The 71,881-nt window shown below is 43.8% G+C and overlaps 3 protein-coding genes and 1 pseudogene across 3 annotated transcripts; 2 read left to right on the top strand and 2 right to left on the bottom strand.

Moving 5' to 3' along the window:
* Positions 1–18,135: 18,135 nt before the first annotated feature.
* Positions 18,136–25,863, bottom strand: LOC101613216 (L-amino-acid oxidase-like). The gene is made up of 7 exons (XM_004670466.2): positions 25,833–25,863; positions 23,141–23,355; positions 22,630–22,742; positions 20,965–21,166; positions 19,882–19,950; positions 19,541–19,677; positions 18,136–18,994 (listed from the first exon to the last, which is right to left on the bottom strand). The coding sequence occupies exons 1-7, from the start codon at positions 25,861–25,863 to the stop codon at positions 18,136–18,138; spliced, it is 1,626 nt and encodes a 541-aa protein (XP_004670523.1).
* A 15,531-nt stretch (positions 25,864–41,394) lies between these two features.
* LOC123460860 (olfactory receptor 2A12-like) lies at positions 41,395–42,340 on the top strand. The gene is given in 3 exon segments (XM_045150875.1): positions 41,395–41,905; positions 41,908–41,931; positions 41,934–42,340. Coding segments are annotated over 3 exon segments (942 nt in total).
* Positions 42,341–52,557: 10,217 nt separating this feature from the next.
* Positions 52,558–54,008, bottom strand: LOC101612926 (annotated as a pseudogene).
* A 4,909-nt stretch (positions 54,009–58,917) lies between these two features.
* LOC101598747 (serine/threonine-protein kinase Nek7) lies at positions 58,918–60,306 on the top strand. Its single transcript, XM_004670499.2, is given in 2 exon segments — positions 58,918–59,135; positions 59,138–60,306. Coding segments are annotated over 2 exon segments (909 nt in total). The 5' UTR covers positions 58,918–58,949; the 3' UTR covers positions 59,861–60,306.
* The last annotated feature ends 11,575 nt before the right edge of the window (positions 60,307–71,881 follow it).

Raw genomic sequence — 71,881 nt, 5'->3', positions numbered from 1 at the left:
TTGACCTTGAACTCATGACAATCATCCTACATCTGCCTCCCGAGTGCTGTGATTAAAGGTGATCACCACACTCAGCAACTTGTCTTATTGGTTCAGTGTGCACCAAGATGTCCCTTGTCTGGGCTGCAGATCCTGTTGGTGTTTCTCATATGTAACACACACACCTTTGGCCAATATGACCTTGTGATGCTATAAATCCCAAAGCGCTTTTTTTTTTAAACATGAATGCTGTCAAGTTTCTGATCTCACCTATCCTCACCTATCTTATTCCTCTACTCTGGAACCTGAGTATCTTTTCATATTTTTCTTCTCTTTGGTAAACTTTTGTGTATTTTTATTTATGACCTCAGAGTGAGTAGAATTTTTCCTTTTCTTGGCTTTTTGTAATATTTTATTTTCAAACAGAGAGAAAAACAATGAACATGCCAGATGCATGAGCCACTTTGTACATTTGGCTTTTTGTGGACGTGGGTACTGGGGAATCAAACCTGGGCTGTCAGGCTTTGCAAGCAAGTACCTTTAACTGCTGAGCATCTTCCCAGCTCTCTTGGCTTACTTTTTTCCCCATTTTTCAAAAAATTTATTTGCATGCTTGTGCATATGTGCGAGGTTAATACTTTTATTTATTTATTTATTTGCAAGGGGAGAGAGAGAGAGAGAGAGAATAGGCATGCCAAGCCCTTAGCTACTTCAAACAAACTCCAGATGCATGTGCCATTTGGTGCATCTGGCTTTGTATGGGTACTGGGGAATTGAACCCAGGTCATTAGGCTTTGCAGACAAGTGTCTTAACTGCTGAGCCATGTTTCTAATCCATTGGCTTACTTTTTTTTTCTAGATAGGGTCTTGCTCTAGCCCAGGCTGTCCTTGATTTCACTGTGTAGTCTCAGCGTGGCCCCAAACTCACGGCAATCCTCCTACCTCTGCTTCCCATATACTGGGACTAAAGGCATGCGCCACCACACCCAGCCCATTGACTTGCTTTTAATCATAAAATTGCCAAAGTTTGCCTAAGTTAGAACTCCTGGTTTGGGAGTTTTATATAATGTTAGGCTCCTGTGAATAGTTTTCTTTTTTCAAAAAATTTTTTTATTTAGTTGAAAGCAGAAAGAGAAAGATGATAGATGGATGGATGGATGGATGGATGGATGGATGGATGGATGGATGGATGGATAGATAGATAGATAGATAGATAGATAGATAGATAGATAGATAGATAGATAGATAGATAGAGACATTGAGAATGGGTGTACCAGCCCTCCAGCCACTGCAAATGAACTCTGGATACATGCACTATTTATGAATCTGGCTTTTTTTGTGAGTACTGGGCAGTCAAACCCAGGCCATCAGGCTTTGTAAGCAAGTGCTTTTAACCAGTGAGACCTCTCTCCAACCCCATGTCCAGCTTTTGAAGTGAGTATTGGCAAGTCAAACTTGGCAGCTTTTGGCCTGAGAGGCCCTTATGCCTAAGTCACAAGCACTGAGCCATCTCCTCAGTTCTAATCTTTCTTTTATGAGACAAGGTCTTGCTACATAGGCCTGGTTGGTCTGGTATTTGCTATATAAGCCAGGCTAGTCTTAAACTTATAGCAGTCCTCCTGCCTCAGCCTCCCTGAGTGCTGAGCTTACAGGCTTGTGCCACTATGCCTGGCTCTTCTAATCTTTTTTTTTTTAATATTTTACTTTATTTATTTATTTGAGAGTGACAGACAGAGAGAGAAAGAGGGAGAGTGAGAGAGAGAGAGAATGGGCGCGCCAGGGCTTCCAGCCACTGCAAATGAACTCCAGACGCGTGCGCCCCCTTGTGCATCTGGCTAACGTGGGTCCTGGGGAGCCAAGCCTCGAACCGGGGTCCTTAGCTTCACAGGCAAGCGCTTAACCACTAAGCCATCTCTCCAGCCCCTCTTCTAATCTTTTAAGAAGAGAAATGTTTTTCTTTCTTGAAGACCTTTTATATGACTCTTGTGATAGAAGCAGGAAAAAAGTTAAAATTGCTACAGAATATGAAGGAAAACAAAAACAAGGAGTTGGGAAGATGGCTCTTGTTTGCAGGCCTGGCCGTCCACGTTCGCTTCTCCAGAACCCAGTGGGAACAGGTTGTAAGGTGGCACATGCATCTGTGATGCCAATGTGCCTATAGCAATGAGAGATGGAGCCAGGAGAATCTGAAAGTTAGCAATGGAAATAATAATAATAATAAACAGCAATGACATAAACAAGGGAGACCTTGCCTCAAGCAATGTGAAAGGAGAGGAAAAGCCCCCTAGCTTATCTTCAAGCTGTCACACATGCTCTGTGGTATATTGTGTGCTCACACACCTACACACACACACACACACACACACACACACACACACACAAAGGAAACAAAACCAAAAACCCAAACACACACACTAAAAATAAAGAAAACGCACACACACACCAAACAACAACCAAAAACTTTCAGGACTAGATTCTCTAGAATTTGAAGAAGATTGTTTATGATTTAACTTTTTCCTTTTGAGGAAAATGTTTCTGCTTTCTCCCATAAAGAAATTCAATTTGCTTCAGTATACAATAGCTAGTCCCATGGGTAGTTGGTTAGTTTTGGCTAATGTTGACTATTTTAAAGTCACAGATCATTATTTAAGTGCCCAGGGGAATTTCGCCTCCACAGTCTAATGTGGTCTGGCACGAGCAGCGGGCACTGGGAATGGAGATGAGCTGGAGCTGGGTCTGCTGCTTCCTGCTGTTACTTTACAGGAGTAACACAGACTCCATCGTGCCAGATCTTCTAACTCAGGAGAAGACAGAAATTAGATCACTTTATTTAAGAAATCAGATATTTTTTTTTCCTGAGGTAGGGCTCACTCTAGCCCAGGCTGAGCTGGAATTCATTATGTAGTCTCAGACTGGCCTCGAACTCACAGAGATTCTCCTACCTCTGCCTCCCAAGTGGTGGGATTAAAGACATGGGCCACCATGCCTGGCAATTTCCTGATTTTTGAAATGTTATCAATGAAACTTAAAAAACAATTGTTTTTCACAATGCAGAGTAGGCTGCTGGAAGCAGCACAGGCCCACTGGGGTTTGAAACCCCATCTGACTGAATGAACACCTAGGGGGCTGCTGCCGATCGTGACAGGCGTTTTCATTACAAAGCTAATATATCAGAGTTTAAATACCTGTGTTTCTTAAAGGACAGGGCAGTTTCTTGTATGTAAAGATGTTTTTAGAACTTTTTAGTTTGAAAAATTTCAAACCCAAAAGTCAGGTACAGTGGCTCACAAACACTCAGGAGGCTGAGGTTGGAGGAATCCTGTGAGTTTGAAGCCAGCTTGGGCTACAGGGTTCAGCTTGGGTTAGCACGAGACTCTGCTTCAAAAAAAAGCTCTTTTGCCCATTCTTGTTTGAGCTAGAGTCTCTTACTGATCCTGGACCTTGCTATTTATAAGTCTTCTTATTATTGCTACTACTACTACTACTACTACTATTATTGTTGTTGTTGTTATTGTTTTTTAAGGTAGGGTCTCACTCTAGCTCATGCTGACCTGGAACTCACTCTGTAGTCCCAGACTGGCCTCGAACTCACAGTGATCCTTATACCTCCTTTCCTGAGTGTTGACATTAAAGGCATGCACCAACATGCCTGGCTAGCCTAAGCTCTTAAGAAAAAAACCTTTTATTGACAACTTCCATAAAAAAATAGACAATATACTACAATCATAATCCCCTACCACACCCTCCCTTTGCTCTTCCCAAATCCTTTCTTCGCTGAATCTCTGCTTCTGACTATTTTGAGATCACCATTTTTTCCATCTTATTATGCAGGTCTTGTGTAGGTAGCTTCAGCCATGGTGCGGTTGTGAATATCAAGGCCAAGTTGTTTCTGGAAGGCAATGTTGTAAGCACGCCTCCTCTTTAGCTCTGACAGTCATTCCACCGCCCCTTCTGCAATGGTCCCTGAGCCCAGGAGGGTGTGATAGGCAGAGATGTCTCATTTCTGAACACTCTGTGTCACTTATTAGTACTTTGGTGAGTTTTGAGTCACCCCAGTGGTCACCGTCATCTGAAAAGACAGGCTTCTCTAACCAAAAGTGGGAATAGTATTAATATATGGCAAAAACATGTAAGTATTTAGAGGACAGTTTGGTGGGCATAATTTGCCCATTTAGCCAGTCAACAGAGGTAGTTCCCCTTTAGGGCTTATGACCTCCCCAGCCATAGGTTTTTCATTAGGTTTTCAGTACCAGGAAGAATTCCTTCTCATGAAGTGGTCTTCAAGTCCAATCACAGAGAGTCATTGGTTTGCCCCGTCACAGACATGCCACTGTTATACCAGTTGGTACATTTGGCCTGGCTGTCCAGCCAGGGTCCATGACCTAAGATTTTCCCATGCACCAAATGGTTTGTGAGGTCTCTGCTTGACATACAGTGAGAAAGGGAAGATGTCTAGGCTGACTGGGAACAGGGAAACTGGGTTGTGAGCTGTGAAGAAAAGACAGCTTTTCCAACTTGGCTCAGAGCACCTCCATCAGAGCAGCATGCCTTGAACTCACCATAGTTTGGGTATTAATATGTTGCTTGGTCCAGTTTTCCAGAATTTTCCACATTGAAAAAGATAAAGTGGTTTGGATCATCTTGAGTTGATATCCTGTGTGGGCAGTGGTACTAAATAGTAGGAGATTATTTTGTTTCATTTGTTTATTTTTCTATGCATTTTAAAAAATTTGTTTGTGAGCAAAGAGAGAGAATAAATATGGGCATACCAGGGCCTCTTGCCACTGCAAAGAGCTCTATATGCCTGTACCACTTTGTTCATCTTGCTTTACATGGGTACTGGGAAATCTTTGTAAGCAAGCTCCTTTAACCACTGAACTATCTCTCCAGTCTGCCATGCATTTTTAATTTAAATGTTCATATGTGTATATATTTGCATTTGGATAATATATACTCCACATTACCCCCTTATCTCCCAAACCCCACTGTAGTCCTTCTCCTCCCGTACCCGTGGATCTGCCTTGGGAGAGAATGACCCCCCTTTGCCTTAGCTGTCCTCAGCTCCTCAGAGGGGGGAGCGGCCTCATAAGTCTCTCCCCTGTCTGATGAATGATGACTGGCTGCGTCATGAATCTCTACATTAACAGCTTCCCACTGTTGCAATTTAAAAAAATAAAATAAAAAGGTTTTCTGACCGGGGCTGCGAGCAGCAGAACCCAAGTGGTAGTGGCAACAGACAGCTTTTTAGTTGTTTTTTTTTTAATAAAGGGTCTCACTATGTAGTCCAGGCTGGCTTGGAATTCCCTATATATTCCAGGCTAGCCACAAGCTTGTGATCCTCCTGCCTTTACTTCCATAACTCTGGAACTACAGGCTTGAGCCACCATGCCTTGCACAAAAGAGGCTGTTGTGTGAGGTTTAGCATGGTTCAGGTTCGTTGGCTGGAGATGGAGTTTGGTGGAAGAAACATGTTACAGGTATTGCGGAATAATGCTATCTTTTCATAGCTACTGCTCCCTACTTTCTAGGAAAAAGTTGCTCCTCTAGCCTTCAGTGTATTGAATTGACATGTTACAAGTTGAAATGTGTCATTTGATAGAGGAATGGATATTTGAAAGTGAATCCTAGTGTCCCTTAAGGTATATGTCAAGATTTCCCATTTCCTCATATGATGTACCAAATAGTAGCAGTTAGATCCTTGGAAATAGTCAGATTCTCTGCAATTCCAACATGGAAACTGTTTTACTTTCTCTGTTCACACACATCTGAATGTTCTCTTACAAATATCCGTATACTTTTGCTCATCATGTAAGCAGGTATGTAATAGGAAGTTTAAATCTGGAATTTTTTTTAAGGTTTAGAGAGAATGTATTAGATTAGGAGAAGGAAAGAGAAGGAAGTACAAAGGGCTCCCGTCATGAGGAGGCAAGGAGAGGTAAAGCCACTATATCTTGTATTCTTTTTTAAAAAATAATTTTTATTTATTTATTTATTAGAGAGTGAGAGAGGAAGAGAGGATGGGAGAGAATGGGCACACCAGGGCCTCTAGCCACTGCAAACAAACTCCCGATGCATGTGCCACCTTGTGCATTTGGCTTAAGTGGGTCCTGGGGAATTGAGCCTGGGTCCTTAGGCTTCACAGGCAAGCGCCTTAATCACTAAGCCATCTCTCCAGCCCTTGAATTCTTAATAAACCTTCATGCACACATTCCAGCATTATGTATTCTCAGTGTTATATAGGTCAGAGCTAATACTCTTGCAAGCAATGAGTGACCAAATTCATAATACAGGATTCTATTATATGATTTTGTATATGATCTGAGTGCAATTAAATCTGTGAATGAAAATATATTTATTAGTAGAGAAAGAGTATAAGCATTCTTGCTGCTGCAAACAAACTGGATGAACATGCCACTTTGTGTATTTGGCTTTATGTGGGTACTGGGGAATTGAACCTGGACCATTAGGCTTTGTACACAGTGCCTTTCCAGCCCTGTTGCTTTTCTTTTTTAAAAATAATAAATATTTCTATTTCAGGGAGAGGGAGAGAGAGAGGTTGATATAGATACATATACATACACATAGAGAAAGATATATATATATATATATATATATATATATATATATATATATGGATGGAGAGAAAGAGAGAACGGGTGTGCAAAGCCTCTAGCCACTGCAAACAAACTCCAGATGCATGTGCTACCATGTGCGTCTGGCTTCCGTGGGTTCTGGGGAATCAAACCTGGGTCCTTAGGCTTCACAGGCAAGCACCTTAACTGCTAATCCATCTCTCCAGCCTCCCCCCCTCATTGCTTTTCTTTTCTTTCTTTTTTAAAAGAATATTTTATTTACTTATTTATTTGAGAGAGAGAGAATGGGCACACCAGAGCCTCCAGCCACTGCAAATGTACTCCAGACATACACACCACCTTGTGCATCTGGCTATCACTAACATAGGTTCTGGGGAATCAAACCTGGGTCCTTTGGCTTTGCAGGCAAATGCCTTAACCACTAAGCCATCCCTCCAGTCCTTTGTTTTTTTTTAAAAAAAATATTTTTTATTTCATTTATTTATCTGAGAGAGAGAAAGAGGCAGAGAATGAGCATGCCATGTCTTCTACCCACTGCAGCCAAACTCCAGATACATGTGCCAACTTGTTCTTCTGGCTTATGTGAGTACTGGGAAATCAAACCTAGGTCCTTAAGCTTTGCAGGCAAGTACCTTCACCACTAAGCCATCTCTCCAGTCCCCCCATTGCTTTTCTTTTTCTTTTTTTAATACATGATAAATTACCACTTTAGAAAAAAATCTTTTGTTTTTTAAATTTTTTTGTTTATTTTAATTTATTTATTTGAGAGCAACAGAGAGAGAGAGAGGCAGAGAGCAAGAGAGAGAATGGACGCACCAGGGCTTCCAGCCACTGTAAATGAACTCCAGACACGTGCGCTCCCTTGTGCATCTGGCTAACATGGGTCCTGGGGAATCGAGCCTCGAACCAGGGTCCTTAGGCTTCACAGGAAAGCGCTTAACCACTAAGCCAACTCTCCAGTCCCCCATTGCTTTTCTTGATTGAGAAATCACTAGTTCTTTCAAATCCCTGACTGATTTGTAAAATTCTTACAATACTATCCTTCAGCCAGTCTATTTCTTACTTGATGTTTCTGGGGGGAAATGAAAGCCTGGTGTTTTTGCCATCTTGTTGACACCTCTGTCAGAGAGCTTTTATCTTTTTTGGGGGGGGGGTATATTTGTGATGTATGTATGTGATTGTTTATGTTCATGTGTGTGAGTATGTGTGTATCACAGCATGCATATGGAGGCCAGAGAGTACCTAGGATGTCAGTCCTCACCTTCCGCCTCCTTTGAGGCAGCATCTTACGTTGTGCACGTCTGCTTTTTCCAGGTTAGCTGGCCCCTGTGATCCCAGCAAGTCTCCTTCTCTGCCTCTCTTCTTACATGAAGGGTGGCTGGGATCACAAATGGCTCCCAAAGCCTCTAGCTTTTCACATGAGTGCTGAAGTTCTGAACTTGGTCACTCACCCTTGCAGTTAGTTCACTGAGTGATCTCCCCTAGACGTTTTACCTTTAGAAATATTCACAGTTGTGTCTATGATCCAATTTGGATTGAATTTTATATAACTATCTGGCTTGAAATATAATGGCATCAGTTTCTAACTATGTGGCTATGGGAAAATTAGCTAATTTTTCTGTGTCTCAAGTTTTTCATCAGTCAGAGCAAGGGCAAAATAAATACCTCCCTCATGGAGACATTGTAAGGATTACTCAAATACATGGCCAGGACTTAGAAAAATGACTGGAAAGTATTAAGTGTTCAATAAAATTATTATAACTATAAATATTTTAAAATATCTTTTTGATCTGATGATCCATTTGTGCCCTAGAAACTCTGAGGGAATGGAACTAATTACATCTGAGCAAAAGCTTAACTTTATTACTTACCATGACTTAAAAGTCCCAGTAGCTAAGTGGGAACACTTGAAAAGTACACTGAGTTTGGACAGGAGGCTCTATTGTGCTAAATAAATACCAGTTGCCTTTCTCTCCCACTTCCTGGTACCACTATACCTATTTGAATACATAATGTTTTACTTGACTGTTTTTATTGATTTCATCATTAAGTTATTTATACAAAATTTCAGAATCTTCCTTGTTCATGTGTTTCCTGGGGGCAAGGCTCATTGCTTTGTGCAGAATTTCCTAGAACCTAGATGAGCCATCTGTGTTCACTTCCTCTTAGAATTCTTTTTTGTTCCTTTCTTTTAATTGTTGCTGCTTTGAGGTAACGTTGTTCTCTACTCCAGTCTGTCCTGACACTCACTCTAGTTCAGACTTACCTCAAACTCTCAGTGATCCTCCTACCTTTGCCTCCCAAGAGCTGGAATTAAAGGCGTGTGCCACCATGCTTGGCTTAGAATTTCTCTCTCTCTCTCTCTCAATCTTTCTTTCTTTCTTTTGTTTTTTGATTTTTTGTTTTTTTATTTTTGAAGTAGGGTCTTACTCTAGCTCAGGCTGATCTGGAATTCACTATGTAGTCTCAGGGTGGCCTCAAACTCATGGCAGTCCTCCTACCTCTGCCTCCTGAGTGCTGGGATTAAAGGTGTGTGCCACCACGCCCAACATCTTTCTCTTCTTTCTTCTTTCTTTCTTTATTTTTGAAGTAGGGTCTTGCTGTAGTCCAGGCTGACCTGGAATTCACTCTGTAGTCTCAGGATGGCCTCAAAATCACAACAGTCCTCCTACCTCTGCCTCCCGAGTGCCGGGACTAAAGGTGTGTGCCACCACACCCGGCCTTTCTTTCTTTTTTTTTTCTTTTCATAATATTTTATTTTTACTTATTTATTTGAGATAAAGAAAGAGGGAGAGAGAAAGAGAGAGAGAGAGAATGGACACGCCAGGACCTCCAGCCACTGCCAACAAACTCCAGACGCATGTACCACCCACCTTGTGCATCTGGCTAACGTGGGTCCTGGGGAATCAAACTGAGGTCCTTTGTCTTTGCAGGCAAGTGCCTTAACCACTAAGCCATCTCTCTGACCCTTTTAAAAATATTTTTATTTATTTATTTGCAAGAAGAGAGAAAGGGGGCTGGAGAGATGGCTTAGTGGTTAAGCGCTTGTCTGTGAAGCCTAAGGACCCTGGTTCGAGGCTCAGTTCCCCAGGTCCCACGTTAGTCAGATGCACAAGGGGGCGCACGCGTCTGGAGTTCGTTTGCAGAGGCTGGAAGCCCTGGCGCGCCCATTCTCTCTCTCTCTCTCTATCTGTCTTTCTCTCTGTCTGTCACTCTCAAATAAATAAATAAATAAAAATTTTAAAAAAAATAAAAAAGAAGAGAGAAAGGGAGAGTCTCTAGAGAATGGGTATACCAGGGTCTCTTGCCATTGCAAGTGAACTCCAGACTTGTACCACTTTGTGCATCTTGCTTATGTGGAAACTGGGGAAATGCATCCAGGCTGTCAGGCTTTGCAAGCAAGTATCTTTAACCATTGAACCATCTCTCTAGCCCTCTCCTTACAATTTCTATTTAAAAAAGCCCCATGCTCTGGGATTTAATTTAGGAAGTAAAGAGGCTAGAATAAGGTTTGAAGTGGAGCTGAGTGTATGAAGGTTTAATAGCCTTCCCTGAAAACTAGAGGGAACTAAAAAGTTAATAACTATCCCTAAAACCAGCAAGCCATAAAACTTCAGAAGCACAGCCTTGACAGGCCTGTCCACTCCCCAACGATAAACGAAACCTCCCTCAGCTCAGCAAACCTTGAGGGAACAGAAACCATCTGGTGGGATATCCTCCCTAGACAACTTGGCTAAAAAAGCTTATTCTGAGTAAAGATACAAATAACTATAGTTCTTTATCTACTTCTTTGGACCTATAGCTGGTCCAGTCTGTGTTTTTCTTAGGATCCCCCTTACAAGCTTGCACCCTAGCCTGGCTCAAGGCTTCAGCCTTCATCCCATGGGAAAGCCAAGGGCCCTCACTGTTTCTCTAAATAGTCTGTCTGTAGAGATAAAAGTCCAGTGTTCATATGATCCAGCTATAGCACTCCTAGGCATGTATCCTAATGACTTTTCTCACTATCTTAGAGATACTTGCTCAACCATGTTTACTGCTGCTCTATTTACAATAGCTAGGAAATGGAACCAGCCTAGATGTCCATCTACAGATGAATGGATAATAAAGATGTGGCACATTTACACAATGGAGTCCTATTCAACGGTAAAGAAAAATGAAATTTGCAGGGAAATGGATGGATATGGAAAGGATTATACTAAGTGAGGTAACCCAGGCAAAATGTTGCATGTTCCCTGTCATATGTGGATCCTAGCCACAAATGTGTAGACTTTTGTGTGAGCTGGAACCAAAAATGGGTAGGAGAGGCCAAAAGCTAGAGAAAGGCTATAAGAAAGGGAGGAGAGGGAAGGACTTTAGGACATGGTATTGTGTGTGTGTGTGTGTGTGTGTGTGTGTGTGTGTGTGTGTGTGTGTATAAACAGATTACAGGGAGTGGGAAGGCCTAAGCGAGGCCAGGGGAAGAAATTGAGTAAGAGAAGGGTGGGGAGAGGGCCAATCAAAATTCAAGATATTCTGAATAAAACATATGAAAGCCTACTTTTTTGGATAATGGCACATCCAGAAGTCATAGATTGCTACTAGAAAATTTTCAGTGCCAGGGATGGGATACCTTCCAGTGAATTGTTGGCCAGGAAGGTCCCTGTTCCTTCAAAGACATTATAGGCTATTGCCAAGGCCCTTGGTTTCTCATGAGTAACAGATGGTAAGACCCTATGGCTGAAGAGTTCACATGCCTGAGCAGCAAGGTCACTGAGAAATCAAGCTGGGGCTGAGCTGAAAACCTTCTCCCTGTAGAACAGCCAACTGAAAGCTGGAAAAAGCTGCACTGTATGCAGCCCTATGGGAGACAGAAGTCATCAGCAGTGAAAACAGTGGTCACTGAAAGCCTCAAATTTGGCCAGACAGGCCAAATGACTGAACAGGTGCAATAGTGGCATGTCTGCTCTGGGGAAAACCAACTGCTGTCTAATTAGACTAAAGGCCTGCTCTATGGGAGGGAATACATGCCTAGTACAGAAAACCTAATCAAAAACCTATGGCAGAGGAGGTCATGAGCCTTAGGAGTATAAAGTCTGCTCTTGTCGGTTTAAATGCATATATTATGCTCACCAAACTGCCCTATAAGAACTACACTTAATGTTCATATTCATATATTAATGCTACTCTCACTTTTGGTTAGGGAAGCTTCTTTTTTTCAGATGGTGGTGACCACTGGGATGACCCAAAAGGCAACATAGTGCTGAGAAGAAGTGACAGAGGAGTGTCCAGCACTGAAACATCACTATCACACTCTCTGAGGCTCAGGGTCCATTGCAGAAGAGGTGGAGGAAAGAATGTAAGAGCCAAGGGAAGGGTACCGCTCCTTACAATGCAATTGTCCAGACAGAAATTGGCCTCTGTATCCATGACCTCACAGTGCCTAGCAATACCTTCACAAGACCTTCATAAGAGGAGAAAAAGGTGATGACATCAAAATAAAAGAGAAACTCGCAGACAGAGGGAGGGGATATGATGGAGAGTAAAGTTGTGGAGGGGAAGGTGGGGGAGGGGAGGGAATGAACATGGTTTATTATCTGTAAGTATAGAAGTTGTCAATAAAAAAATTTTTTTAAGTCCTGTGTTCTCTTTTGCTTTTCTCTTACACTTTCTTTATGGTGTGTTAGCACATGCCTTTAGTTCTAGCACTCAAAAGGCAGAGAGGATCATTGTGAGTTTGAGGCCAGCCTGAGAATACATAGTGAATTCCAGGTCAGCTTTGGTAAAGGAGACCCTACCTCAAAACAAAACAAAACAAAAGTTTAAAGGGTTTATTCACTTCCAGAGGAAGTTCTTCCTCTGCTCTATGTATATGTTTTCTTTCTTCCTCCCTCCTTCCCTTCTTTCCTTCCTTCCTCTTTTCTTTTTCCTTTGGTTTTATCGGGGTAAGGTCTCCCTTTAATCTCAGGCTGGCCTCAAACTCAGAACAGTCCTTCAACTTCAGCCTCTTGAGTGCTCTGATTAAAGGTGTAAGACATCTCACCTGGCTTTGTGCATGTTTCATTTAAAAATTATTATTGGTGGTCTGGAATTTGTGCCATGTCTTTTGGCCTGTCGTTTCTCTTTCCACAGCAGCACTGTGCTGTGGAAGGAACTGGACTTGAGTCACACATCCCACGCTGTGAATCCTCCCCTCAGTGTCAGACCTTCGCTCAGCCCCCCAGCCTGGGTGTCCTCCCTAAGCTGGGAACAATCCATCTCGCAGAGCATTAGCAGTCAAAGACCCATAAAATGTTTGATAGCACATGATCCCTAGGCACATTTTATACAGGATCTCAAATCCCCTCACCCACAATATGGTACGCTGTCATTGTTTGGATGATGAACATACTCAGAGGAATTTAATGACTAACGTGGCAAAAGTAGCCCGTTTCTGCCGGGCGTGGTGGCGCACACCTTTAATCCCAGCACTCGGGAGGCAGAGGTAGGAGGATCGCCATGAGTTCAAGGCCACCCTGAGACTACAGAGTTAATTCCAGGTCAGCCTGGACCAGAGTGAGACCCTACCTCGAAAAAACAAAACAAAAACAAAAACAAAAACAAAAGTAGCCTGTTTCCATCTGTGATGTTTGTGTCAACTTGATCTGTTTAGGAATCCACAGACATTCCTCATAAGTGGGTCTCTGAGGTTGCTTCCTGGAAGGCTTAACTAAAGGAGAAATCCTTCCCCCAGGTTGAGCCCATCCCCCAGAGTGGGTGGTCCCTCTGGGGGGGAGGGGCTTTTTCTAAGGAAGCTCTGGGAAGGAAAGGATCTCCCCCTGGTTGCCCCTGCTGCTTGCTGCCTTCCACTGTGGACTGAAGAGCAGCATCTCTCTAGGAAGCCTCCAGGCCTTCAGTGCTGCGTGGGGACTGCTGAGACATCCAGACTTGTGGACTGAGCAGCTACCGGTTCCTTGACTCTCACTCAGGCCTGCAAACTGCTATTGTTGGACTGCCGTAAACTAATCCAATAAATTCCCTTTTAACACAATTCATTCTGTTGGTTCTGATCCTCTAGAGAACCCTGACTAATACACCATCCTTTTGGACTTAACCTTGATGCCCACCTCATGACTGCCCCACATTAACATCTGTTTTTATTTCTTTTCTTTTTTTAACATCTGTTTCTCTTTTTAAGGCCTGGAAAATCCACTGCTATGAGGTACTGTGGAAAGCACTGTTTCGTTGGTTGGTATATGAAGTGCATACCTACAAAGACTCGTGTGTTGAACACTTGGCCCCCAGCGGGCAGTGCCATTGAGATGGGACTGAATCACTTGGGCTAGAACTCTATCAATGGGTCCATCCTTGGTGCTTTCACAGCGGAATGGGATATTATGCAGAGGGGTTTCATTGGAGGAAATGGGGGCATTCTTTTGATGCTTGTGTCTTTCCCTAGACCCCAATCCCTCCTCACTCTGCCTCCTGTCTGCAGTGAGGAGAGCAGCTTTGCTCCACCACATGCTGCCCACAATAATGGTCTACCTCATATCGACCCAGAAACAATGGAGACACACTGAAACCGCTGAAACTGGGAGCCAAAGCAAATCTTTCCTCCCCAACTCTAAGACCACAGAATGGCGTTGGTTGGTACCTTACTCTCTCTGACTCCTGACAGCCAGGGAATGGGCACTGGCTAAGACTTAGCCATTAGATATTTTCATACTGAATCCAAGGGAAGTGACGCAAAGAAGTAGTGGACAGCCAGGTGTGGTGGCGCACGCCTTTAATCCCAGAACTCAGGAGGCAGAGGTAGGAGGATTACCGTGAGTTCAAGGCCACCCTGAGACTACATAGTGAATTCCAGGTCAGCCTGGGCTAGAGTGAGAGCCTACCGCAAATAAAATAAAATAAAATAAAATTAAATTAAATTAAAATAAAATAGTGGACAGTGTAACACCAACAGAGCCGCAGCGTAAATGGGGAACTAGAAGCCAAATAAACTATACCTTAGAACCCGACCCTATTGAGGAAGGAGTCTTTTTCCAAATGGTCTCTTGGGCTGTTTGGATTTGGCAACCCTCTCAGAGCCAGCCTGGGAGGAATTCTGACCCAGTGGACAGTTGACAATTAGTTGTGGTAAAGACAGCAAATGTTACATTTCTCTACATTTCTTTATACCTAGCCTAGAGAAATACAGAAGTCAGGAGGCTCTGCTAGTAGCAGGTAAGCAAGAGGCTCTGCGGGGATGAATAGCAGTTCCTGGGGCCTGCACTGTGGAGCAAACTCCTTAAAATAAGCGGGACTCCTGCCCCCAGGGGGTGCTGCCTAAAGGGCTCCTCGTCACAGGCCTACCTGCACCCCCAAGTGGCGCTTCCTGTAACTGACCAACAGATCTGTTTGCAAGTTCCTTTTTTTTTTTTTTAACTTTTATTGTTGTAACATGTAAATTGTAATTTAGGGTTTAATTCCCATCCTGTTTTATTCTAACATCATGTGGTTATTTCCAATAAAAGCTGACACTGAACAGTTCAATGCCTCACTCAGAATCTGGGGTGGAGACCTGATATACCAGACTTTTCTTTTCTTTCTTTTTTTTTTTCTTTCTTACCCATTAAAACTTTGCCTCACATTCCGTGAGTCGATGGTCTTACTTGCGCGACACCGGACCCCGTAACAGTAGCAGTGGGCACATCTTGTGTGTGGCAGTGGACAAGTGAACATGTTGCGCTCAGGGGTGACAGTACTATTTTCAGGCCGCTCCTACAGCTTGACCTTGACTTGACTCAGGCCACATGGTCTACTTTGCTTGCTGCCTACTTCTAAGAATTCATCTTGAGCCTTCCTGTCAATTTTGTGAGTGTTTTTTTTTTTTAATGTTCTTCCTTCATTTCCTAGTCAGCTGAGATTTGTTTCTGTTGCTTGTACTCAAGAGCTCTAAGTGGCAGCTCCGTGTTCCCAGTGAGAGCCTCTGCTATCTTACCCTTTTCATTTTCTGCCTAATAATTCCATCCAAAGATCAGAGTCATTTGCCTCCAAGTCACAGGTTGGGTCTCTTTCCCCTGTCTATTTTCCCTCATCCTGTTCCCTCCTCTGTACAGCCAGTTCTGTGCTTCCTGAGGGCTCCTCGTTCCTATGATCGGTGGACAGAAGCCAGCAAAGAACTGTTGTTTCTGGTTGGCCTGCGGCCCAGGATACGTGAGCTCCTCCCTAACCTGTTTCTTCCAGACCCTGTGAATTCTTAGGAATTCAGCAAGTAGGACCTAGTGACCCCTCTCCTCGTGTGCTTCCTCTCTCTGGCCTCTTTCTGTGGCTGGATTCCACGGGTCAGGATTCCTCCTAGGCTGGCTCTGAAGCCTCAAGCAGGGGCTGGGGGAGATGTCTCTGTCAAGACTATGAAGAGCTTGCCATATCTGAACATCCTGGAGACTGTTTGGAAAGAGACTTCTCCCTCAGTGGGGTGGGCTCTCGGGTACAGGATTTGTCTTCTACTGCCCTGTACATTGTGAGTCTGTTGGTGGTGAACTGTCCAGCCTTGGAAGCCTGAGGGAGCTGGCTCACTAATGCCCGGGAGTGACTCAGCTGCTTTAGTTCTAGCCTGGGGTCCAAAGGAGTTGCAGTTAGTATTGTTTATCTGTTGTTTTAATCTACTCAGATTCCTGTCCTTTACACTGTTCCTTTCTCCACTTCTGTTAGCCATTGGGGCTGCCAGTCATAAGACTGTCTTTCCCCATAAAGGGTGAGAAAGGAAGGGAGGAGGATACTTAATAGGTTGATATTGTATATATGTAATTACAATGATTGTAATGGGGAGGTAATATGATGGAGAATGGAATTTCAAATGGGAAAGTGTGGGGGTGGGGCGGGAGGGAATTACCATGGGATATATTTTATAATCATGGAAAATGTTAATAAAAATTAAAAAAAAAAAAAGACTGTCTTTCTAGGCCTAGGGGAGAACCCAAGTCATGCAGGTAAGTGGGCAGAAAAGACATATATTAGAAGACTCTGGGAGTGAGGAGCCCTTTCTATTCATTCATATGACAATCAAGAACAACGTGATCCTGAAATCACACCTGGGTCAGAAGACAGTTCTGTTAGATTCCTAGAGTTACCATAACAAATCATCACAAAATTGGATGTTTTCAAAGAACAGAAATTTATTTTTTCACAGTTGTGTAAGAAGTTCAAAATCAATGTGTTGGCAGGGTCGGGTTATGGGGGTTCTGAGGAAGAATCTGTCCGTTCCAAGCCTCTCCTAGCTTTTGGTAGTTTCTGGAAATCTTTGGCCTTTCTTGCTTGGTGGTTGCATCTTTCTGCTTCATTCCCATAGTCTTCTTGTATGTCTGGATTCCCTCCTCCTTCTACTTCTTCTTTTTTTAGTTTTTCAAGGCTGTCTTCAAACTCATAGCAACCTTCCTACCTCTCCCTCCTGAGCACTGGGATTAAAGGCGTGTGCCACCATGCCTGGCTCACCCCCTCTTCTGATCAGACATTGGACTAGGTGTACCCTAACATGGATCATGGGGACATTATTCAGCCCCATGCAGAAGCTCTGTGGGGAAAGCACAACCAAGAGGCAGAAGAAAGCAAGCCTTTATGCTGTCTTCAATCCTGAGCCTGTTCTCTGTAAAAGTAGCTTCATGCTGAACTTCCTAGATGTGGGAGCCAAAGGATTCCCCTTTTCTTCCCCTTCAAGTTAGTTTGATTTCTGTCACCTGGAACTAAAAAGGTACTGACTAAATAACAAAACAGGAAATCATAAAGGAGTAATCCAAATTAAAAAGTGGCCAAGTTGCAGCAAAAAACATGTGAACTTCCTTCCCCTGTACCGCACGCCACCCTTACCCACAGCTCCAGCCAGTGCTTTTCCCTGCAAGGTGGGCCAGGGCCTGTCTCCCTGGCGGGGGAAGGCTTATGACTCAATTTACATTTCCTTTTGACCTAATTGGACCCCAATACTCATGCTCTTTAAGACTTAGCAATAAAAATTGAGCCAGATTTGGGAGCTAATGCTTAAAAGAATAGTTATCTACTCTTCTCCTTCTCCTCTCTTCTTCTCTCCTCCCCTCTTTGCTCTTCTCTTCTCATCTCTTCTCTCTCTTCCCCTTTCATCTCCTCTCCTGTCCTCTTCTCTCTTTTCCTCCCCTCCCCTCTCCTCTGTCCCACCTAGAGTTTACACTGGGCCAAGATGTGAGCCCTTGGTTTAGGCCCACAGCAATGGAGTTTGTATGTAATGTGGATCAAATGTATGTGTGGGTCTGTGGTTCAAAGTTACTGTTCCTTAAGGACTTCGAATTATAAGTGACAGAATTTAGATGCTATTGAAACTTTACTTTTTTGCTTATTTTTTTCAGCAAGAAACAATTTCCCCTGAGCTAAAGGCTCATGCTAACATTCTCCACCCTTGATTTTCCTGGTATCCTCCACACACTCTGATTCTGCTGCTTCCTTCTCCTACAGGGGTTGGCAGGGGGTGAAACAGGAAGGGGATGATTTTTCTTGCCAACTTGCCAGTGGGGTTCCTGCCTGAAGGCCAAGGGGACCAATGGTGATCTCCCCTGGGTGTCTCAGCTTCCCGGCTCCCACCCTGCTATGGCGCATTCCCTCAGGGGTTATTACTCCTGGAGGAGAAACCATCCTGAGAGTTGATGAAGAACTTCTGGAGAGGTTTCTGTGCCCCTGTGGCCTGCTTGTCCACAGCAGCCTGGATGTTCCTGGCAGCCCGAATACCAGACTTGATGGCGGTGTCAATCCAGGCATGGGGCAGGCAGGTGTGTTCCCCAGCAAAATGGATGCAGCCCTCTGGCTGGAAGAGCTGCTTCGAATAGTCTGTAAATTGATAGGGTGTGAACTCAGCAAAGGCACCAATGGTGAGGGGGTCCAAAGACCAGTGCTTGACCTTTGAGGATGGGCACATGCGCCGTAGCTCCTCCTTGGGTATGCGGTGCACTGCGGCCACGTCATCCAGCACGATATCCACGACCTGGTTGGGCCTCATGGAGGTGAGGAAGAGGGAATCGTCGTCCACAGTGTAGGAGGCCAGGAGAGCACTCTTGCCGTTTGGAAAGCTGTGGCTGGGGTAGTGGATGTAGCGTGAGGGCCTGTCGGTGACTGAGACGCCACCCCGGATGCCATCCCGTTCCCAGAAGGGCTCATTGCAGGTCAAAACCACCTTGGTGGCACTGGTATAATGCACGGAGCGCAGGGCGTGTGTCTTTTCTGGGGACAGGGGTGGCTGAAAGGTGATGAGGCGAGTGGCCTTGGCCGAGGCAGAGATGATGACGTAATCAGCCGTGAGGTTGAGTAGCTCTGAGGTGGGTCCACCTGAGCGGTACAAAACCTGGACCTCAGGCCCATCCCTCACCACCGTCTCCACCTTGGAGCTCAACTGGATGGTGCCAGGCTTCAGGAGGTCGCTGAGGGCTTTGGGGAGCTGGTCAAAGCCACCGGTGATCTCAGAGAAGCTACAGGGTAGAGAAGGGATGGTGAGGTGGAGGCGCGGCCAGGCCTGGGTGCCCCTTGCCTGCTGTGCTCTTGATCTACAAAGGGAGGGAATATGTCCTGCACTCCGAAGTACAAGTCATGAGCACCACCTCAATTAACATACAGCCCTGGGGCAGAGAGAGATGGCTGCTTTATGTGGTGATGTGGAAAACGCACATCCATGGAGAAGCGACTCTCCCAAGATCACATGGGCAGACTAGCCTTGGAACCCTTGCATTCTGCCACCCTGCCCTCACGCTTCTTAGATGAGTCCCACAGGCCTGGGGCTGGAGTGTGGCTTCAGCCCCTGGCCCAAGCTTCATGCACGTGGTGCAGTTCCGTAACATCTCAGCACCTTGACCCATGAAATGGCTCTGCATAATAATACCTAGCTCACAGGACCTCCTAAGGATTAAATGTGACAACTTCTGGAAAGTGCCCAGCACCATGCCTGTTGCATAGTAAACACCGATACATCAATGTTGGGAGAGGGGCCAACTCTCATGCTAGCCCCAGACTTTCCTTACTCGTCGGGTTTGGAGAAGATGCTAACAGTCCTCAGGGACTCCAGGAGGGACTTGTAGTACCCAGCGTTCTCATTCATCACGTCCCCGATCATCTTTATTGCTCCTCTGCTCAGCCTCCCTTCCTTCAGCAGGTAAGCCTGTGGGTAGGAGGCGTCAGAGGCGGAAGCATTAGCTGCAGGGTTCTGAGGTCTGGACTCTGCAAGGGAGGGACTGGACTCAAGAGAGGCAACAGCTTTGGCAGTGGGAAGAGAGCATACTGTAGGCAAGACACTGCCCAGGGCCTTGACTGAGCACCGAACCCATCACTCTGCCTCCATCCCAGAGCTTCCTGCCTCACTTACCTTGGTGGAGTAAGAATCATAAAGGGACAGCAGGTGGCTGCAGTTGAACGTCTTCATACTTTGCTTAAGCTGCACAAAGGGAGACAAGATACCATCAAGTCAGGCCTCTGAGAAGCCAGAAGTATCCGGGTAGCTGTAGACGAGGAGGCCATCGGGTGACAGATGCCTCACATATCTTTAGATTAGAAGCAGGTTCTTTGGATGTCCCTGGGAGAGTCGGGGGGCAAGGAAGATGGAGGAAAGAAAGAACCAGGGAAGGGTAGCTCCAGAACCACTTACATGGTCCTCCTTCCCCAAGGGTCTCCTCTTAATTTAAGGACCTTTGCTTGTGTCTCTGAGGCAGGGTCTTATGTAGCCCACGCTGGCTTTGAACTCACTATATAGCCAAGGCTGACCTTCAAATCCTAATCCTCCTGCTTCCACCTCCTGAGTGCTGGGATTAAAGGTATGCACCATCATACCTGGCTTAACACCTTTTTGTTTATTTATTTTTATGTTGAAGGACCAGGGATAAAGCTCAGTGGTAGAGTACTTGCCTACCAAGTGCAAAGCCCTGGATTTGATCCCCTGAACTGAAAATATAAAGACTTTTTAAAGACTAAAATTTATGGTTAATATCTTTACTGTCACCCAGGAGGACAGACTCATTAACAAAAACTGCCTGATTTAGTTTTTTTGTTGTTGTTATTTTGTTTTGTTTTGCTTTGAGGTAGCGTCTTGTTCTAACTCAGGCTGACCTGGAATTCACTCTGTCTTAGGTCTTGAGCTGGCCTACAATACAGTGATTTTTCTACCTCTGCCTCCTGAGTGCTGGAATTAAAGGCATGTGCTACCACACCCAAGTAGTTTTTCCTTTTCTTATACTGCTAGTGACCAAGTCAAGAACTCTGGACTGCCCACCAGGGACAAGAGAAGAGTGGGAATGGAAGTGGAGTTGAGGGTGGCAGCATTCTCAACAGAAGTTAGAAGGAAGGTGAACCAATCTTAAAAGTACCCGGAAGGTGCATCTAGTAATAACTTTTCAGGTGACCTTAAATCCCACCCATTCCCTAGCTAACTCTGGTTGGGATAAGCAGTAGGCACCTTGGCGATGGACCCGTGGAAAAGATACTCTGCGCTCTTGCCCTTCTCTGCGGGGTTCACAAGGTAGCCCAAGAGCTCTGGGTTGGCCTTGACTTCCCAGGCACGGTAGTGTCGTCCATTGACAAGGTACCAGGTGTTGTTGTCATGTTGGATAAACTTATTGAGCTTCAAGCCCAGCTTCTTGACATAGGTGTGGGCCAGCCTGGAACAGAGACAGACATAACCTGGCTTGTTCCTGGTTCCTGCTGGCCTCACAGGAGAAACCACTTCCAGGAAAGCCAGTCTCATCTAGTACCCAGGAAGCACCCACTCACCACTTGCTCAGCTCTAAACTCATTTCCCCCTTGCTGTGGGCATCAGATTAAAAATTTATTTATTTTTGGGCTGGAGAGATGGCTTAGCGGTTGGGCGCTTGCCTGTGAAGCCTAAGGACCCTGGTTCGAGGCTCGGTTCCCCAGGTCCCACGTTAGCCAGATGCACAAGGGGGCAGCATGCGTCTGGAGTTCGTTTGCAGAGGCTGGAAGCCCTGGCGCACCCATTCTCTCTCTTTCCATCTGTCTTTCTCTCTGTGTCTGTCGCTCTCAAATAAATAAATAAATAAAATTTAAAAAAATGTTTTAAAAAAAATTTATTTATTTTTAATCTTTTTGAGGCAGGGTCTCGCTGTAGCCCAGGCTGACCTGGAATTCACTATGTAGTCTCAGAGTGGCCTTGAATTCATGGCAATCCTCCTACCTCTGCCTCCTGAGTGCTGGGATTAAAGGCGTGCACCACCATGCCCAGCTTAAAAATATTTTTATAGGTTTATTTATGAGAGAGAGAGAGAGAGCAAGAGAGAGAAAGATAGAATGAGAGGGAAGGAGAGAGTATGGGTATGCCAGGGCCTCTTGCCACTGCAAACAAACCCCAGATGCATGCACCACTTTGTGCATCTGGCTTTACGTGGGCACTGGGGAATTGAACCCAGGCCATCAAGCTTTGCAAGCAAGAGCCTTTAACCACTGACCCATCTCTCCAAGCCCAGATCAGTTTTTTCCCTCCGCTTTTGCCCTGGAGTATAGAAAGGGTGAAGTTTATCTATCAGTGAATTATATGACTTTTAGGAAATTCCAGCTAATGGAACTCAAAAATAGAGATATGTTTGTTAGAGACAGATTTCAAATCCTATTGCCCATTTCTGAGTAAGTTTGATGCCATATTTGATGACTCCTAGTTTAAACTTGTACAATTGTTTTTGATTTTGGTAGGTTTTGGATGGAAATTTACATTAAAGGTTAAAAAAAAAAAAACCCTCATTATTTGTAGTCAGGCCCTAATACAAAGTAAGTGCTCAACAAATGGGAGGAACTGGTAAGAAACACATGATTCCACAGCTTAATTATATATAATCAACATATAAAGAAGACTGCCAATGTTTACACCATGCAATTTGATAAGTCAATGGTAACAGTTGTGATTGTCAGTTTGGGGTCTCCAGCTTCCTGTGTAACCCTGGACTCCCTGTGTGACCCTTGGTCCTCTCTGTTAAGTGGGAGATGAGCATCACCCCGACTTAGCAGGTGGAATCACATGACATAGTGAAGGAGCTTTGACATGGTAGCAGAACCCATCCTGCCTCTTCTCCCTCCTGCATGCCTTTTGCTGAATCTCTTGCACAGGACTTACCTGTGGGATTTGGGGATTCGCATTGGCCCCAGTTCACAGTACCAGCCCTCCTCCTCATTCCTGAATGTGACCACCCGACCCCCAATGTGGTCACTGGCCTCCAAGATGGTTACCTGGGGTACAGAGAAGCTGCTGTCATTACCAGAGACGCATCACCCATTCTCCCCAATTCCTACAACCACCTCTGCATGGCCATCACTGTGATCGGGAGGACCCAAACATGCAGGAAAACTTCCTTGGAGATGTTTGCTCCAGAGTGTTCTCAGTAATGCAAGAGAAGCTGAAAAGCCCATGGCGGACAGGTACATGGAGCCTTCTGGTCGTGGCCTGGTAGCATAGCTCTTCACTTTTGTTTTCATAAGACCACTAATGGCAGTTAGCAATGATTCAGGGGCGTCAAGTGGGCTATGTACAGCTCCCCGACAGTTTAGTTAACCAGCACCCATTATTCTTCCACCCAAGGAGGCTCACTGGAGGGTCAATCATCAAGGCCCGTCGGAGGCCTTCTCACCTGGTGACCAGCATCCTGTAGGGTCTTGGCTGCCGTCAAGCCCGCCATGCCAGCTCCCACGACCACCACACGCTTGGACAGTGGGGAGATGTGGAGCCCATTCTGGGCTATGGTAAGGAAGGTCTCATATTCAGGGTCCTGGAAACACTTGGCAAGGTCCTCATAGTAAGCAAGGCAGTTGGAGATGGACAGCAGGAGGCACAAGATTGGGATTCCTGGGGCAGAGAAAACAATGGGGTGGTCTTTCTGGAGCCCAGGTTCCCTGGGTCCTGTCTGGCCCAGGCTGAACTTGGCTGTGTGAAGCAATGCAAAGCAGTCAGGTCAGGGCAGTGACTGACAAGTGCATGAGTGTAGTGTGTGTGTTGGTGACTACGTCTGTGTGGAGGTGACTGTGTTGTGTAGGTATGTTGTATAAAGCGAGGTGATGACAGCTGTGTGATTGCGAATGCGGTTTGTCACTGTGTGTGTCTGGAAACTTCAGGGGTGCAGCACACTCACAGGTGACTCTAAATGTGTCTGCTTTTACTGGGGAGTGTGCCTGTGAATGTGTAAGGGACTGTGTTTGCTGTGCCTGTCAGTTTGTGGGTGAGACTGTGGTTGTAAGTTTGTGACTGCTGCTCTGTATGTCCGTGCATTAATCATGACTCTGTGGGGCATGTGTTTGTAGAACATGTGGGCTGAGTCACTGTGTGTATAGGTGTAGATGGGCGGATAACTGCAGTGTGAGTTGTCTTGGACGTGAGAGTGAGGGGTGGGATGTGCTAATTTACTTAAGCCTGAGTGAGAATGAGTGTTTGTGTTTATTCTTTACATGTGTATCGAGTGTGAGACTGGGCGAGGGTCAAGCACACCTGTATTCTTTAGTAATGAATGCGGTTATGAGTGTGGCTGTATACTTGTGTAAATGTGAGTGTGCATAAAAAGGTGGATTGGGGAGATGGCTCAGCATTTAACAGTACTTGCTACTTAAGCTTGTGGGATGCTCAGCTGGAGCCCACCAAGTTTGACTACCCATAACGCATGTAGAAATGCTGGGCATTGCGCTGGAGAAATGGATTCACAGTCAAGGCACTTTCCTGTGAAGCTTAAGGACCCAGGTTTGAGTCCCTAAAACCCACCTAAGCCAGATGCACGTGGTGGTGCATGCATCTGGAGTTCATTTGCAGTGGCTAGAGACCCTTGTGTGCCCATTCTCTCTCTCTCTCAAAAATAAGTAAATAAAAAGAAAATATTAAAAAATGCTGGGCACGGATACACACATCTGTAACCCTAGTTTGTAGGGTGGGAGTGGAGCTGAGAGACTCTCTGAGGCTCACTGACCGACAGCAGCTCTGGGTTGATGGAGATGCCGTCTCAAGAAAGTATGCGGGGGCTGGAGAGATGGCTTAGCCATTAAGTGCTTGCCTGTGAAGGCTAAGGACTCCAGTTCGAGGCTCAATTCCCCAGGACCTAAGTTAGCCAGATGCACAAGGAGCGCACGTGTCTGGAGTTCGTTTGCAGTGGCTGGAAGCCCTGGCGCGCCCATTCTCTCTCTATCTACCTGCGTCTCTCTCTCTCTCTCTGTCACTCTCAAATAAGTAAATAGAAATGAACCAAAAAATATTTTTTTAAAAAAGAAAGTATGTGGTTCAGTGATAGGGAAGGACCCTCAACATTCTCCCCTGACCTCTGCATATTTGTTTATGGGGCACATGTGTCTGCACACACATATCATACACCACATGCCCACACACACCACGGGAGTGTGTGCAGGAGGAAGGCTCAGTTCTCTTGGGGAGAGCAGTGTGGAGAGACCTGTGGAAGCTAGTTGTCCTCTTCTCCAGCCTCATGCTGTTTCTCGAAGCTTCCCAGGGATTTAATGTGACCCTAAGATTGGAAGCCATCAATCACATAGTTGATAGTTGCCACACACCAAGTCTTGAATGGCTTGATTTTCTTCTCCACAACTAAATGGTCTGAGGTGCAAGGGAAACTCGCCAGGGAGTCTGACACAAAGGGCTTATGTGGTTTCCTCAGTGCCACCTGCTCGTCAGCAGAATGGGCAGGAATTGTCCATCCTGAGCTTCTATGAGCGCTGGGCTTTGGTAGGTGAGAACCCCCTAAGGCTGGTCTCTGTAATGCCAGGGCAACTGAAGCTCCCAAAAGGAGGGGGAATCTTTATGGACCACCAGTTGGGGGGGGGGCATGAGACCCAGCTGGCTCACATTTCAGAGCCTTCCTACATGCCAAGAGAACCTTCCACTGGGACAAGTGCTCAGAGAAGAGAGAACTACCAAGCCCAGGGAGGAGAGCTCCTCACCCTCAGCCCTCTCCTCACAGCACAGATCTACCTCAGACTTGCTGGTACATACTTCATCTGTGACAACTGTCCCCGAGCCATTGCCATTTCTGTCTGACCTAGTCCCTCCACCATTCCCTGTGAATGAGCCCAACCCCAGACTCATCCTTTCTACTCCACTGGGTCATTTTCAAAAACTTGACCCATCCCCTTCCCTGGGAAAGCTGTATCTCCATCCCAGTCCACATCTTCTTTGCATACCTTTCATGGTTCTAAACTCAGACCAGCCCGCACACGTAGGTCCAATCCCTTGACCCATGTCCATCTCCCATCCAGGATCTCTCCCTGTCTCGGCATCCAGCACTTCCTTGCCTAGCCTCTTCCCTCCCAGGCTTTGAGGAGGCCCCTACTTACCACTCATCTTGGCCTTGGCCCTGAAGCTCATGCTGAACCTCGCACGGCTCACCCTCTCTTTATGAGGAGCCGGCGCCACTCCAGCAGTAATTGGCCCTTATCCCACCAATATGCTCCTGGCACCACTATCTTCACTAAGTAGGGCAGTCCTGCCCTCAAGGCTTGATCTGGCAGGTGAGATGACCACAGGGACTGACTCCACCCTCAGCCTCATCTTTTGTACCCCACCTGCCTCCTGACCTTTCCCCAGCCCAGCTCCTGAACTCTTGGTGCCAATGAGGAGGGTGGGGTTCAAGCAGGTGGGCCATCCCCAGCCAGCTGGGCTCACCCCAGGAAGCTGTGAGGGTTAGACGTCTAGTTTCTGAACTCTTAGCACAAGCCAGAGCTCTGGAATCCCCCACTAGCGAAGGTTCTCCTTTCCACTGCTGCGGTTCCACTGTGGACCCTTCCGCTCTGCTGCAGCTAGTGGTTCCAATGGAAGCAGTGCACCCTCCTTGCCCATCTCAGCAACCCCTGACATGCAGGTGGGTGGCAGAAGTCTCTGGTCTGGCCCTTTGCAGAGGAGACTGTATTTTGTCCCTCCTGTTGGGCCCCTCGGGGTTTCCTTAGACGCAGTAGCCTTCTCTGGCATTGGAGTTCCTTCCCCTGAGGAAGGAAGCCCGTTGGCTGTGATGAAGAGACTAGCTTTTAATGTCTGTGCGCAGCAGGGGAGGAGACAAGCTGGCTAGCAAAAGAACTGAGCAGAGACTGGGCGGCCAACCACCAGTACGGGGCTGGGGAGAGGCCAGGAGTGGGAGCAGTTAGGGACAGTCAGCATCCAAGGGCCTTGGCTGAGATCCTGTCACCAGGTGCTGGGTGGGGGAAGGGCTCTAGCCTGAGATGAGCAGAACTGGCCTGAGTCCTGCTTTGCCCCAACTGAGTTGTGTGTCTTGGGACATGAGGTCTTCCAGAGCCCATGTAAAGCCAGAAGCTGTCACAAGCGTCCTTAGTCCCAGCATGCCTCTAGTAGGGTGGGAAGTGGAGACAGGAGAAGCTCCCAGAAGCTCATGGGCCAGCTAGCCTGACAAATGCTGCAGTGAACAATGAGACATTGCCTCAAACAAGGTGGAGGTGAGGCCATATCTGAGGTTGTTCTCTGGCCTCCACATGTATGTCATGGTACACACACACACACACACACACACACACACACACTAAAATAAATAAGACCAAGGGTAGAGGACTCATGCTTTCCCATTTCAAAATCTACCACAAAACTATAGTAACCAGAAGGTAGTGGTGCATCAGGATGGACATATAATTTAATAGAGTAGAACCGACAGTCCAGACCTAAGCCCTAAATTTTTTATTATTTATTTTTATTGACAACTTCCATAATTATAGACAATAACCCATGGTAATTCTCTTCCTCCCCCTTCTTTCCCCTTTGAAACTCCACTCACCATCATATCCTCTCCACCTCTCAATCAGGCTCTCTTTTATTTTGACGTCATCATCTTTCCCTCCCGTTATGATGGTCTTGTGTAGGTAGTGTCAGGCACTGTGAGGTCATGCGTATCCAGGCCATTTTGTGTCTGGAGGAGCACGTTGTAAGGAGTCGTACACTTCTTTTGCTAAGCCCTAAAATTTATTGCCAACTTATTTTTGACAAGGCCATAAAGATCATTCCATAGGGAAAAAGTAGTGTTTTTAAAAATTGGTACTGAAACGAATGAATATCTACATGCAGAATGAAATTAGGCCTCTGCCATACATCATATGCAAAATTACTTAAAATGAAACTTTTAAGAGTTCCCCAGGAAGAGTCTGGAGAGAGATCGCAGCTGGTAAAAAGCGTTTGCCTCACAAGCAGAGTTCAATGCCCAGCATCCACATAAAAATGTTGGGTGTGAGCACCATAGTGGTGAGAAGAAGTGACAGGAGTGCTCAGCACTGCGACATCTCTATCACACCTTCCAAGGCTCAGGGTCCATTGCCGAAGAGGTGGTGGAAAGAATGTAAGAGCCACAGGAAGGGTAGGACTGAGACATAAAATGGCCTGGATATCCATGACCTCACAGTGCCTGACACTACCTACACAAGACCATCATAAGGGGAGGAAAAGATGATGGCATCAAAAACAGAAGAGAAAATAATTGGAAAAAAGAAGGGATTCAATTAAGGGTGTATTTGAGAGGGGGAGATGGGATGAGGGATGGGGATCAGGGTTTATTGTCTGTACTTGAAGAAACTGTCAATAAAAAGTTTAATTTTTTCCATAAATATTTCATAAGCATTACGAGAAGATCAAACATTGGCCCATACCCCTCCCTCCATGCATCTAGCTCTCTAATGAGATTCTTTAGATTTTTACATCTATCAGTCTCTGGCCACACCACCCTGAGTGCCCAGGTCTTGTTCTATCCACAGTGATTTATTCTTTGCTTCTGCCTCATCAATTCAACTTGGGGAAACATGGTTTGGGGCTGAATTTTGGGACAGAAGTTGTCTTCAGCTGCTTTGCCATGACCCCAAGTGGCTCCCGGGGTTCCTCTCATCAGTCTTATCCAGAGCAAGGGTTTCCACAGTGTCGGGTGACAGAGTGCTTCCATGTGTTCCCACATGTCTCAGTGCCATAATAGACAGTCACCAACCCATTTCCAGTTCCAACCATGATCTGGTTCGGCTCTGGCTGCCACAGATGGCAGGCAACATTGGCATCTGTGATATCTATTTCATACAATGGATGGAAAGTCCTGGACTCGATGAAAACAAGTTGACCACTGCTACATCCCTTTTTAGCAGAGGTGCCCTTGACTATGAACTTACCATCTGGACTGAAGCAGCCCTACACATGCCATCAGATCAAGTCATTATACGACCGCAACACAGAAGACGCGGTTACGTTGTATCTGGAAGCCCACAGGCTACGGTGATGGACAGAGATAACATTGTAGTAATGGAATATAGAAATCCACCAGGATATCGTGCACCTGGGAAGCACCAAGGGTCTCACAGCACTGCTTCATACTGACCCAGGCGTCCCCAGAGAAAAGGAGAATTCATGATTGCTCAAATGATGTAATGGTGAGGCCATGGGGAATTAAACATCCAAAGAAGCAAAATAAAAAGAGTTTTAAACCACAGACAATGCAGGTATAGTCTAGTCGAGTTGAGTCAAGTCGAGATGGAAACCTGGGAGCCACTGCCCGCCAGAATGGAGGAATACAGATCTGGTATCAAAGTTTGACAGTTCATCCTAAATTCCACTGTAAGCAGATTCATGACTTGGGCACAGATACTTCTGTGGTTTATTTATTTATTTTTTTCCTGTGGTAGAAATGTGCTTGCCTTTTGTGCAGGTGACAAAAATATGGGACATCAAAGCAGGATGTGGTGGCGCATGCCTTTAATCCCAACACTTGGGAGGCAGAGGCAGGAGAATCAAGGTGAGTTCAAGACCACCCTGAGACTACAGAGTGAATTCCAGGTCAGCCTGGCCTAGAGTGAGACCCTACCTTGAACTCCTTCCCACCAACCACTAAAAAAAAGCCTCCATTCCCCCCAAATCCCAGAAAGTTAGTGCCAGGCTTCATCCAGGAATCTCATGCAAGCAGGAATCTTTTGGACAAAGTTTTCCTCTTCTCATCTTTGACTCTGTCATCATGGGCATCTTCTACTTCATAAAGAGGTGGAAAAACGGACAGAGGATATCTTCACCCATAGGATTAACTGGTTCTACCACGTTAGGGGTCAAGGAGGGCCGATTCACTCGGCAGAAGAACCAGAGCTGCCTCCACGTTCCCTGCTGCTCTTACGGCTGGTGGATTTGTGGTGACCTCCGACGACATTTTTCTGTTCACAAAACCAACAATAGCTGGGCGTGGTGGCACCTACCTTTAGTCCCAGCACTCAGGAGGCTGAGGTAGGAGGATTTTCATGAGTTCCAGGCCAGCCTGGAGCCACAGAGTGAGTTCAGTCAGTCTGGGCTAGAGTGAGACCTACCTCGAAAAGGAAGACAAAAGAAATTGGTAGTAGAACAGTTTAACATTTTTATAACTATGTCAAAACTGAAAAACAGAAATTCCTATAACATGTAAAAGCTAGGATTCAAGTTTACTATTTTAGTTATCTAACAGTATAAGACAAGCATAGGGATTAACCTTTCTTTCTTTCTTTATATGTAAGCAGAGAGAAACCGAAAGAAAGATGATGATGATGATGATGATAGATAGATAGATAGATAGATAGATAGATAGATAGATAGATAGATAGATGATAGATAGATAGATGATAGATAGATAGATGATAGATAGATAGATAGATAGATAGATAGATAGATAGATAGATAGATAGATAGATGATAGATAGATAGATGATAGATACAGAATAGGCACCTGAGTCCTCTAGTTGCTGCAAACGAACTCCAGATGTATGACATCTCTCCCATTCTGGATTAACCTTTGTGGCACAGAATGTTTAGTATAATAGATCATTACCACTTTACTATATTGGTTACATAGAACTTTCTTAATAATCACATAAGTTTTTTAAAAAATATTTTATTTTTATTTATTTATTTGCGAGAGAGAAAGAGGCAGGTAGGTAGAGAGAGAGAAAGAGAGAGAGAGAGAGCACATAAGGGCTTCCATGTAAACTTTAGAGCTTAAAGTATTAGCTGAATCGCACAAACAACTTCTTTAATGTTGAAAAGACAGAATTCTGAAAATAACTTTTTCTAAAATATACTTGAAACCAGATTCCTCCTTGTTTACCTTTCTATTCTTTTATGTAAATGAAACTAATTTTTTTCATTTAACTGCCTATTTTTGACAGATTACTCACATTAAAATTTACATAGCTGGGCTGGAGAGATGGCTTAGTGGTTAAGTGCTTGCCTGTGAAGCCTAAGGACCCTGGCTCGAGGCTCAATTCCCCAGGACCCACGTTAGCCAGATACACAAGGGGGCGCATGTCTCTGGAGTTCATTTGCAGTGGCTGGAGGCCCTGGCGCGGCCACTCTCTCTTTCTCTCTCTTTACCTCTTTCTCTGTCTGTCACTTTCAAATACATAAATAAAAATTTAAAAAAATTACATAGCTGGCCTATGCTACTGAGTTTTCTTCCTACTTACACAGAAGTCTAGTTATTTGTAGCTAGGATTCACATATGAGAGAACATGTGACATTTGGTTTTCTGGGCCTGGGTTACCTTACTTAGTATAATCCTTTCCAGATGGGAGGGGGGCCTACTAGGATGGTATTGTATATATGTAAGTAGAAGAACAAATTAATGGGGGTGAAAAGGTCTAAGTGAGGTCAGGGGAAGAGATTGAGCAAGGAAAGTTGGAGGGAGGACTAATCAAAATCTAAGAGGATATAAATAAGTCATATGGGAACCTACTTTTTTGGACAATACCCAGAAGCCATAGATTGTTACCAGAAAATTTCCAGTGCCAGGGGTGGGATACCTTCCAGTGAGTTGTTGGCCAAGGAGATCTCTGATGCCCCCAAAACATTACAGGTCATTGCCAAGGCCCTTGGTTTCCCACCAGGAATAGATGGTAAGATCCTATTGCTGAAGACTCCACATACTTGGGCTGCAAGGCCACTGAGAAACCCTGCTGGACCTGAGCTGAAAACCTCCTCCATGTAGACCAGCTGACAGAAAGCTGTAAAAAACCACACTGCATGCAGTTCAATGGGAGAGAGAGAAATCACCAGTGAAGATACCCAACAGTGGACACTGCAAGCCTTATATTTGGCCAACCAGGCCAAATGAACCAACTGGTGCAATAGTGGCACATCTGTTATGGGGGAAACCAACAGCCGTCTAATTTGACTAGAGGCCCACTATGGGAGGGAATATATCCCTGATACTGAAAACCTATAACAGGGGTAGACATGAGCCTTAGCATTGTAATATCTGCTGCTCTCTGGCTAAAAGTATATACTATGCTCACCTAACTTCCCATTAAGCACTTCTCTTAATGTTCATACCCATATATTAATGCTACTCTCACTTTTGGCTAGAGAAGCTTCTCTTTTCAGATGGCAGTGACCTTGGGATGACTCAGGAGGTACCATGGTGCTGAGAAGAAGTGACAGAGGAGTGCTCAGCACTGAAATATGAAATATCTCAATTACACCTTCCATGGCTCAGGGTCCATTGTGGAAGAGGTGGTGGAAAGAATATAAGGGCCAAAGGAAGGGTAGGACTCCTTACAACGTGGTCTTCCAGACATAAAATGGCCTGGATATCCATGACCTCACAGTGCCTGACACTACCTACATAAGACCATAATAGGAAGAAAAGATCATAACATCAAAATAAAAGAGAGACTGATTTGAGAGGGGGAGGGGCTATGATAGAGAGTGGAGTTTCAAAGGGGGAAGTGGGGAGAGGGAGGGAATTACCATGTGTTATTGTTTATAATTATGGAAGTTGTCAATAAAAACTTACTTAAAAATTTACATAGCTGAATGTGTTGGCACATGTTTTTCATTCCAGCACTCAGAAGGCAGAGGTAGAAGGATCGTGGTGAGTTTGAGGCCACCCTGAGACTATGTAGTGTATTCTAGGTCAGCCTGGGCTAGAGTGAGACCCTACCTTGAAAAACCAAAGAGCCAAAAAAAAAAAAAAAACCAAACACCACCACCATAAAACTAACTTCACATTGGCTGACACTACCTACACAAGACCTGACTAATAGGAGGAAAAATAAATGATAACATCAAAATAGAAGAGAGACTCATTGAAAAGAAGAGATTTAGTGGAGTGGGGACTTGGGAAGGGTAATAGGGTGAATGGTGGGAGGAGATTATGATCATGGTATATTGTTTATGTTTATGGAACTTGTGAATAAAAAATTTAAAAACTTACACAAAGAAAATTATTTTAACAAGAACAACAAAAAGTTAAACACGGAAAGAATATGCTATGATCTTGAATATAATTTCCTGAAATCTCCCTGCTTGTAGCAAACATTTCAGAGGACAAGTCATTTTGGTATTTAAATTCTTTTTAAAAATTATTTACTCATTATTTATTTATTTGCAAGCAGACACAGATAGAAGTGAGACAGAGAGAATGAACACTCTAGGGCCTCCAGCCACTGCAAATGAATGCCAGATGCATGCACCACCTTGTACATCTGGCTTTACATGGGTACTGGGGAATCGAGCTGGGGTCCTTAGGCTTTACAGGCAAGTGCCTTAACCACTGAACCATCTCTCCAGTCCCTAAAAGTTATTATTTATTTTTGTTTCTATGTGTCTGAGCCTGTTACTTCGCTGGTCCTGGAGCTCTCCAGGGTTGAGTGCCCAGCAAAACGTCCACAGATAAAGCTGCATAGCTGAGCAGACTTCGCACAAACTCCAGGAAGTGTTTCCACTAGGGTCAGCTTCCATACCCAAGGCAGCAGCAGGCGAGAAGGAAAACTTGAGGACACGCGCCACCTAGCGGCCCGCGGCGAAGCATCTCCGAGGCTGCGTCCCAATTCAATCCTCAAGACCTCTGTGCTTGGAAATTGTTCCCTGTGACTTTTCCCCTCTTTTTTCTTTTGTAAAAAATATTCTTGGGCTGGAGAGATGGCTTAGCGATTAAGGTGCTTGCCTGAAAACTCTAAAGACCTGGGTGTTATTCCCCAGTACCCATGTAAAGCCAGATGCACAAGGTGGTGCACGCATCTGAAGTTCATTTGTAGTGGCCAGTGGTGGCCCTGGCACACCCAGTCTCTCCCTCTCTCTCTCATAAATAAATAAATAATAAAAAGAAAAGTTTTTTTTTTTTTAAATATTCTTATTTATTAGAGACACAGAGAGAATGGGTGCAGCAGGGCCTCCTGGTACTAATGAACTCCAGACACAAACACCACTTTGTGCACTTGGCTTTATATGGGTACGGAGGAATTGAACTCTGGGCATTAGATTTTATTTTTTTATAAGAAAGTACCTTTAACCACTGAAACGTCGCTGCAAACCAAGTTTTCTGAAAATTTTAATGAGATGTTTTAAATTTTATTCAGAATATTTTATTTATTATTTATGAGAGAGAGAGGATGAGAAAGAATGCACCAAGTTCTCTTGTTTCTGCAAATGAACTCTAGACACATACCCCATTTTGTACCTCTGGGTACTGGGGAAGCGAAACTGGGTTAGCCAGCTTTGCAAGTGAGAACTTTTAACCACTGAACAGTCTCCCTACCCCCGCCCCCGATTTTTATTTGATTTTATATATTTTATTTATTTATTTGAGAGAGAGAGAATGGGAGCGCGCCAGGGCCTCCAGCCGCTGCAGATGAACTCCAGGTGCATGCGCGCCCCTGTGCATCTGGCTTATGTGGGTCCTGGAGAGTCGAATCGGGATCCTTTGGCTTTGCAGACAAATGCCTTAACCGCTAAGCCATCTCTCAGAGCCCCCTTTTAAAAATAAATTCAGTGTTCATATTTCTTTGAGGGTACTCTGCCTTGAAGGAAGGGAGGTGGTGGGATTAGGGCGACAGTGGCTAACGCTTCAGCCTAGGGTAGGCTTGGAAGGAGGCCGTCGTGGTTTAAATGTACGGCCCGGAGACTCAGCCTTAAGTCTTGAGGCTCCAGTGGGCAGAGCCCGATCAGGGAAGGGCTATGTCACTGGGGGTGGGTCTTGAGTCCAGCCCTAAGGAGTGTGGCTGTCCCCTGCTCTTGAGGAAATCCAGAGAGTTAAGCTTCCAGGCAGCCCGGCCTCCAGAAAAGCCCCAGGCTTCCGCGAGTCCTGTGAGCCTCCATAGAGCAAGCGAGCACCAGGCGCTGGAGCCCTTGCTGGGAAGACGGCGGGGTGCCCAGTCCGTCTGGGTCTCCGGAGGGACACGCGAGTGAGGTTTGGGGGTCCTGCCTCCCCACCCCGCCTTCCCCGGAGCGCTGCCAGTGCGGATGCCAAGATGGAGTTCCCTGGGTGCTGTCAACAGGAAGACTAGAGGAGGTGGCCCCTGGGGACTCAGCAGGAGGAAAAAACCCACGGGTGTGTGCGGGAGGGCGGGGGAGTGACCCATTTCCTATTCCAGCCTACCCGAGGATGGGAAGCGCAAGGAGAGGGGGTGGGGCCTGGTCCCCTCAGACACATCAGGGCTTAAGTCCTTATTCTGATTCCTCTTTATTTCACCCAAACCCTTAAGCCCTGACTTTTCAATCAGCCCATGTTTGAGTCACACCGGTATTCCTTTCTGAACTGTCTGTGCAAATATAAGTCCTCCTCCATGCTCTGCCTACACAGAAATTCCAGGTACTAGAAAGAAACAAGCGATTCAACGTCCTGAGCTCAGGGATCTCAAGTGAAGCAGAGAACGGTGCCCATGAAAGGGCAGCGGTGGTCCACATCCTAAAAGCGGCTGTCCCCTGGGATGCTTTAACAGGGATCATGGGCATTGCAACTTTATTTTTGTTTTCTTGAGACAAGGTCTCATGTAGCTCAGCCTGGCCTTGAACTTTCTATGTAGCTGACACTGCCCTTTTAACTGCTGTCTTTTCCTCCCTAGAGCTGTAGGGGTGGAGCATCATGTGTCTTCGTAATTTTTTTTTTTTTTTTTTTTTTTTGAGAGAGGGGTTTACAGGTTATGTAGCACATGATCCTCCTATTTTAGTCCCGGTCCCCACAGGCGCTGGGATTAAAGACCTGCATCACCCAACCTAGTGAAACACTGTAAATGAAGCTGGAACCTGCTGGGGGCTGGCAAATTGTAGAATACTTACGATAACTAAATGGTTTCTGTCACCCTATGGGAATCAGGTCTAACTCAGAGAAAGAGAGAGAGTCTTTACAATAATTTGCTATATTTCTGAATGGTCGTAATTTCCCATGTTCCTGTCTGTTGTTTCCTGCTGCCTTTCAATACAACCCCATGGACTCTCTTATTCGAGCATGGGAGTGTATTGATGAAAACTCCTATGAGAAGCAGTGTTACCTTCCGCTCCAGCCCTCGGCACTAGGAGGCCCGTGGTCCTGTCCCGTGGCAGCCTTACCGCCTCTTCCGAATTCTGCCTGGGCCGTGTGTCTACAGCGTCCCGTGCGGATGTGAGGAATTTGCGCTGTTCTCCTCCTGTCTGAGGGACTGTTTGCGGGAACTAGAAGCTGATGATGAAGAGTGGGGCGGGAGTCAGGTGGCCTCTGCTCAAGCCCAGGTCTTCCACAGCAGCGTGACTTGCCTTCTCAACAGCTTAGTTCATATATATGCACATATATATATATATATATATATTGTTTTTTATATGTAAGATGTAGGTAAAAGTGCTTCCCTCGCTGAGTTGTAAGGTGGATCTAATTTTAGTGTAATAATGCCTGAAACATAAAAATTACCCATTAAATATTAGTTTTATTATTTTTGACAGGGGGATTATGAAATAAACACTTAGCTCTACTTTATTAAATATTTTATGTCAGTTATCTAGGAATTCAGTTACAAGAGCAAGAAAGTCCTCTAGTTACTAGGTGTCAAAATTGATATTAGAACACTCTAGAATTTTATTTATTTATTTGCAAGCACAGAGATAGAGAGAGACAGATAGATAGAATGGGCATGCCAGGGCTTCCTAGCCACTGCAAATGAAGACCGGATACATGTGTCACTTTGTGCATCTGGCTTTACGTGGGTACTGGGGAATTGAACCTGGGTCCTTAGGCTTACAGGTAAGTGCCTTAAGTGCTGAGCGGTCTTTCCAGCCCTCTACTTCTTTAGATTGTACTGGTGAAAAATAAGCTGCAGAGGATGCATCTAATCTGGGGTGGGGGTGGGAGGTGGGACAAGCCAAGGGAAGGATTTCTGTCTGGCTGATTCCCACTGTGCCCACAATGTGATTGTGGGCAACAGGAGTGCAGGCGGCAGTCCATGCCAGGGCATAATCCAGGACCTGCATGTGTGAGAGAGAGAGAGCTGCAGAGTACTGGGGTATTCATATGGGGGTTAATGCCTCTGCAAAATGAGGAGCTGGGGAGATAGTTGGGTGCTGAGCCTGAGTCTTCAGGAAGCAGATCATTTAGGAAGGACTCTGTGTATCCGGCTAAAGCGATGGGGTGCCGGGGATCCCTTGGAAAGTGATCACTCACATTTACTCTCCAGTTGGTGCCATTTGTTCTTGCCAACACTAGGTATTTTTATTTGTAGCCATCTGGTAGGTGTGTGGTGATGGGGCTGAGGGCCTTTGGCTTATAAAGTGGGATAGTACACTGTGGTTCTCCTTTGCAACTTCAAATGAGTAATGATGTTTTAAATGCAATGCTGAATTCTTATCACTTATGGGCACTTGCTTATTAATTTCAACTTGTCTTTGTATTTGTTTAGATTTTTGGCTTAAACAATTATGGAGTCTACAGATAACAGTTTTCTTTCAATATTCAGCTTTTTTTTTTGCGTGTTATTTTTACTGATTTTTACTCCTTATAGTGGTTAATAGAAATGGTAATAGGAAGCATTTTGTTTCACTTCCAACGTTAGTAAGGCATCCATATTTCATCACAAGCTCAACATTTGATGTAATTCCTTTCCTCTTTCAGAAAAGACTATTATCACCACATTAAGAAAGTTCACATTTATTTCTAGTACTCTAAGAGGTTTATTTCTGGTCATAAATGATTCTTGAATTTTATCAAATGCTTTTCATATATCTATTGCAATGCTCATATAAGTTTTGTCCCTGGCTTTGATCATCTGGCATATTACATTGTTTGGTTATCAAGTGCCAAACCAACTTTGAATTCCTGTAACCCACCCAGTTTGATTATATATAATTTATTATATTATATATATTGCCCAGTTTGACCATATATATATATATATATACATATACATATATATATGTATGTATATGTTATATATATATATATGTATATATATATATATATATATATATATATATATATATATGTATATGTAGCATGTAATGCTGAATTTAAGTTGCTCATATTTTGTTTGGTTCTTCTTCAACAATGTTTTGCTGAGCAATTGATGTGATGTCTAAATTATTCTTTCTTTTTTGTAAAACATATTTTTATTTGTTTATTTGAGAAGGACAGACAGAAAGAGACAGACAGGTCCAGGGTGAGTGTGGGGCACCAGTGCCTCTTGCCACTGCAAACAAACTCCGGACACATGCACCATTTTGTGTATGTGACTTTATGTGGGTACTAGGGAATTGAACCCAGGCCTTCAGATTTTGCAAGCAATCACCTTTAACAGTTGGGCCATCTCCCAGTTTGTAATGCCCTTGTTATTTTCTGGTATCAAATTCAAGCTTTACACTTACAATGAGTTGAGATGTTTTTTCCTTTTGTCTATTCTTTGGAAAACTTTGTTCTATTAGCAAATTCTTCCCTTAAATATTGGGGGAAAATTACCAACGAAACTGTATAGGAGGTTTCTTTCTAAGAATGTCTAAAATTGTAGATTTAATTTTAAATCTTATACCCTTCTAAACTCTCTAATTATGTTAGTTTTGATAATTTGTGGCCTTTGGCCACTGCAAACAACTCCAGATACATATGTCACTCTGTGCATCTAGCTTTATATAGGTATTGGGGAGTTGAACCTAGGTCGTTAGGCTCTGCAGGCAAGTTCCTTAACCACTGAGCCATTTTTCCAGCCCTAATTAATCGATTTGTGGGGGGGGGCTGAGGTAGGGTCTCAGTCTAGCCCAGACTGACCTAGCATTCACTATGTAGTCTCAGGGTGGCCTCAAACTCACAACAATCCTCTTCCCTCTACCTCCCAAGTACTAGGATTAAAGGCATGTGTCACCATGCCTGGCTCAAAGGACAATTTTGATGTGTCTACATTGACTCACTTTGAGACAGGGACTCTTGCTGCTGCAAATGAACGCTAGACTAGATGGCCTGAAAGTGTTAGGTTCTCCTGGGTCTGCCTCCCATTGTAGTAGGTTCATGCTGGGGTCACAGATGCAAGTGCCAAAGTGCATCTGGCTTTATGTAGGTGTCTGGGGAACTGAGTGTGGCTGTTAGGCTTTGCAAGCAACAGCCTTTAACCACTGAGCAATCTCTACACCCCTACAGTGTAGTTCTTGAAAACAATAAATACTGACTTAATTTACTCTGTTTTAAAAATATGTCTTAATTAAAATGGACAATTTACATTTAAATTAACTACATACATACTCAAATCATATTTACCATCTTTCTGTGCATCTTAATATGACTTCCCTATTTGATTTTTGTTTCCTTCTATGTCTCAAAAGAACATTATTTTGGGATAAAGGCATTGTTATAATTTTACATTTTACAATTTAAAAATTGTAGCTTGTTGGTAAATATTTATTGTTTATTCTTTATTGATTTCTCTAGATACTGAAACAAAATTGTTAAAGCTTTTATAAGAATATGTATTATAAATAATAATGGGTTTCATTATGATATCACATACATACATATAATGTACTTTGATCATATTCACCTCTATTACTTCTCTTGTTTTTGACCACTCCTACCAATCCCCCTTCCCCTTAAATAGTTCCCCCATCTATATTCATGTCTTTTTATGGGGTAGCTGGTGAACTTATGAATTTAATTCAGTTACTTACAGCAATATGGGTAAGTCAGCGACTTATAGTACAATGCAAAGGATTAGTTCTACCAGCTTTAAAATTTTTTTGTTGTTGTTCATTCATTTATTTATTTATTTATTTGAGAGTGACAGACATAGGGAGAAAGACAGATAGAGGGAGAGAGAGAGAGAATGGGCGCGCCAGGGCTTCCAGCCACTGCAAACGAACTCCAGACACGTGCGCCCCCTTGTGCATCTGGCTAACGTGGGACCTGGGGAACCGAGCCTCGAACCGGGGTCCTTAGGCTTCACAGGCAAGCGCTTAACTGCTAAGCCACCTCTCCAGCCCATAGTTCTACCACCTTTTAAACCATGCTAAATATGTAGACCATTCTGCCTCATTTAGCTCCTCCGTTTCTCATGCTGTTCTTGCCGTGTTCTTTAATCTTCATTTACTTTAAATCCCACAAGACTTTGTTACTGTGTTACAGTCATTACAGACCTTTTTTAATCGACATATTTCCCCCTTTGTTTAGATTCTTTTCATTCCTTTTTGTACTTTCACAGTGCTTTGATTTGATTGTGTTGGATGACTGACTTCCTTCCAATTAAAAGTATTTATTTTACTTAAAATTTTTGGTTTAGAATTTTTTTTTTTTTTTTTTTGAGGTAGGGTCTCACTCTAGCCCAGGCTGACCTGGAATTCACTATGTAGTCTCAGGGTGGCCTCAAACTCACAGCGATCCTCCTACCTCTGCCTCCCAAGTGCTGGGATTAAAGGCGTGCGCCACCACGCCCGGCTCTTGGTTTAGAAATTTTTATGTCAAAATAACTTCAAACTGACAGGAAAGTTGAGGAGTAGTGGAAAGAAGTCCTATATGTTTAATGTTAGTTTTATAAATTTTATCATTTTAACATTTATATATTGTTCTTTTTCTTAATATAAATTTATTATTGTTTGAATTTTTTGAAGCATTTGAGAGTAATTTTGCTCATATCATGTCCCTTTACCCATCAATACCTTAGAAATATTTTCTAAAAGCAAGAATGTTCTCCTATATAGGAGTTTTTGGGTTTAGAAAACTTAACATTGAAATAATTCTTTCATGTAATCCAATATGATGCAATTAATGTGGCAATGTTATCAATTATAATAGTGCAATTTCTCTAACATCCAAGAACTAGGATTATAGGCCTGTGTCACTCCATCCATCAGAAATTCAGAATTTGCCAATGAGGTTAATACTGAACAAGAGTTCACAGACTATCAGTGGGCACTACCAGAGTTTCTCAGAAGTGGTCACCATGCACAGAAAGTATTGCCTAAGGGATGGGACGGGGCCCATTTGTAGACATTGCTTGACAGTGGGGAAAACAGTGCCCCGAGAGCTTGGCTGTGAAAGGAGCCTGCTGGAGTCACAAGAGTGCAGATGCTGGGAGGAGCAGTGTGGCCTGAATGCATGGCAGGTGTTCGCACACTGAGGCCGTCCTTCTGCACACGGCCCCACTGGCTTTCCAGCCTAAGGAGGCAGGACTGGGGCTAGCTACTGACGTGCTTTCCTTCTGCCTGCTGGTTCAGTGCTCTTTGTCGCCCTCTGTTGATAACGTCTCTTACTGCATGGCTGGCGGAGGTGAAGGATTAGCAGGTGAGAGAAGAGGCCTATAAGACAAGGGACGTGTTCTACGGGGTGGAGCAGAGCGACTTTAAGAGCTTTAGGAGCTGGGCTGGCTGCTGTAAACTGATATATGAGTGACTACTTGTGAACTTTGGAGTGAGGAATGAGAGTGTGAAGTTGCATATGAATATTTTGCTATCTAGTGTTTGAAGGCTAGATCTTGTGTATACTCCTAGCGTCCCACAAGATGGGTATTGTTAGCCACACTTCATAGGTGATGAGACTGAGGCATCTGGAAGATGAGTCACTATTGGAAGCTTATATAGGAGCTTAGTGGTGGGGCCAGAGCTGAAACCTTAGCTTGCACGACTCTATAACTGCATTCTTGATAGGCTGCCATGTTTGGAAGACTTCTAGAAGAATGTGAACCTCTTACAGGCCCCACCATGCTGATGCTTCCAGGGCAGAACCAGACTTGGGTTTCTGAATTCATCCTGCTTGGCTTCTCCAGTGATCCCACGACCAACAGGATCCTCTTCACTGCGTTCCTCCTCCTCTACCTGAGCTCAGTCCTGGGCAATGGGCTCATCGTCACCCTGATCTGCCTGGACACACGTCTCCACACCCCCATGCACTTCTTCCTCTGCATCCTCTCCCTGATGGACATGGGCTACGTGACCACCACGATGCCTCAGATGTGGGTGCATCTTCTCTCTCACTCTCAGACCATCTCCTTTGCTGGGTGCTGGCTGCAGATGTATGTGTTTGGCGCCCTGGGCATATCTGAATGCATCTTGTTTGTGGTCATGGCTTATGACCGATATGTGGCCATTTGCTACCCACTGCGTTACACTGTCATCCTCAGTTGGGACCTGTGCACACGGTTGGCAGCTGGGACATTGACCTGTGGTTTCCTGGCTTCTCAGATCCACACCTTCCACACCATGAGGCTGCCATATTGGGCCCCAACAAGGTCAACCACTATTCTGTGATGGTCCCTCGGTTTGGAGCTTGGCTTTCATGTATACCCACCTCATTGAGATGGTGGATCTGGTCCTGAGTGTCTTTCTGGTTGTTGTTCCAATTTCCCTCATTGTGGCCTCCTACATTCATGTCACCAAGGCCATTCTCAAGATCAAGTCCATCCAGGGCCGCTGCAAGGCTCTCTCTACTTGTGCCTCCCACCTGACAGTGGTCACCCTCTTCTATGCTCCAGCCACCTACATCTACATGAGGCCCATCTCCAGCTACTCCCCAGAGAGAGACAAGCAGGTCTCACTCTTTTACAATGTCTTCACAGCCTTGATCAACCCTGTGGTCTGCAGTCTGAGGAACAAGGACATTAAGAGGGCTTTTCTCAAGATGATGGGGCATGGTAGGGTGGCCTGGTAAACTGAGACCCAGAGGGAGCCTGGGATAGAATATTTCATGTTTAAGAATATGACTTCAGCTGCCCAGTATGTAAACAGCATTGTGTATTTGAACCAATATAGTTCTTGGCTAGTGGGAAAAATGTTCCTAAAACCAGCATGGCTTCTTGATGAACTGGCCACACTGGTGCCACAACAAACATCTGAATAATCTCCATGGTTCACAACCACAAAAGTTCGTTACTGCTCACGGTCTATGCCAGTTGTAGGTTGGCTATGGCCTTCTGTTATCTCAGATCTGCCCTGAAGGAAAAGCACTTGTATGGAATTTGCCTTCCTGTGACAGAGGGCAAGGAACAATGCACCAAATTTCTGATGACTGGCATATCTCCACATACATTCCATTGCACAAAGCAATATGCATGGTCAAGCCTCACAGCCAAGGATCTGGAAATGCATTCTTCCCACAGAGCAGTAATGCACATTGTATCACAGTGGACCAGAATGTGGAGTCTCTCTAAAAAAAGGGCAGCAAATAACAGGGGTGATGTTATCATCAATACTAGTACAGAAACCAGTAAAGTACAGCTAACCACCATGAAATGTGCTAACTGTGACATGGTTATGGAGACAGTGTGGGAAGATGGTGTAAGCAAAGGAGTACATATAAGTGTTATGTGTATAATATTGACCATGAAGATAATCATATGTGTAACCAACACAGCCCAGAGAGCTGACATAATGCATGAAATCAATGAAGCTCGTGGGCAAATATAGTGACTTTTACACTGTGCTGTCATAGGACACAAAGTTCAGTGTGAAGGGGCCTGCATTCTTATTCTGCTCTTGATATCTTGCAGGTCACTTTGGGCCATTTACTTCTATAGTCTAGCTCTCACTTTATTCATCTATAAAACCACCATCTTGAATTTAATACTTTCCAAAGCGTTTTGGTACTCTAAAATTCTGTGTCACCGCAGGTGATGGAGTGAGGACAGTGCACAAAATTCATATGCACTACTCTTATGAGACTGTGGCAGATGGATGACCAAGAGTCCCAGGTCGGCCTATGGGAGACCCTGACTCAAAAAAACTCAATGCAGTAAGTTTGTTAACTCTAAGGAACGCCCCCTCTCTCTTCCTCTCTCTCAGAATGTGTCCATCAGCATGCAGGAGGAGAGTCCTCAGTGGAATCTGCTCATGCTGCCACGCTGATCTCATGGGTGATGGCTAATCTTGCCTTCAACTTGACTGGATTGAAAGACACATAGAAAACTGTCAAACCCTTCTCCCTGTGCCTGTGAGGGTCTTTCCTCAGATAATTGGCAAGTTGTGTGTGGGGGGGGGAGATCTACCCTGAATATGGGCAGCATTGTCCAGAAGGTTGGGGGCCTCAGTGGGACAAGAAGTTCTAAAAGTGGGGAGTCAATCAGACCAGCTGGATTCTTCTTGAGCAGCTGTGATCTGTGCTGTTGCCAGAGACTGCAGATGCCAAACTGTAGCTCCTTCCATCTCTGTATGTGGGTGCACACCACAACCTCTCCAGGGAGTGTGCGGGCTCCGGGCCCAGACTGTACCACTGAGTCCTCTTGTTCTGAGCCTTTAAGCTTCTGCACCCGAGCAGCTTCTTGGACTTCCTGGCTCTCCATCCCGCAGAGGGTTTTTGTAGGACTCTGATCGTGTAAGCCAATCTAATAAGTCTCTATAAATTATATTCACATTGTGTTGATTCTGTTCTTCCAGAGAACTCTGACTAATACAGAATTCCAGGTTCTACAACTGGAGAAGATAAATTTCTACTGTGAAAGCCACCTAGTTACACTATTATTTATTTATTTGAGAGAAAGAATGAAAGATTGGGAAAGAATGAATGGGTGCACCAGGATCTCTAGCCACTCCAGATGAACTCCAGATGCATGCTCTTCCCTGTGTATCTGGCTTTTATGTGAGCACTGGGGAATTGAACCTGGGTGCTTAGGCTTTGTAGGCAAACAACTTAACTGCTGAGCTATCTCTCCAGCCCCTTATTTTTCTTTAGAATCCTGAGCTGAGTATTTTCAGGGTGATCCCCACAAGAGTAATACTATTATTTTGGTGTGTATGTGGGGGGAAGGGTTCTGTGAATGTGCACACACATGTTCACATGTGTGTGGTTGCATATGAATGCAGGCACACGTGTACATGTATGTGGAGGCAGAGGTTGACTTGGAAGGTTTTTCCTCAATCATTTTCCACCTTATTTACCGAGACTGAGTCTCTCACTTGAACCCAGGCCTTCCTTGCTCATTTGGTTTGTCTAGCTAGCCAGCTTTCTCTGGGGAACCCCTGCCTCTACCACCAAAATGTTGGGAGAAGAGTTTGCTATGCTCACCCCACATTTACATGGGTTCTGGGCATCTGAACTCTGGTTCTCATACTTGTGTGGCAAGAACTTTATCCACCAAGCTATCTCCCTGGTCCCAGGAAGAAGAATATTCATTCTTTCTTTCTTTCGTTCTTTTTCTTTTCTTTTTTTTTTTTTTTTTTTTTTGGTTTTTTGAGGTAGGGTCTCACTTTGGTCCAGGCTGACCTGGAATTAACTCTGTAGTCTTCAGGGTGGCCTTGAACTCACAGCAATCCTCCTACCTCTGCCTCCCGAGTGCTGGGATTAAAGGCATGCGCCACCACGCCTGGCAGAATATTCTTTCTATCAGTAGCAGTAGCAGAATGAGTACTTGAAATCTAATTCAAGTCATTTATTTAAAAAAAAAATGAGGACTGGAGAGATGGCTTAGCAGTTAAGTCGCTTGTCTGTGAAGCCTAAGGACTCATGTGTGACTTTCCAGATCCCACATCAACCAGATGCAAAAAGGTGAGGCTAGCGCAAGGTCACACATGCCCACTAGGTGGCGCAAGCATCTGGCGTTCAATATCAGTGGCTGAGGCCCTGACGCCAATTCTTTCTCTCCCTCCCTTCCTCCCTCCTTCTCTCTCTCAAATAAACAAAAAATGAGGTTGCACTCTCTTAAGGAAAAAAAGTTCTTTCACAGGTAAAAATGGAGGATAGAAACATGCTCACAAGGAGTGCACAAGTAAAATCTTGAATGAGAAATTCATGTTTAGCTGATACCTGTGGGTGAGGCATGAGCTGCAAGGGTTCAGAGGCTTCAAGTAAGAAATGATTTTGCCTTGTTTGAAGGCCAGAGGAAGGCTCACGTGGTCACTAGAGAGTGAGCAGGAGAGGTAGAGACACATCAGAGTGGGGCAGAGGCCCATCCTGAAACCCTTATGAGCAGTGCCTACTGGCAGCTGCGTAGAGCGAGGACAGAATTTGAGGGATGAAAGCCCACAGTGCAGGGGGACACTATGAGGGGTCAGCGGGAGAGAGCAGGAGATGAAGGAGAGACTGTCCGGGAACTCAGGCCAAGCTGTGAATCAGGAACCTCCCACTTAGAGAGTCGCTGGGTATGTGTTATCCCTAGGGAAGATTCTAGGGTGAGGGTTCAGGGAACGGAGTGCTGATGGGGTATTCTGATTGGAGTTTACATGGCAAAGACTGAAAATGGAAAGGCAAAGGTGTGCACAGGAGATGAGCTGAGTGACTGATGAGGAATTGCGCCCTGGGCTACGTATGCATGGCTGTCCAGTTATGTCTGGAGAGTGCTTAGCCTGCACTTCGACAGCTGGCCACCTGCTGGACCCCTCAGCAAGTCCTCCAGTCCTTGGGTAGCTTACCTGGTAGGTGGTACCTTGGCAGCCGGGGTCTCATGGCATGTCCATACACTCACTGCTGACTCACTGTCCCTTACCTAGACTTTGTGGGTGGGTATAAGTTGCTCAGACCTGGTGAATCAGCAAATTCCTCCATGATTCAGTGCCTGAAAGGCATCATTTCTAACAGGACTAAGGGGCCCTTTTCTCTTGGTCCTCTAGCTCTAGCTCTTGGCCCTTGGTCACCATTCATCGATAGTAATTTGGTTTCGCTTTGCTTTTTGAGACAGGATCTCATGTGTCCTAGGCTGGATTCACAGTCACTATGTATCCAAAGCTGGCCATGAACTCGGATCCGCCTGACTCTGCCTTCCAGATGCTGGGAATACAGGCATGTGCATTGAACTCTGCTGAAGTGTCCCTTTCAGCATGGGATCCTTTTGCAATCATACATGTTTTTGTCTTTGAAAAAAAATCCAATTGACTCCTTTTTTTCTTGTTGCTTTTGGGGTAGGTCTAAGACACCAACCACTCCCTGTTGCAAGGTCATGAAAACTTGCTTCTGTTTTCTTCTAAAAGTTGTATGTAGACTTTTCATCAATGTTGAAGTAATTCTCTGTATATGTGGTAGGGGTCTGGAAATACTCATTTTCTCAGCACCATTTTTTAAAGTATATATATATATATATATATATATATATATATATCATATTTATATATATATAAATTTATATATATATATTATACATTATAATAGGTTATACTCTTTTATCCCTTCACCACAGCTCCTTTTACCCTAGTGGCCATCCTCCATGGGGCTATGGTATTCCCTGTTGGGTCATGAAGGCCTCAGCCAGTCCACATGGAGTGTGTGAGGTGGGGACCATGCCTCAAGGCATTCCTACCCACACTGACTGTTATAATCTTTCTGCCCCACCCCTTCCACAGTGTTCCCTGAGCCATGGCAAGCTTGCTGGCAGTCTGATTTCGTGTTGATTTCTTTATAACCTCTGGATTTCTGCTTTGATAGGTTTTGATTGATCATCATATCTATCCCCATGGCTCTGGAGCTGGTTGTCAGGCTAGCAGTAAGAGCAGTGTTCATGTCATCACTTCCTCTGCAATTTCTTCTGGGCGGTCAGCTATCTTCTTGTCTTATCGATGGTTCTTGGTTGTCTTTTCTTTTCTATGCCATTTATAAAATAAAGCAGACTCTCCAAACAAGAGTGAGAGCAGGGTGGCAAGCTGAGGAGGATCGGAGGCATTGTCTTGGGGTGTGTCGGCTGCCACTGCTGCTGCTGGGGCCTGGTATGTACAAACGGCTGGTTAGGATTCTTGGCACTGTTTTATGTTTCTGTGACCACTCAGTGCCCCAGGCTGGGCCCTGTTAAAGAGGCAGCGCTTGACTATATTGCTTTATTCACCAAGTGAAAAACAGTCTCTACGATGCTGCAAGCTTATTTGGATTCCCATTCCAGCTGACCACAAAGCCCATGGTGACTTCTTGTAATGGAACAGGGAAAGTGGCCTCTTCAGGAGAGGTATTCTCGAGCTTTTCATCTTGTGAAGTGACAGGTTCTGGACCCTGGAACAACATGCTGAAACAGGGTAATAAATCTCTGAATGGCATAAGTGACTACCCACAAATCAGAGTGGCAGTAACCCAAGATCAGCCATGTAGAATCCTACCTTCTTTTGGGTTTACATTGAAATCAGAAGGATATAATAGAAGACCCAGAGGTCTCCTCCATAGCGGAGACAATCCAGAGAGTTGGGAGAAAGAGAATCACCAGTGAATATACTCAACAGTGGACACTGCAAGCCTTATATTTGGTCAGCCAGGCCAAATGAGCCAATGGGTGCAATAGTGACACGTCTGTCATGGTGGAAACCAAATGCCCTCTAATTGGACTGGAGACCCTCCATGGGAGGGAATACATCCCTGATGCTGAAAACTTAAAACAGAGGTAGTCATGAGCCCTAGGGATATAACATTGGCTGTTCTCTGGCCAAATGTATATACTATGCTTATCAAACTGCCCAGTAAACAACTGCTCTTAATGTTCACACCCTTTTATTAATGCTACTCTCACTTTTAGTAGAGAATCTTTTCTTTTCAGATGGCAGTGACCTTAGGATGACTCAGAAGGTATTATAGTGATGGAAAGAAGTGACCGCAGTGCTCAGTACTGTAATATCTCTATCACACCTTCCAAGTCTCAGGGTCTATTGCAGAAGAGGTGGCAGAAAGAATGTAAGAGCCAAAGGAAGGATAGGACTCCTTACAACGTGCTCCCCCCAGACACAAAATGGCCTGGATATCCATGACCTCACAGTGTCTGACACTACCTACACAAGACCATCATAAGAGAAGGAAAAGATCATGGCATCAAAATAAAAGAGAGATTGGTTGAGAGAGGAAGGGGATATGATAGAGAATGGAATTTCAAAGGGGAAAGTGGGGGGAGGGAGGGTATTACCATGGGATATTTTTTTATAATCATGGAAGTTGTTAATAAAAATTTGAAAAAAAAGAATTATTTCCATCTGAACATGGGAAATGCAGGACTTATTCTATGAATTGTATTGTATTCTGTGTTTGTTCACGTGCATTCATTCACTATGTGCAAACATTAAGCAGTGACCTTTTTCTACTGCTCCTTTATTATTAACTCTAAATGACTTGTTTGAGTTATTTTTGTTTCTGAATGGGATGTTAGCCAGACTGCCACTCCCTCTGGAGACCCAGAGGGGCATCAGCAAGAGAGAGAAGGCAGTGGTTGTGAGCGTCTCTGGTGCGGAGCTTGAAGTTAGGACTCTCCTCCTCTTTTGTGCTGTGTTGAGGCCTGGTTGCCTTTCACTGGAAATGTGGCACTATGTCAGCATTGGCACAATGTCATGGAAGTGTGATCTAGCGACACTGGCTGTCCATGCATCTTTGGAACAGTGTCAGGCTCATCTTCCCTTTCTGGAGCTGAGGTGACTTGGCTACTCTCAAAACTGGATTCCAAGTAACCAGAAGTAAATGTTCATTTTCATCCAGGTCTCTTGAGTAAAAACTTCAGAACTGCAGGGCTGGCCTGGGTTGTTTATTTCAAAAGATGCTCTGCAATATAACATTGGTTTCCCTCAAAGTTTTTTTTTCTATTTATTAAACTGATATTAAATTTTTCACTCATTAACATGTCCCCATCCCATTCACACAGACATCAGTGGAGGAATATTTAGTACTTGGCTCTGAAGTTGCCAGTCTTACAATAATCTATTTTGCATACAAAAGTTTATATTTAACATTTTTGTTCACTAAAATCTTACAGATGTGATTATGCAGTTTTTAATTTCAGAGAGTTGGCCAGAACCTATTTTGAAAGATTTAGTGCCTAATGTTGCTTTTATGATATAATAAAAGATTGGCAGAACCTGGGAAAAAAAAAAAGAGTGAGAGCAGCTTGGGTTAAAGGGGGTATGCAAATTTATTTGAGAGATTTTTTTGTGTGCGAAAATCCAATCTTATTCTCCAGAGAGCAGTGGGAGATTTTCTCTGAAGTCTGAGTTTCCTGACCATGGGATTCTGGCTTGGTTTCCAGTTACCAGATACGAGTTCTCTCCCACTGAGCCAGCTTCATGTACAATCACAGAATAGTTTGTTACCTGCAGAGGCTGTGTGCCACTATTGGACAAGTCTGTACTTCTTGACTGGCAGGTTGCTTTTATAATCTGCAGGATCCCCAGTTTATTCATGCTGTTGGTGACCATTTGCTTCCATAGGGCTTTTCAGCACTGTGAGGGCTAGCCAGGAGGAAATAGTTTCTCTTTTGGTTCCAGCATGATGTTCCAATGTTCTGTGTCTGCAGCCTGTGGGGTCTTCAGCAATAGGGTCTTTCTTCCCTTTTAGCTCTAGCAGGTATATCAAGTGTTTTGGCAATGGCTTACATTATTTTGGGGGACCTCACGGGTTTCTCTGGCCAATAGCTCACAGTGGGGGGCACCTCAATTTTGGGCCTGGGATTTATCAGCCACAAGTTATTGTTTTAAAGTTAAGTTTTCCACCTTCTGTCTAGGCTATCCCTTTGCCCCCTTATTGGTGATCATATCTTATAGAATGCTAGCTAGAATGAGGGTTTCTATGGATTCATGTTATTTTAACTCTTGTGCAATTTACACTTCCTACCTCCTATCTCTCTTTAAGCCTTTCCCACCTTCAATGTTCTGTCCCTCCCCTGACCTGTCAGGTAACTCCTGCCCTCCTTATTTCTTCCCTCTCCTGGTCTCATTTTAGGTTTATGCCCATAGTCCTGTTCCTCACCACCATTTGCACTCATGTCCAGTTGATCCCAGTTAGATGAGAGAGAGTCCACATGGCATTTATCTGTCTTTTTCTTTTTCTTTTCATGGTCAATGACATTATTTTCCCATTCTGAAAATTTAACAATGAAAAATATATCTCTCAGTAACATACAACACAATAGTAAGGAGAACTGCTATTTGTAAGTGTTTGCATATTTTACACATTCTATGTACAATTATGTATACATAATTTTATACTTTTTAGATGCCCATTTGTTCTGAGACTATTAATCACAAAATAACAATCTGTACATTTAACAAGTAACACGAGTTTGCCCGCATGCATTCGAGGATGGAGGACATCTGTGCAAAGTCACCGTACTTCAGATTTATGTTTGTAAAATTGTGATCATCTTCATGAAGAAATAGAACTTTAAATGTCAGATGATGCATCAGTCAAATATATATTTTATTCAAGTCTAATCCACCAAATTAAATTTAGCAACATAACCAGATTTTCCTTTTATTAAGCTCATTAACATTGTTTTGGTTATTTGTTTAAATGTAGTCCTTCCACTCTTTCATAAAACACAGTAACAATTTTCTTTAAAAGTATTTTTTTCCTTCATACTCACCTATGAGTTTTAAAGAAAAGTGATAAGGACACCTTGCTTTTCTCTTTAAGTGCACCCACTTCAGAAAACAAAGCTTTAAGGAAAAATTAGGAAGAAAAAAATAATTGAATAATTGCAATCACTATTTATGGCTAACAAGAGGCACAAATTCCCAATTGAAACTTAATTTTGTCTTTTCTAAGATAAGTCACTTAGAAATGAAAGGCAAGTGAGTTTTCGTTAAATATAGAATTTGTAGATGTGTAAGAAGTAACAGTTGTCATGATTATTCTTTCTTAAGTATAGCTCTGAAAATAGTCTGATAATCCATATAGCTATATAAATCAAACTTTATAAATGCATGACAAATTTTAAGTTGCTGGCACTGAAACACTGGGCTTTATGGGGACAAAAATACTACAGCATTTTTTGATACCTTGGCTTTTGATGTTTTGCTCTGATGTTCAAGCAGAAAGTATATGATTTCCTTTTATCCACTAAGCTGGTATACAAGTAGAAAATTGTATAGAGGTGAAGAAAATTCCAAGTTATATGTGAATACACAAATGGCTTTAGTTAATACAGATACACAGCCACTAAAATAGTTATACATAGATAACACAATCTAAAACCCTTCAACTGCTGTTTAGACTGCCAAATCGAATCTGTAGTCTTCTTCAATGATGATACAATTTGTTTGCTTAAAAGCAAAAATTTTTTAATTTTTTTTCTCAATTTTTATTAACATTTTCCATGATTATAAAAAATATCCCATGGTAATACCCCCCCCACTTTCCCCTTTGAAATTCCATTCTCCATCATATCCCCTCCCCATCTCAATCATTCTACTTACATATATATAATACCAACCTATTAAGTACCTCCTCTCTTCTTTACTCTTCCCTTTATATCTCGTTTTTAACTTACTGGCCTCTGCTACTGAGTTTTTTCCTTCTCATGCAGAAGCCCAATCATCTGTAGCTAGGATCCATATATGAGGGAGAACATGTGGTGTAAAAGCAAAACTTTTTGATAATATATACTGTATTAAGAATAACATACCAAAAAAAAAGAATAACATACCAGCCAGGTGTGGTGGCGCATGCCTTTAATCCCAGCACTCGGGAGGCAGAGGTAGGAGGATTGCTGTGAGTTTGAGGCCACCCTGAGACTACATAGTAAATTCCAGGTCAGCCTGGGGATACAGTGAGACCCTACTTCAGACAACCAAAAAAAAAAAAAAAAAGAATAACATACTAATAGGAATCTAAAAAGTAAAATAAACATGTAACAAATATTAAGGTCAGGTTAAAAAAAAAAAGATCCAATGCATTGAAATTTCACCTTATACCTGATAATTTTTTGCTGCTACCCAGGTTTAATTTTAGTTCAGCATGAGCACTTTACTAAACTTACTTGTTATGATGATTATCTTTATTGAGCTTTCAAATTTGGAATAGTTTTGATCCAAATATATGTACTTATGACTTAAAAAATGAAAATTTAGTGTAATCAGTATGGGCTTTTTCTACCAGTTTCTTTTCAATCCACTTTTTCCCCACCCAGTATTTCATTTTTATTCCTCATTATTTTGTAGCAAGTTATCCAGATTGTGTCTTCTGGACTGAGCAGTGATAGAACCTAACTCTCAAATGCTATTTGGAAGAAGTGTGGAGTAAATGATTTTGGTAATCTGTAGGATAGCTGCATGCAGTGTGCTCTGAATTATAACAGCACCAAATCCCTTTTAAAAACCAAGCGCTCCTTCCTCTTGCTTTACCTCATTGATACAATCTCTCATTCCCTCGTACCATGTATTAATTGGAAACTCTTCACAGCCAAGGTCTGTATTGTCAATTATTGTGCATGTTCCTCGAATATGAAGGCAATGCAACACTGTTTCCAGTGGGTAAACTATAACATCAGAGCAAAGGCTAGTGCAAAGTTATGAATCATTTCTGGAAAATAAGTATCCAGCATTCCAGGGGGCTAGTGCTCTCTGGAAGGCAGCTATTCTCAGTCTTACCCTGAGAGTAAATAGGACCAACTTCTGGATGACTGAGCTAATGATGTAGTGAAGAACTCCATGAAGCCCTTGAAGATCAAGGAAAGCCACCCGAGGAATCGCTTGCTATGAGGCACACCGAAGCCAGTCACGTTTCCAGTTCCTTCTTTAATCCATTCCAGTATGCCAGCATTGTCCCGGATTATCTCACTCTGCACTGTTTCAGTCAGACTTGCTGAATGTAGCAGACAGCTTCAGGTTCGCCTAGATGAGCTTCCAGACCAAGCACAGTTATGGAGGAAGGGATTTATTGAAGTTTACTGACCCAGGGGAAATTCTATAATGGCAGAAGAAGCTGACCTGCTTCCACAGGACCAAGCAGAGACAGAGAAGTACAAGCCTAAAAGTCAAAAGCCACACAGCACAGCACACTTCAGGAACTCCAGCGAGGCACACTTTGTCTACCTTTAGATTGAAATCTGAAACCCACCACCACACCTTAAGATCCACCCAGTGACATGGCCTCCAGCCAGGTGGCTGCAGATGCAAACTACAAATAAAAAACTGAATATAGCCGGGCGTGGTGGCACACGCCTTTAATCCCAGCACTCGGGAGGCAGAGGTAGGAGGATCACTGAGAGTTCGAGGCCACCCTGAGACTACATAGTGAATTCCAGGTCAGCCTGAGCCAGATCGAGTCCCTACCTCGAAAAACAAAAACAAAAACAAACAAACAAAAAAAAAAAACCCTGAATATATTGGGGGCCATCTATTCAAACCACCACACTGAATAAAAAAGCATTGTCACAATATATGTTAGGGATTTCAGTAAATGTCCACCTATTTGTTTAGGATTCCATTTGTGGGAAACCTCCCTTGGTAAAGGTGTGAATTCACTAATTATGTCTTCAACTCCAAGTGTGACCCCTGGACAATAGAAGTACTTCCCATTCCTTTCCATAGGGCTCATGGTCCCTGAATTTTGTTGACGCTGTACATGATGTTGATGATAACTGTCAATGGAGTGAGATGATAATGCCCAGCATGGTAACTGACCTGGCATTGGAATGCAGAGCAAGGCAAGGGTGGGCCAGAACATTCCAATACCAAATCCATTCAAGTGTTCGCTGCTCTGGGCCTGCGCAGGCAAGGGCTCCTGCTCTTCTTGCCCCAGTGCAGGTTGGGGTTGTGGGGCTGAGCCGAAGGAGCTCGCAGGGAACTCGCTGCCCAGGCCGGGCTCTTCCCCGGCGCCTTCCTGGAAACCCAGACCATCGAATCCGTTGGGACGGCGGGGATGCATGTCGGCCAGCGAGGGGGACGCAGCCCATCCATGGGCCCACCGCCCTCAGCCCCCCGACCCGGGCCACCCAGGGTCCCTTCTGTTTCCCCTCCATGGCGTCCCTGGGTTCTTGCATTTGTCTTTCTGTCATCATCATTTTTTGATAACCCCATTTCCCTCTCAATGATCTTTATGCCCTTGTCAAAAATCAGTTGACATTAAATTTCAGGACTTCTGTCTGGGCTGGGGATGTTGGTCTGTTATAATGCATGTCAATCCTTATGCCAGGACCGCACAATTCTGGTTGCTGTAGTTGTGTGGTAGGGTTTCAAATAGGAAAGTAGATGTCCAACTTTGCTCTTCTTGTTCAAGATTGTCTGGCCTCTGGGCAGGAAAAATTGTTCAATGGTTAAGACTGTTTCCTGCAAAGCCTAACAATTTGAACTTGATTCCCCAGTACCCACATAAAGCCAGACACATAAAGCGGACACATTTGCGGTGGCTGGAGTGCTTGGCACACCCTCTCTCTCTCTCTCTCTCTCTCTGCAAATAAATAAACAAATAACATATTTAATAAAAGAATGAAAAAAGATTATTTGGTCTCTTCTGAGTCCTTTGGACTTTCTATTTAATTTTAGGTTCCTTTAGTGAATTTCTAAAATAAATTGTCAGCTAGTATTATGGTAGAAATGCATTGAATCCATTGACCAATTTAGGGTATATTGTCACCTTAACAAAATAGTGTCTTCTGCTATATGAACCATAAACCACCAACTTACCTTGTCATCTGACACCCACGAGGAATGAGGTGTTATCTGACAAGCAGCACACAAAGATGGCTTCCCACCATCACTGGGCAGGGCTGCACGCAAGTCAGCTCTAGTCCTCCCTGAGGCACAAGCAGACTGCAGGAGGAAGAGGCTGGAGTGATCCACTACTGACTGCTGCATCGCCACAGCCTCCATCGCTTCCGTATTGGCTCCCTGCTGAGTGAGCTATGAATGAAAACTAGCAGAGAAAACTCATGCCTGGTTACAGATGACTCTGTGTGATATGCCTGCCACACCTGGATGTAGAGAGTGGAGCACCATGGCCCGTTTCTGGAATATCTCTGAGGACAATGGGGAAGACAAGTCCTTCCAGGGGACAGAAAACTGAACAGGTAATTGTGTTTGTTTGTTTGAAAGGGGAAAAGTGGCCCATAGGTAAGAGTCTATGTTGATTAATGCACTGTTGATAATGGGTTGTCTAAAGTGTAAGACATGCATGGGGCATGATTGGAAAATTAGTGACGATAAATGTGAGTGAGAGATATATTCAGCTTACTTTGAGGGCATGCAAAGTATTTATGTCCCATGTGAATGATCCCCAGTGGCTGTCCTGGAGAATAATTTAACAAACAAGTGGTTAACAGCCAGCTTCTTTCTCTGGACAACCTCTAATTACCTGTGATAGTTAAGCCTTATCATCATCATAGAAACACCCCTCAGGGCACATCTATGAATATGCTTCCAGAAAGGTTTAACTGACAAGGGAAGACCCACCCTGAATGTGGGCGCTACATCCCATGGGCTGGAGTCCTGACTAAATAAACAAGGAAAATGAACCGTGAGTATTCCTCTCTCTGCTATCTGTCTGTTCATGTAATTTGACTAGCTGTCTCATTCATGTGTCCTCTTGCCTTCCTCGTCATGACGTACTGTGCTCTCAGATTATTAGACAAAACAAACCCTTTCTCCCTAAATTGCTTTTGTCAGGTATGATGTGGTTCATGAACAAACCAGCTAGGGTGTCAGGGATAAGGGTTGTGCATGGGCTCAACAACATGAACTTTGACCTGGCTAAAAACGCAGGCCTGATCATATTTTATTTTGCATCCATTCTATCGAGGGAGTGGTTTGTTAAGCATTTACCATCTGACCACCACTTATTACACCCTAGAGTCCCAACTTTTGACTTCTGAACACTGGCACATTACAAACTCTCTGAAATTCCGCTTCACAACCAGCAATGAATGATGGTAGCTCTGTACTTCATAGGTCTCTTTTGAATATTATATGAGTTATTATAAGTAAACACTTAGAGGAATACAAGGTGCGTAGTGAAAACAGCAAATAAGATTTCACTGCTGTTATTGATCACTACTATAATTATGTTGTTTTCCTTGTCATCGCTGTTATTACTAGCATGGCAATTACTATCCTATTATCTGGTCATAACTGCGCCCCTCTGTGGGCACACACAAGATTTATAGCCTTTAGAATACAAATCCCAGGACCCGGGATGCTGAGAACATGCAGACCAGATCCTGTGATGGGCTGAAGGACAGATCGTTCTTCATCTTCTCAGAGAACAAGGTGGAGGGAGCCTGGGGCCACGGAATGTGGCTGCAGCTGGGAAGCAAGACCTCAAGGTTCAGTCTCCTACACTAGCCCGCCCGCTTCAGAGTCACTTTGCATTTTTGGGCTTTCATTTCCATGGCTGTAAATGAGTAGAGAGCTAATGTGATGACCTCCCAGGCATTTTTCTGACACGGGGACTACCAAAATGCCCCTAAACAGCGTCCCTGGCTTCCTCGGGTTAGCCCATAAGAAGTTCTCCTGTCTTTCATCATCATTGCCATCATAATCACCATCACCACCATCATCCTCATTTGTACAATGGGGATCAGAACACCTGCCTTCTGCGAGTCCTGTGAGGACCCAAAGAGAAAACACATGAAAGAACAGTGTGAACAACGTGGTTCTGGGAGGACATCCCTAGGATCCATCTCAATGCTTTGATGAAAGCATCTTCATTAGTTGTAGTAATAGTTCCCTTCAGCTTAACTCTCCAGGCACAAACCCAGACAACTTTCTAGAGTACTTATCTTAGCAAATGAGCCAGTTCCCACAAGGTCCTGCTATCATTGGCATTCTCAATTTGAGGCCAATTAGGGAGAACTTCTGACATGTTCCGCCTCTCCCTTCTCAAAGCCACCTTCTTCTTGATGCCTGTGGGCCTCTCAGGCTCGGAATGAAATCACTAGTCTGCCTTCTCCCTCATGCCAACCTCTGGGCTGTCCCCATGCTCACTGGGGATCATGAGCAGCTTTCAGCAAGTGGAGGAACTTCAGGTAGCGTTCAGGTACAGCCATTTGTTTAGACTTAAGCACGCAGCAGACATTGCAGATTCAGCCCCAGTCAGGAGGCAAGTGGCCAGGTTCTGGTGCTGGTTCTTCCGTTGTCCAGCTGCTTGACCTAGCCAGCTGTCATGTGTTCTGCCATTGGTCATTTTGGGGGGCAGGTAGGACCATGCTTGGCAGCCTTTAAGTACTTCTATCACTTACAAAACCCAGAGTGGCCAATGTTTCTTCCTGTCTTTGACCCTAGATAGATTCTGTCCTCACACAAGTTTGTGCATCTGTCTGAACCTCTGTTTCCACCTCTAGTCAAAGGAGGTGAATCAACGTCTGGACTGGACTGCATCTCCACAGCAGAAGTGGGCATCACTGGCATGCATGGGAAGAGATAAAGCCAGTGGTATGGTACTGGAAGGGGCCCCGAATTCTGGGCAGGGTGGTTCTGACTTGCACTTGAATTTATAGGGTACAAATTCATCATCCTGGTCAAAGTCAAGTTTGCAGCCTCATATCACTGAAAGTGCTGGGATCACACATCCTCACCTGACAACCAGCCCAAAAAACATCTGCTAGAGCAAGATTGCAGTGAAATGAAATGGAATAATCAGGACTAGAAGAGTGTGGAGCATGTCTTTTTTTTTTTTTTTTCTGTGATCCAAAGGACAGTTTATTTGTAACAAAGGTGACGGGATGTTGGAAGGTGTGAGAAGAGGGAGAACAACTCTAACATAAAGCACATAGAAAGTATCTCAAATTTTTAAAAATTGACCATGAAAAAAGCTGTCTTCTACATATACAAATTTCTGACCCCAACTGAGGATTTACATCCAGACCTTACAAAATAGCATTTCAAGTACACTTTTAGCAAGGGTTACTAGGGTTTTTTGTTTTTTTTTCAAATTAAAGCTATACATTTCACACTTTTAAACTGTCCATCATCAGCAGCAGTTAAGCTTTTCTTTTTCCCAAGTTGTTCCAAGTGGAAGCTGGTAGCAGAGAATTCTTTTCCCCCTAAATACAAAAACAACATAGATTCCAAAGATAATGAACGAACATGATTCTGATAGAAACACACAGTGCTTAAAACAAGCATGAGGTGCAACAGAGGTGTGGTTTGGGCAGAAACAATTTCCCCAAGAGAAGAAGCTGCAATCGTTAGAGGCAGCATGGTATGCTAGGAAGGACAATGGAGCAAGAGCCGCAGAAACCAGGCTTAAATCCTGACGGCTGCATTCTAGTGGCATCACCTCTCTAGGCCTCAGTGTCCTCCTCTGTAAAACGAGGACAATAGTTCCCACATCTCTGTGAGGTGGGTGGTGCATCGAGTGTCTTTGGGTTTTTTTTTTTTTTTTTTTTTTTTTTTTTTTTTGTCTGTTAAAACTTAACAACGGACAGTCCTGGCAGCGGCGGCCGGGAGGAGGAGGATGCGCCGCCCTCGCCTCGGTGGGCGCCGGGCAGCCAGCGTCCGCGGGGTCGGCGCGGCGGGAGGCGGCCGATGGGCTCGGGGCGGCGCAGCCTCAGCCCCGGCCCCAGGCCCTTTCGTCGGGGACTCGAGTCCCGGAGAAGTCTCCACTTCCTGGAGCTGTGGAAATAGAGTGGAAAGTCCTTTGAAAAGACTTCCTGTTGTTTCAGACAATGGATGAGCAGTCACAAGGCATGCAAGGACCTCCTGTTCCTCAGTTTCAACCACAGAAGGCCTTACGACCGGATATGGGCTACAATACATTAGCCAACTTCCGAATAGAAAAGAAAATTGGTCGTGGACAATTCAGTGAAGTTTATAGAGCAGCCTGTCTCTTCAATGGAGTACCAGTAGCTTTAAAAAAAAAGTGCAGATATTTGATTTAATGGATGCCAAAACACGTGCTGACTGTATCAAAGAAATAGATCTCTTAAAGCAACTGAACCATCCAAATGTAATTAAATATTATGCATCATTCATTGAAGATAACGAATTAAACATAGTTTTGGAATTGGCAGATGCTGGCGATCTCTCCAGAATGATAAAGCATTTTAAGAAACAGAAGAGGCTGATTCCTGAAAGAACTGTCTGGAAGTACGTCGTTCAGCTGTGCAGTGCATTGGAGCACATGCACTCTCGGAGAGTCATGCATAGAGATACAAAACCAGCTAATGTGTTCATTACAGCCGCTGGAGTGGTTAAACTTGGAGATCTTGGTGTTGGTCGGTTTTTCAGCTCAAACACTACAGCTGCACATTCTCTAGTGGGTACACCTTATTACGTGTCTCCTGAGAGAATACATGCAAATGGATACAACTTCAGGTCTGACTTCTGGGCTCTTGGCTGTCTACTGTATGAGGTGGCTCCATTACAAAGTCCTTTCTATGGTGACAAGATGAATTTATACTCATTGTGTAAGAAGATAGAGCAGTGTGACTACCCACCTCTCCCTTCAGATCACTACTCAGAGGAACTAGGACAGTTAGTTAATGTGTGCATCAACCCAGATCCTGAGAAGCGACCAGATATCACCTATGTTTATGATGTAGCAAAAAGGATGCACGCATGCACTGCAAACAGCTAAACTCTCAAGATCATGAAGAACATAACCAAAATAATTTAAAGTATTTTTGTGCAAATCATACCCCCCCCCCCAATATTGTCTGGGTGTTACAAGGAATATTTCAGAGCTCACGTGCTTTGAATCCTTAACCAGTTTTCATATAAGCTTCATTTTTCTACCAGTCTGAACCACCTTGCAAACCCAAACAAATGACTTTGATATAATTATATTACATGTTAGAATGACAAGTGTAACATGATAGTTCTCAGTGGCTAAAGATTTTAGAATTATTTGGAGTTTTCTGCTGATGAATTGTGTTCTGATGTATTGTCAGTGTCAAATACTGAAGCTCCACCTCAACACATAGAGATGCAGACCTGAGGAAAGTCACCCTTTGGCTTGTTGGCTTTTAGCCAGATTGAAGTGAACATTTGGTGGGCTTTCTTTCTTTCTTTCTCTCTTCCTTTCTTTTTGTTGGAGGGCGGGGGTTGAGGGGCATGTTTTAGTTCTTAGCATTATACCTTTCACATATAATTCTTATGTATACATAAACTATTTGTGAAACACTTATTTGTGAAATTCTTAGTTGATACATTCAAAATTCAATGATTAAATGTGAAAAGATAAGGCTACAAAGTGTAAGTCAGACACTGAAAAGTCTTGTGTTTTAATATCTTTGATAATCTCTTTGCATTCAAATGGTATACATGAACCCATTTAAAAAGTGGTTAAGGATTTGTTGGGCTGGTGTGGTAGTAATTATTAAAGTTGAACATTGCCCAAGGCTTTTTTGTGTGTTTTTATTATTTGTACATTTGAAAGATATTCTTGGAATAATCTTGCAGTACTATACTTCAGTTTCTTTATAAATATAAGTGCATTTTAACTCATAATTGTACACTATACTGTAAGAACATGTTTTTATTCATAGATTTCTATTGAAGTTTTGATTGGTCCCCTACAGAAATTTTTTTATATTCAAGTTACTTTCTTATTTATATTGTGCGTGCATTTGATTCATTAATGTTTCTAATTTCCTGAGAACATAATTCTTTTAAAAGATATTTGAAATGCCAACACTTTTCTTGGATTGAAACATTCTTTTTTAACTTTAAAATTTGAGTCACTCTGTATGCTTGTGTTTTGTCTTGTCAGAGAAGGAGAAGGGAGGTATGTTAAAATGTGCCTGTGAATGTTGAGAGTTTTGTCATTTGATAAGGTTACAGTTTTAGAATATGCATAAGGACATGAAACCTGGCCATTACTGCACCCAGAATTGTTCTAAAAATAACATTTATTTTGAGAGGCTTTGGAGCAAAGTAGTGGGTCTGTGCGTGAAGAAGACAGTGGTGATAATGCTTATTTTAGTTGAAGGAAATGGGCAGAGTCTAGTGAATGCTCTTATGGAGATAAGTTTTCCCTAGATGCCTTCATATTAATAGCAACCCGTTTCCTCACAGAAGCGTGAAGCCAAAAGGCTGAGTGGGAGCCACTGTTACAGACCACTGTGTGTGCCATGATGGGACCTTGGGATGGCTTAGCCTGCCGATTTAGAAACCTCACATTTAGAGAATACCTGATGTACTAGATGTAAGTTCTGGTTTTGATTTTTCACATACTTTTATTCCTACATTTATTTGAATACTTTTAAGTAATTTGGAACTTTCGAAATACTCATGCGTTTTTAAATTTTAATTGTGTGTGATATCTGAAGGGTAATCTCATCTTGGAATAAACAAAAGAAATGTGGTTGAGTTTGTTAATAAAGGCTGGATGCATCCCAGATTTTACATTTTCACTGAACAGCCATGGACTATCCCAGAAGTATGGGTAGAGTTACATTTGTTGACCATTTGTGTTATTTTATTTTAATGTAATAGAATTAGCTGAGGTGAAATGTCCTCTACTTGGAACAGATAGCCTTCTTTTCTTGCCCCCATTAAGAACATGTGGATCTAGCATTCATTAGCTTAACCCCTCACAGTGACTTCAAAGTTAGGAGTAAAGCTCTTCTTAATAAAACTGTCCACTAAAAAGCAATAGCTGAAGAAGTTAATGGTCTGGAAATCCATTATTATTTCCTACATGTGGAAACTTTATTTCAGCTATATCTTTTTAATTCAAGGTCATATTTTTTCTTAAGAAACCACTGTGTAAAACCAAATTCAGCTTTGAATGGGATCATTTCAAAGAATTATGGCATTAATTAGAAGTTCTAATCTTTATAATCACCAACATTCCCCTTATACTTCTACTTATAAGTAAATTTTAAATTAAGTAAACATTTTATTTGAGTGACAGGTAAAACAAAAAGTTCAACTTATTCTAGACCTTATTCAAACATTGGTACCAGGTACCCAGGAGAAAATGTGGAGTACCTTTGTTTTGCATGCTGAGGTTTAGAGGTTGTTGAACAAAGAGCATTCCTATATAAATAAAGTGCTGAACAGTGTGCAATAACTATATATTTAGTAAGAGGGCTGAGAGATGTAAAATACTGCAGCCATCTCATGAATGCGCTGCCATCCTACATAGTATCTATTACAAAGCACCTTTCTTGTATCCATACATTGCAGGTGTTGCTGTTAACATTTACTATATTTATTATAACCAAAATGCTGTTATTCATATTAAATGTTTATTCTTTAAAATGAATGCATTGTTTATAACCCACAAATGCATACTCTATGCCTTATATCTCAATAGTACTGTAATATGAACTTCTTTTGTGAAATACTTTTATTTTGTTATGCTTTAAATACACATACAGAAAGATTCAGTTGTTAGCTTTGGAAGCTGTACAATATCATAATATAAATATATAGGAATAAAAAATGAATACTGTAAAAAAAATACTGTAAAAAAAGAAAAAAACATTGTTTTCAATGCTGAGGATCAACCTAGGGCTCAGCACATTAGTCACAGGCTCTGTCTCTGGAACACATTCCTACCACACAGACCATTTTTAACATAATTTCTATAAATGTAACTTGATTTTTCACAATGGCCTACATGAATAACATTGTGCTGATGACCTGAGAGATTCTAGGAAGTACCTCAGAAGTCAGACTTCTCCTGAAAAGTTGGGAAAACAAGGCCCAGAGAGAAGGCAGAATTGGCCACTCTCAGTTGTGGACATTTGTCTAGTGTTTGTGCCAGAATATTCAACACTAGCACATGAAATCTCTGACAAACCCAAGAAGAAAAGAGGTCACTATTAGCATGTCACAGAAGAGACAAGCGGGGCAGGATGACAGCGTGTTTATGAAATCACGCACTGGAACTTAATAGAGCCAACACCGAGTTCTGGTTCTGCACCTGTGAGAAGCGAGACCCTGTCCCATGTTCCCTCACTACATGAATATGTGGACAACACTGCTTACTTCCAGATGTTTCCTCCCAGAATCAGCTTCAATGCCAGCTATGAAGTCTGTGTGTCATGGTGGAGCCTTAATTATGACCAGAGAGGCTGGATGGCTGTGGAAGGTTCTGTACAGATGGAGAATGGAGAGGGAATTTGGCCCAAGACAGTTTAGGAAGGAATAGAGGTGAGATTCAAATGTGGTGTAATTGAAAAAATGATCTCTGGTTTGGGGCAGTAAAAGAAGAGTCAGAGGAGGATGTAAGCCCTTATCTCTGCCATGTACAGATCCCCTCTCCTTCCCCAGCATACCGCTGACATGCCCCAAGTAGGCCACTAAAGGAAATCAGTCACTACCCCTCTCCCCAAGGACTGTTTCTTCCAGCTCTGTTCCCAAAGACCTGTTGTTCTTGTTGACAGCATTTGGGGAGCTTCAAGCCCAGTGGGAACAGTGATGTCTCTTCCTCAGCTCTCCTGAGTAGGCAAGGCAAGGGGGCAGGTACTTAAAACCTCAGATGTTTGTCCCTCCAGGAAGGGAGTGAGATGGCTGAGTCTGTCTTTGTCTGCATCCCGGGATCTTTTGGGCAAGGTCTTCAGCCTCTAGTGCTGGGCTGTTTCATAGGGATGAGGCAGAAGGCTCACAGAGCACTCAGAAAGCCGAGTCTTTTCTGGCCACCATGCTATCTGGCATCCTGATTGCCTGGATTCACTTGTCAAGGTAGCTTCCTATTTAGTCTCTTTCTCTAGAACAAGGATCAGCTACTCAGTGACACATTCTGGGGATCCATGATGGGTGAGATGGTCACTGGTCCTGGGGCTGTGGGTGAGAGCCTGGTCTCTTTAGGTTTGTAGAGTCTGAAGTCACTAAACATCTTATGTTGAGGTTCACCGTGTGGACATCCCGACACCCCTGCCCTCTTCCCTCTTTGCTCACTCCTCATTCTTCCCTGGCCCTCATTTCAACCTCCTGTCCTATCCTATTTCTTGGTCTTCCTTCCTTCTTTCTTTTGTTCATTTGATAAATATTTTGTGATAGTTTGCATCATGTCAGATTCTAGGTATGGAAACAAGTGACTCAAGATCCTGAACCCGAGGATCTCAAGAGAGGAAGGCATGTACTGGAAAGAGCCTTCTACCATCATGAAGATACAGCTTGATTCATTCTGGAACCAGAGGCATTGCAACATTTTGAGACAAGATTTAGTGTAGGTCAGGCTGGTCACAAATTTGTTATATAGCTGATGCTGTCCTTGAACTTCTGATCCTGATGCCAACACTTCCCAAGTGCTTGGATTATACATGTGAGACACCATGGCTGGCTTTGTAAATTTGTTTGTTTTTTTGAGACAGGATCTTATCATGTAACCCAAGCTAGATAGCACACAATCCTGCTGCCTTATCCTCCCATGCTACATGGTGATGGGATTAAAGACCCATATCACCTAGTCTGTTGAACTATTGTAAATGGAAGCTAGAACCTGCTGGCCAAGAAAACTGTAGAATACTTAGGTTAACAAAATAGTGTTCCCCATCCCATGAAAATCAAGTTTGATGCAAAGGCAGAGAGAAAAGACAATACTTAATTTTACTCATGAATGGTCATAATTTACTACTTACCTCCCCTTCCATTGTTTCCCTCTGCCTTTCAATGCAAGCCCATGTTCTCCCACATCCACCTGTGGGAGCATTGGGAGTAAAACTCATCATGAGAAGGTCTAGGCTATGGTCCTGTCGTGTGTGGCGTCCCCACCTCCACTTCTGAACTCCACCTGGGCCATGCTTCTATCGTGTTATGCTAAACCTGAGAGAGCTCACACTGATGTACACTTGTGAGGAATGTACCTCTGCACCTCTCCCAGCTGGAAGCCTGTTTGCTGAAAGTATGAGACGCTATGATAAAGAGTGGGCTGTGGGTTAGGTTGGCCCAGCTCAAGTCCCAGGTCTACAGAAGCAACCATGCAATCTCATATGCATGATTGTTTTCCTCAAAGGTTTAGGACTTTTTAACATATAACATTCTGATATAAGTGCTTCTCTCAGGTCTGGAGAAATTTCTTAGTGGTTAAGGCGCTTGCCTGCAAAGTCAAAGGACCACGGTTCGATTCCCCAGAACCCAGGTAAGCCAGATTCACAAGGGGGCACGTGCACCTGGAGTTCGTTTGCAGTGGCTGGAGGCCCTGGCGTGCCCATTCTCTCCCTCTCTTCCTCTCTCTCTCTCTCCCCTCTTCTCTCAAATAAATAAATAAGTAAAAATAAAAAATATTTTTTTGATAAGTGCTTCTCTCAATGAGTTGTGATATAGGCTAAATTTAGCATAATAGTCCCTGACATGTATAAATTACCCACTAAATACCTATTAGTTGTTATTGAAAGGAGATTATGAAATCACCCCATATTTAAAAACATTTTAAAGAGAATATATACATTTTCAAAGAATTCAGTTAACATGAGAAGTAAGATTTTTTTTTCCAAAATTGACACTAGAACCCTCTAGAATTCTCCAGATTATAGCTTTATAATTTATGAAAATGGGGACTGCATCTCATCTGGTTTGGGGGTGGGAGATGTAAGAGAAGTAAGTAAGGGAAGGCATTCTGGCTGAGCTGCTTCTTACTGGGTCCCCAGTGTGTTTTGGGCACTGGGGATGCAGGTAGTTGTCCTTCCTCTGCACTGAGGTCATGTTTAAGGACCTGGGGGTGTGAGGAAGGCACAGCAGGCTGGGTATGTGAGCACTTGTTTGGAGATGGATGCCTGTGGACAGAGATTGAGATGGAGAAGACTACTGGGTGCTGAGGCTGAGTGTTCAGGAAGCAGAGCATTTTGGAAAGACTCTGTCCATCCAGATAAAGTGATGGGGTCTTGGGAGCTCTTAAAGGGCTTCAAGCTGGAGCCAGGCATGACCAGTGCTGGGTTTTAGAAAGATGGCTCACAGCAGTCTCTATGGAGCCTGCATGGAAGGAGGAGAGTCCAGAGGCAGGGAGAGCATGGAGGAGCCAATGCAGGACAGCAGGGAAACCTGATGGACTCTTGACGGGGATGAGGAAAGGCGCGACTCTGAGAGTTATGAGTGTGTATTAGCCAGGTGAGGGGATGGGGCAAAGTGAAGACTGAATATGGTTTGAAGTGTGCTTCTTATTCCTACTCCCTGCAAAGGTAATGCATGCATTATCCTTTATATTTCATTGGCACTTAGGTGGTTCCTCATTTTACACTATTTTTCAAAGTTATATTTCTCATTTATTTACTTATTTATGAGACACACACACACACAGAGAGAGAGAGAGAGAGAGAGAGAGAGAGAGAGAGAGAGAGAGAGAGCATGTGGACACCAGGGCCTCCAACTGCTGCAAAAGAACTCCAAACTCATGTGCATCTGGCTTATGTGGGTCCTGGGTAATCGAACTTTGGTCCTTTCCCTTTGCAGGCAAGCACCTTAACCACTAAGCCATCTCTCCAGCCCTATTTTACACTATTTTGACTTGAGTTTAACATTCTTTCAAGTGCCTTTTCTTTTCATTATTTATTTTTATTGACAATTTTCATATATGTGAAGAACGTATCCCATCACAATCTTCTCCTCTCATTATCTTAACTCCCTTCTCTCTTCCCCCTTCCTTGAATTCCTTCTTTCCAACTAGTCTGTCTTCTACTTGGATGACATTTTCTTTGCCCTCCTCCATCATCCAGGACTAAATAGAGATTGGCCCAATATCCTGCATGTCTTGGGCAGGTTATGCCCATCACTGTAAGGCCATAAATACAAAGGCATCTTCATGTCCTGAAGACAGTTTCAAAGCACTCTCCCTACCTTCAGCCTCTTACGTTCTTTCTGCCCCTCTTAGACAATATTTCCTGAGCTTTGAAGCATGATATGTTTCTTTTCTTTTTTTTTTTTTTTTTTTTTTTTTTGAGGTAGGGTCTCATCCTAGCCCAGGCTGACTTGGAACTCACTTTATAGTTGCAGGCTGGCCTCAAAATCATGGCAATCCTCCTATGTCTGCCTCCCAAGTACTGGCATTAAAGGTGCATGCCCTCATGCTTGGCCTTGTTTTTTTCTTGAACATATGTCTGTATGTACATATGCATGTTATGTAATTGTATAGTTATTAATCAAATGGCTGGGTAGTACACTATGAACATTAGAAACTTGCAATTTTATGGACCATTACTCAGTTTGGGCTGTTTTTCATGATTAGATCAAGTTTTACAGGTTTTAGTTCATGATCCCTGACAGTGGTTCATTCTCAGGATTTTCCACCTAGAGATGCTGCTTTCAGTCTATTTTCTCTTTAATGATGAAATTAATTAATATCCTTTGGTTAAGATAATGCTCAGTTTTCCTACTCACCATGTACCATTAAAAAATTGTATGCTACCTGGAAAGGATTATACTAAGTGAGGTAACCCAGGCCCAGAAAGCCAAGCGCCACATGTTCTCTCTCATATGTGGATCTTAGCTACAGATGACTGGGCTTCTGAGTGAGAATGAAAATACTTAGTAGCAGAGGCCAGTAAGTTAAAAAGGAGACATAAAGGGAAGAGAAAGGAAGGGAGGCGGGTACTTAATAGGTTGATATTGTATATATATTGTTATGGGGAAGTAATATGATGGAGAATGGAATTTCAAAGGAGAAAGTATGGGGGGGAGGAGGGAATTAACATGAGATTTTTTTATAATCATGGAAAATGCTAATAAAAATTTTTTTAAATTATTTATTTATTTATTTGAGAGCGACAGACAGAGAGAAAGACAGATAGAGGGAGAGAGAGAGAATGGGCGCGCCAGGGCTTCCAGCCTCTGCAAACGAACTCCAGACGTGTGCGCCCCCTTGTGCATCTGGCTAACGTGGGACCTGGGGAACCAAGCCTCGAACCAGGGTCCTTAGGCTTCACAGGCAAGCGCTTAACCGCTAAGCCATCTCTCCAGCCCTAATAAATTTTTTTTAAAAATTGTATGCTAAACACTTTGGGGTTAAATACCTACAGCTGTGTATTTGGTTGCTTATTGAGATCATTTTCCATAGATAGACCATCTATATAACAAAACTCATGAAATAAAGGTAAATTACATAAAAACTAGGATGTGGGATGGGGAAGAGAAAATGTCCAATAACCAGATTTTTAAATTTATTTGGAGGGGAGATAGGGTCTCATGTAGCCTGGGTCAGCCTCAAACCCACGATGTAGCTATAGCTGCCCTTGACCTCCTGGTCCTCCTTCCTCTAAGTTCTAAGGTCTGGGATTATAGACATGTGCCACTCTGCCCAGCAGAGACTCAGTTTTCCATGAGGTTGTGACTCCAGGAGTTCACAGATTCCCCATGGGCACTGGCAGAGTTTGCACAGAAGTGGCCACCATGCAGAGAAAGCTTTGCCTATAGGACGGGAGGGGTTGGTTTGAAGATATCAGATGAGGATGGGGACACAGATTCGGAGAATTTAACTGTGAAAGGAGCCTGCTAGAGTTACCAAGAGTGCACTTGCTGAGAGGGGACATTGTAGTCCAAGTGCATGTCATCTATTTATACATTGAGGTCATTTGAAGGGAGCCATACTGGTCCTTATGCACACACTGATTTACTGCTTACTGATTTTAAAACCCAGTGGGGAGGGAGGACTCCAGCTACTTTCCTACTGTCTGCTGTAGTTCAGAGCTCTCTGTCGCCCTCTATGGATAAAGCCCCACATTGCATCAGCTGGCTAAGGTGTGAGATGAGCATACTGCACACCAGATACACGTTCTCAAAGGAGGAGAACTTTTCCTGTAAGAGCTTCAGGAGCTGGGCTGCCATGCTGTGAACTGCGAGTTGCTAGACACGTGAGTGACTAGTTTTGTACTGTGGGGAGGAATGAGACTGAGTGAGAAATTGCACATGAATAATTTGTTATCTAGTGTTTCAAGGCTTTTTTGAGGTAGGGTTTCACTCTAGCTCTGGCTGACCTGGAATTTAGTATGTAGTCTCACAGTGGCCTCAAACTCTTGGCAATCCTCCTGCCTCCACCTCCCAAGTGCTGGGATTAAAGGCGTGTGCCACCACACCTGGCTATCTCATGGGATTTTTATGAATATACACAGTATCTAACAAAAAGACTTGAGCTGGGTGTGGTGATGCATGCTTTAAATCCCAGCATTTGTAGGGCAGAGGTAGGGGAATCACCATGAGTTCTATGCCACCCTAAGAATACATAGTAAATTCCAGGTCAGCCTGGACCCGAGTGAAACCCTACCTTGAAAAACTAAAAAAATAAATAAATAAAAATCCCATGAGATAAGTGTTGTTAGCCATGTTGTATAGATGATGAGATTGAGACATCTAGGAGAAAAGTCACTGTGGAAAGTTACACAGCAACTGAGCAGAGGGTCCAGAGCTGAAATTGGGGCCTTCCTGCCCTCACAGCAGGCATTCTTGCCAGGCTGCCATGTTTGGAAGATTTCTAGAAGAATGTGATTCTCTTATAGGCCCCACCATGCTGATGCTTCCAGGGCAGAACCAGACTTGGGGTTTCTGAATTCATACTGCTTGGCTTCTCCAGTGACCCCACGACCAACAGGATCCTCTTCACTACGTTCCTCCTCCTCTACCTGAGCTCAGTCCTGGGCAATGGGCTCATCATCACCCTCATCTGCCTGGACACACATCTCCACACTCCCATGTACTTCTTCCTCTGCATCCTCTCCCTGATGGACATGGGCTACGTGACCACCACCATGCCTCAGATGTTGGTGCATCTTCTCTCTCACTCTCAGACCATCTCCTTTGCTGGGTGCTGGCTGCAGATGTATGTGTTTGGTGCCCTGGCCACCATTCCATTATCCGTGATGATGATATGATCAGGCCACATTTGTTAGGTGTTGTGCAGGCAGTGAGAAGTGCTGTGAGGTCACAAATGCAATGGTCACTTTCTGTCCAATAGACAGTGTTCCAAAGCATTCTTTCTTATTCTTTGGCTTCTCCTTTTTTTTTTTTCCACCCCTCCTGAAGTAATCCTTGTACAAAGGAAGGCGTAATAGAGATGTTGCATTCAGTGCTGAACACTCAGCTGCCATTTTTTAAGCCAGTCTTGAGTCTTCCTAACATCCATCCCTGAAAAAGAAAAGTTTCTCTGGCCAAAAGTAAGACCAGCAATAATCCATGGGAATAACAATAAATATTCACAGGCTAGAAAGATGGCTTAGTGGTTAAGACACTTGTGTGAGAAACCTAAGAACTTATGATAACCTTTCCAGGTTCCATGTAAGCCAGACACACAAGGTGATGCAAACATGCAAGGTTGCACATGTGTACAAGTTGACACACTCACCTTGAAATTAAGGAATTGATCTTTAATATTTCATGTTGCATCAGGTACTTTCTTGTTACTTGACAAAATGCCTGACTAAAAAGAACTTATGGAAGGAAATGAAATAAATTTGGCTTACAAATCAAGAGGATGAAGCAAGAAAAGAAAAAAAAAATCAAGAGGATGGAATCCATCATGGACAGAAAGGCATGGCTGGCTGGAGAGGGAAGCCAGCATCATATTTCCTAGACATTCAGGAAGCAGAGAACAGAACATGGGGTCTGGGGAGATGGATCCGTGGTTAAAGCACTTGCTTACAAAACCTGCCAGCCAGATGTCATTTCCCCAGTACCCATGTATAGCCAGATGCAGAAAGTGGTATATGTTTTTGGAGTTCATTTACAGTGACAGGAGACCCATACTTTCTCTTTGTGTTTCTATCTCTCTTGTGTATGCAAATAAATTAATAATTTTTTTTTTTAAAAAAAGAAAGAAACAACAGGGTCGGAGAGATGGCTTAGGGATTAAGGTGCTTGCCTGAGAAGTCTAAGGACCCATGTTTGACTCTCCAGATCCAACTTAATTCAGATGTACAAAAGTGAGGCAAGTGCAAGGTTGCACATGCCCACTAGGTGGCTCAAGCATCTGGAGTTAGAATACAGTGGCTGAGGCCCTAGTGCACCAATTCTCTCTATCTCTGTTTCTCTCTCTCTCTCTCTCTCTCTCTCTCTGTGTGTGTGTGTGTGTGTGTGTGTGTGTGTGTGTGTGTGTGTCTATAAGCAAAATCTAAAAATAAAAAAATAAAGAATATCAAGTGCCACCATGCCTGAATCTCCTGTTTTATTTTATTTTATTTTTTGGTAACAGGGTCTCATGTCTAAGGAACCTACTCTTAAATGGTGGGTACAGTTGATGACATCTTCAATGCTGGGTTTAAGTAAGGCATCTCTAATGGTGAGCACCAATCTTTGTCAGCTATATGCATTTTTCCTTTTTTTTTTTTAATATAAGATCTCATGTAGTCTGGGTAATAGAACCTCTAATGGTGTGTACAGGTGATTGCATCTCCACTGGTGGGTCCTAGCAAAGGCACTGCCAGTGTTTAAACCCAGGCTATAACATCTGTAATTGTGGGGACCAGGCAATGTCATCTCTGATGATGACAGCCAGGCATTGTCACTTAGTATTTTTCTTTTCCCTGTTATTATGACACAGTGTAAATGGTGGTTCCAAGTGATGGCACTTCCAAAGGTTAGACCCAGGCTGTAGCTTCTGCAATGACAGGGGCAGGTGATGGTTTATCGATCATGTTTAGGTGATGGCATGTTCCACGATGGGTCCTGATGATGACATCTTCAATGGTTAGACCCCATCTATGACACCATCTCAACCTCTCTCATT

Source organism: Jaculus jaculus, chromosome 5, assembly GCF_020740685.1.
Source record: "Jaculus jaculus isolate mJacJac1 chromosome 5, mJacJac1.mat.Y.cur, whole genome shotgun sequence".
NCBI classification, from domain to species: Eukaryota; Metazoa; Chordata; class Mammalia; order Rodentia; family Dipodidae; genus Jaculus; species Jaculus jaculus.
This window is presented reverse-complemented; position numbering and strand designations above follow the sequence as displayed.

Bases quoted from the DNA above. Each gene is read 5' to 3' on its own strand.
- LOC101613216 (XM_004670466.2), bottom strand. From the start codon at position 25,863: ATGAGCTTCAGGGCCAAGGCCAAGATGAGTG. The intron at 23,356-25,832 runs GTAAGTAGGGGC...TCTCTGCCCCAG, and splicing joins GGCCAAGGCCAAGATGAGTG to GAATCCCAATCTTGTGCCTC. The intron at 19,678-19,881 runs GTAAGTGAGGCA...TCCTACCCACAG, and splicing joins ATGATTCTTACTCCACCAAG to GCTTACCTGCTGAAGGAAGG.